General features: G+C 46.6%; 1 long non-coding RNA gene across 1 annotated transcript; it reads left to right on the top strand.

The window, feature by feature from the left end:
• Positions 1–21,646: 21,646 nt before the first annotated feature.
• Positions 21,647–54,444, top strand: LOC106506245 (uncharacterized). The gene is made up of 3 exons (XR_014830391.1): positions 21,647–21,782; positions 22,974–23,160; positions 53,639–54,444. It is a non-coding gene; the product is annotated as an uncharacterized LOC106506245 (long non-coding RNA).
• Positions 54,445–72,089: the final 17,645 nt, after the last annotated feature.

The raw sequence follows: 72,089 nt of genomic DNA, 5'->3' as shown, positions 1-72,089 counted from the left end.
TCCAGTGTTGGGCATTGTCATGAGCTATGGTGAATGTTGCATACGCGGCTCAGGTTCCATGTTGCTGTGGCTGTGGCGTAGGCCGGTGGCTACAGCTCCTATCCCACCTCTAATAGGCTTTGAATGTGGCCCCTGGAAAAAAAAAAAAAAAAGAGGACTCAGCACATGACATTTATAGCATATACACAGGGCTGGGAAGCTTGTAAAAGCAGATTTCCCATTCTGAGGGGGTCATGTTTTGGTAGGAGGAAGACTGGAGAGAAGTGGATGAAGCCTAGAGAGTGGGGATCCCTGAGAAAGCTGAGGGGGTCTCTGAGAAGGGGTGAACTGCCCCCTCCATATCTGAGCTTGAAGAGGGTGTTGATAGAAGGCATTGGGTTATTGAGTGTGGGGATCAAGGGCTGGGCAAACATGTACTTGACCCTTCCTGAGGCAAAGGGGTACAGAATCCTGAGCTGAATGAATATTTACCCAATTGTTTAAATCAAATTTGCACATTGCCCAATTTTTTTTCTATGACCCAAGAGTTGCCACTGCAAATGTTGATTTTTGCAGTTCTTAAATAAAAACCAATTTGCTTATAGAATTTCTCTCAACTCCACTCCCTGCCTCCATTCTGCACCTCAGGTTAGGCTGGTGTGGAGCTGCACCACCTGCTGCCCTTTAAAAATGTTTGATAGTGTGTTGTTAGGGTGCTTTGGATCACAAGCTATAGGAAAAGCAGTTCTAGTTGAAACAATAGACTTCTTTGAGTAACTCAAATGAAAAGTCTAGACTAGAGTGGGCTTCAGGTCAGGTTTGCTCCAGTGGCATGGCAGTGTCACAGGGCCCATTTCTCCATATGGTCTTCCACAATATCAGGTTTAACTAATGAGTGCTTCATATTAGGTCCCAAGATGGCACACTGTAGCTTCTTGACAGATTTGAGTCTTCTCATGTCCAGCCAGAAGGATCCTTGATTCTGGTGCCCACAGCCATTGTATATACTCCAGGACCACAGAAACAGCCCATCTCTACCCAATGAGTGGATGCAGGAACTGGGTCAGCCCAGGAGGTCAGCTCCATTCTTGGAGGCTGCAGAGATGCTGTTTTCCTGAGATCCCATGGGTGGCCTGCTGTGGCACAATGGGTTAAGAATCTAACTGCAGTGTCTCGGGTGGCTGCAGAGGTACAGGTTCAATCCCAGCCCAGCACAGTGACTTAAAGGATCCAGCATTGCTATACCTGTGGCACAGGTCAAAGCTGCGGCTCAGATTCAGTCCCTAGCCCAGGAACTTCCATATGCCATGGGTGTGGCCATAAAAATAATAAGATTCATTTTCACTGTCATCCTTCCATAGTTTTCTGCTAATCGTTAAGGAATCTGTCATTGGAGCAGAGATGGCTAAATTCTCTCTCTCTCTTTTTTTGTCTTTTGTCGTTTTTGAGCCACACCCATAGCACATGGAGTTCCCAGGCTAGGGATCAAATCAGAGCTGCAGTTGCTGGCCGACACCACAGCCACAGCAACTCGGAATCTGAACCGAGTCTGCGACCTACACCACAGCTCATGGCAACACCAGATCCTTAACCTACTGAGAGGCTAGGGATTGAACCTGCATCCTCATGGACACTAGTCCGGTTCATTAACCACTGAGCCACGATGGGAACTCCAGAAATGGCTAAATTCTTACCTGCCAAGTGGGAGTTAGTAAGGTCCTTGCTTTATCTGTGGTTGAAGGCAGGTAAATCCTGTGTCCCGGCCACACCTGCACTGTCTTTGTTCTGCTCACACATGGGAAAGGAGCCTGTGGTCCCTGCTTGGTGAGGTCCTTTCAAGGATGAGCAACATCTCCCAGTATGCATCCTGCTAGGTGCTGAAGCAGTGGCAAAGCTCTCAGGATGCACTATCAGTTCTTATACTTGCCCACAAGGCTGCTCCCTGCAAAGTGCTTGCTGGGTCTTGGTGATGGATAGACTACAGATCCAAAGGGTAAAGGGGAGGTGGGGGGTGCAGGTGGCAGAGACCGGCAGCCAGGATACCATGAGCACCAAGTGGAGGGGAGGGACCCCATGAAGAGTGAGGGCTCCGGAGTCATCTGCTACCCTCTTTATCTCGCATGATGAGAACATGATGAACTGTCTTCAACTTGCCATCCAATTAACAGGAGTTGCTGAAGGTGGTCACTCTTAACACAGTGTGGCCATGGTTCCTGACACTGATGGTGCCTTGCTCTCGGAAGGAGGGGAGCTTTGTGGTGCCTAGTCCAGGGGTGGCCTTGGTGTTCCTGCTCCTGAGGCCTTCCAGGCAACCCCCCAGTGCAGACATGCAGAGGCTGCAGGGCTCTCTGGCAATCAGAGCCGCTGCAGTGTGGCAGGGATGAGTCCAGGCTCCCCACCAACCCAAAGACAAATCTGGGCTTCAGGTAGAAGGTGCTGGCTCTGATGTGTGCTATTTTTGTTTGTTTGTTTTGTCTTTTTTTGGGCTGCACCTGCAGCATATGGAAGTTCCTGGGCTAGGGGTTGAATCACAGAGCTGCAGTTGCCTGCCTACACTGCAACCTATGCTGCAGCTTATGGCAATGCTGGATCCTTAACCCACCGAGTGAGGCTAGGGATCAAACTTACATCCGTATGGATACTAGTCTGGTTCTTAACCTGCTGAGCCACAAGGGGAGCTCCTGCTGTGTGCTCTTGAGCAAGAAGTTTACATTAACCTGGCCTCTGCTTGCTCATCTCCCTGTACCAGGGTCCCCAAAGACAGAGAGTAATCCTCTAACAAGGGATTAGCATGGTGCCGTTCTGCTAGTTCTGGCTGAGATTCTAAAATTCGAGGACAAGTGCATGGTGAGTATCCCATGTTTGAAAGTGGGGGCTGGTAGTTGTGTGTGTGGGATTTGTACAGTCATTGGCAGCCCGTATTTCACGGCTTTCGACAAGCACCCCCTGGGTCTTAGAGCTGCTCTCAGCCTCCCTGCTGGAGGCCCGGCTGTCTTGGGCCTGTTTTCTCTGTCTCTGCTGTCTCTCTCAGTGGCCTTGCCAGGCCCATGTGCTCAGTCCCCAGGTATATTTCCAGGCTGGCTTCTCCTTGGCTCTGGAACAGAAATACCTGCTCCTGAACTCCCCACCTCCACCCACCCAGCATGCCTGCTGTCCTCCTTGGCTCATGGTCCACAGCCCCAGCCCTCCAGCTGCTCAGCCCAGCACCTGGGGTCATCCTGACCTCCTCATGTTCTCTTTCATGACACTTTCTTCTCCTCCTTTTTTTTTTGTCTTTTTAGGGCCGCTCCCTTGGCATATGGGGCATATGGAGGTTTCCAGACTAGGCGTCAAATTGGAGCTACAGCCAATGACCTACACCACAGCCAAGGCAATGCCAGATCTGAGCCACATCTGCGAACTACATCACAGCTCCTGGCAATGCTAGATCCCTGACCCACTGAGCGAGGCCAGGGATTGAACCTGCATCCTCATGGATACTAGTTGGGTTTCTTACCACTGAACCACAACGGGAACTCTTCTCTCACATCACTTTCAATGAAGGAGACCATACATTTGGCTCAATCTTGATGAAAACATGTCCTGCTATGACTCTCTCTCACCACTTCTGTTTCCTCCTCTGGGAGTTGCTGTGCCACCTGGGTTACTGTGTCAGCCCCTGGATGGTCTCCACATCCATATCCACATTCCCAAGATTGTCTGCAACCCTTTCAAAATGAAAGACATGAGACACCACTGCTTTGCTCAAAGCCTCACCTCCACTCCTCCTCTCTCCAAGGCCCTGTGTAATCTGGGAGGAGGAGGTGGCCCAGTGCAGGAGAAGGGCTGATGCCTTCAGTGGTGGGGAGGTGATGGGGGGTGGGTGTGAGCATCAGGCCTGAAGGCAGGAGGGGCTGCAGGGGCTAGGGCCAGGGTGGTGTGGGGAGGGGGGTGGGGAGTGAGATTTCCTCTTGCAGTGCCTCCCCTGGGCAATTCGATGTTCTGCATACAAATCCTCTCATGGAGCTTGTGTTCTGGGGAGGGGAGGCAGCCTGGGAACAGATTCTAGTAGGTGACACCTGCTGTGGAGATGAAGGGAGCAGGGAAAGAGTCCAGAGGACCACGGAGCCCAGAGGACGCCTCACTGACTAGTTGGGGGGGTTTGAGCCAAGGTTCCAAGTCATGAGGGGGTGGTCACAAGACACACAGGGCCTTGGCTGTCATGTGGAGGGCAGGGCTGCAGCGTCTGTGTTCTGGAGACACAGGAGCTGTGGCTGCTGTGGCCTGAGGGATGGGACTGCGTCTTATGGTCCCCATACTGGCTGCCGCCCTGTGTGAAGTGGGGGCCCTTGTAGGTGTTGAGCAGAGGGAGGCAGGGCTTGATGTAGATTTTAACAGGTTTATTCTACCTTTGGGTCAAGCAGACCACCGAGGTGGACTGGGGCGAGTGATGGGAACAAGCAGAAGCTCCTGTAAAGCTGCTATGAGATCATAGTGGCCTGGGTCAGGGTGGTGAAGCACAGCGTGTTGGGGATGGTGAAAGACTGAGATCCTGGATGTATTTTGAAGGTCGAGCTGGGAGGATTTGTTATGTGGAAGGATGAGGAAAAGGAAATGGATGAGCGTGTACCCCAGGTGTTGGTCTTAAGCAGATGGAAGGATGAACATGCCATTAATTGAATGGGGGCTGGGATGGGATAGGTTTGGGGGAGAGGTGACTGAGAGTCTGATTTTGGACGTGACCATTACGCCTCCCTGTCTCCATTTGGAGGAAGCAGTTGGATGACTGAGCCTTTGTGTTTAGAGGTAAGGTCTGCAGCTCAGTACAAGGCTGGGAGTCCTTGCTTTGGCATCTGGCAGTGAAGACAGAGAGAGATGAGCACCAGACCCCAGGCTCTGGGCATCTGCCACCAACAGGCAGGGAAAAGAGTTGAGAACAGCCAGAATTTGAACAAAGGAGGGGGGTCACCTGACCATCCACAGTCTTGACACCATGCCATATGTGGGGTCTCCACATGAAGCCCCTTGGGTCAGAGCCCCTGGCCCCCTGCAGCTGGCAGTGCTGTGACCTGAGATGACCCTGCCCGTGAACGGGGTCAGGGTCACTCATTCTTGGTGCATTGAAAATTAGGCTCATGACTAAACCTCCAGAAAGTGGGGCTCCCTGTGCAGCACCCTGGCAGTTTGATGGATGAAAAACATTTCAAGTTTTCCTGTAAAAATGTCTGTTGTGCAAAGATAAGGTAATTCTGGCACATGCAGCGGCAATGTCTCAACTAGTTCATGCAAGAACAGAGTATTTATTTTTAGCCTTGGGGCTGGGAACAGCTTGGCCCCAATCAGCAGCTGGGCCCAGCCAGCACTGGTCCAGACCCAAGGGCAGCATAGGAATAGTAGGGTCAGTATCTGTCCAGGGCTGCGGCCCCAGGACCAATCCTCTGCTGTCCTCCGGTGCCATGTGCACTGGCTGTCTGCAGAGAACCCTGACTTCAGAACCTGAGGGCCAGAGTTCCCATCATGCCTCATTGGGTTAAGAACCCAACTAGCATCCATGAGGACATGGGTTTGATCCCTGACCCCACTCAATGGGTTAAGGATCCGGCATTGCTGGGAGTTGTGGTGTAGGTTGCAGACATGCCACGGATCCCGCATTGCTGTGGCTGTGGCCTAGGCCGGCAGCTGCAGCTCTGATTTGATTGCTAGCCTGGGAACTTCCATATGCTACAGATGCAGCCCCCCACCCCCAAAGAACTCGAGGGCCTAAAAGGGGAGGCATGCCCACCTCTGAGAGTAGGGGTTGATTGTGACACTGGGTCCTGACTTCTCTGCCCTGTGACCTCAGGCAGCTCCTGTCATCCATGTGATGGGAGGAGGGGTGAGATGAGCACAGTGTTCTGGGGGCTCTGGGGCTTCATCTAACTGCCAGCTGGGGAGGGGCTGTCCCCCGAGTGAGTGTTGTGTGGGGTGTGTCCAGGGCTGAGTCTTTGCCTGTTGACCTTTGTGTGGAGCCCTCCTCTGAGGTCATCCATGAGCCCTGGCAAAGCATCCCTGGGGTGTTGGACAAGCCATCCCCTTACTTGGCTAGTAGAGGACCCCGATTTCCCAATAGAAGTTGCCTTGGGGCCACCCTGTTGGAAGGGGGAGGTCTGATGGGGAGCTTGTGCTCAGCTTCCTGTCTGACCCCCTTTGCAGTTCTCACTAGCTTTGTCTCCTTTGCTTCAATTGTTAGCGTTGCCCCTCCCACCCCCCAGCCCTCCCTACTTAGACTGGGAACCCCCTGGGCTAATGACGGTGGGTCATCTGGAGGTGCCCAAGGTACCATAGGGGCTGGGGACGGAATGCAGCCCTCACCCCTTCCTCCCTTTTCTAGCCCCAGTGTTTGGCTCTCCAGCTCCAAAGGGCTGTGTGTGGCTGCAGGTCTGGGCTCTGCTTCCTCTAGCATTTGGCTTTCTATGGAGAACCTCACTGTCTCCTCCTAGCTCTGGACCTGCCCTGGCACAGAACCACATGCTCTCATCTACAAAACATCCTTCCTCCACTTCCAGGGTCAGGAAGCTAGCATCTTCTCTGCTCCTTGTGTCCACCACACCTGTTGGCATTCTGGACAGGCTTGGCTCTACAAACTGTCCAGAAGGCTTTAGTGTGCATCCTGCCTAAGACCTTCCCCTGGTCACCCCCAAAGACCAAAGCCCTCAGGAGGGAGGATGTGTAAGCAGTTTGGGGTCCCTGCACTCTGACAGTGAGCTTTGCTGAGGTTTCATCTCAGTTCACTTGCCGACCAGCTGGGTGACTGGGTCTTACCTTTCCTCTATGAGGATCCATGTCCTTCTGTGACTGATGGGGCACAGGGCTATTGGGTGACCAGGGAGATGCCTCACGGTGCCCTCTGACACAGGTCTTGTCCACAGGAGGGCTCCCTGAACCCAGCCTACCCCCACTCAGCCCACCGGCAAAGCCACTGTCAGGCTCAGTCAGATGTGCTGTGGAGATGGGTCATGTTTTCCTCTTGTGTCTTGGATTGAGGGGCACTTGCCCCCATGGTCTCTGGATGACCCAGCTCAGTTTGGAATGGAAGTAAAAACATCAGGCCCCCACCCAGGCCTCAGTGCCTCCCTGAGGGCCAGTGGCATCCCACTTTAGGATTCTTGGAAATCATTCTCTGAGAAAATGCAAAATTCACTTCCCCTTGGGGGTTGCTTGGCAGTGCTGGGCTACGTTTCAGCCCATCCATCCGTGGGCCCAGTATTCCAGCTGGAAGCTACAGCCCACCCTGAATGTGATCCTGACAAATGGCAGAGGGAGGTGGATTAAAGATATGATTTCTGATTAGCACCATGACAGGGAGCCATGGCTCTGAGTCCTGATGGAGGAAAAAATAAATTAACTGTGCTCTGATGGGGGAGACATGGTACCCCGATCCATGCAGTGCCTGGCCCTGCTACAACATGTGTGTGTAACATGTAATTGCATCGTGTTGGCTGAGAGAGTTGGGGCAGGGATTCAACTATGCAGCAGACTGACTGTGAACAGCTCCACCCTCTCATACTTCCCTATCATGCTAGAAAAGATGCTGTATCGTCCGAGCGTGCCAACAGCCAGCTCACAGCTTCTAGTCCTTTGTCCACCTCTGCACAGAAAACTGGGCGAGTGCTACAAACTGAAAATTAATGTGTTGAAGCCCCAGCCCCCAATGTGATAGTACTTGGACATGGGTCTTTGGGAGGTGATGAGATTTAGAGGAAGCTTCTTGATGAATTAATGTCTTTATAAGAGGAGAAGGGGAGACCAGAGCTTACCCTCCCGAGCAGGGCCAGGGATTGAAACCCCATCCTCATGGATACCAGTTGGGCTGGTTTCCACTGAGCCACAACAGGAAGTCCTTTATTTTCATTAAAAAATTATTTATTTATTCATTTTTTTACAGCTGCACCTGCAGCACATAGAAGTTCCCAGGCTAGGGGTTGAATTGGAGCTGCAGCTGCATCTATGACTTACACCGTAGCTTGTGGCAATGCTGGATCCTTAACCCAATGAGCAAGGACAGGTATCAAACCCACATTCTCAAGGACAAGATGGGTTCTTAAACTGCTGAGCTACAACAGGAACTTTTAACAAGTCAATAAGTCTAAAATCAATCAGCCCTGCACCCTCCACAGGGACCATAGGGTACCCTCCTTAGCTCTGCTCCTTCCCAGAGGACTGACACTAACACTGGGTGTTTAGTTTTCTCTCTCTGCTTAACTTACTACTTATTGCCTGTCATCTCTCTCATCTCGCTAGGTTTCTTGGGTTTCTGCTCTACTCACAGTGCCTAGCACAGTTTCTGGCACATAGTAGGGGCTCAGTACAATGCTAACTAGACATGTCGTTATTCATCCTTTAAGTCCATTTATTTTGTGTTTACCATGTTAATCATTGTTATTATTGTTTCATATTCTTAGTCAGTGGCTGCTCCTTTTTTCTCTTAATTAAGGACACAGCAAGAAATTTTTCAATGGGAAGAAGTGAGTTGTCTCTCCAACTGCATAAGGGTAAGCCTTATGCTTCGATGAGTCATTTCATTGGATGCTGAGGTTACTGCATCTTCCAGTGGTGTGCGTGTGTGTTTTCCAAAAAGCACCTGCTGTTCAGGGCCCTTCAAGGATTCTACAGGCTGGGAAGCATCTTGGCTGGTGTGTGCTGATGTGCCTGACTACCTGCCACGGAAGATGAATCTTCAGTGTCTGTGCCAGGACTGCAGGTGGATTGGCTGCTTCTGGGGCAGGGCTTCTCATTCTCTCTCTTTCTCCCATCATCATCGCCTCCTCGCAATTGGATCATTCCCATGAGCATACAAACGTGCTGTCACTTCTCCCATCTGGGAAGCAGCCCTCGCTGATGTCACTTCTTCCTCCAGCTCCTGCCAGAGATGGGGCGGTTTTGAGCTGGAGGCTTCAGGTAGATTGGCTGCATCAGAAAGAACAACACCGAGGCTGACACTGGGTGTTTGGTTGTCTCTCTTGGCTTTGCAGGGCTGTGAGCCTGCTTCATGTGATGCTTGTGTTCCTGAGTAGGAGGGATCCCAGCTGGGGAAGGGCCCAGACTCTGTGTGCCCTGTGTCATCCTTGGAGAAATCAGGGGAGCCTGGGGGCATGTCCTCACCTGGTCCCCTGACACAATCTACTTTCCCTGCTGCTGTTGTACCTTTGGGGTCTGCAGGAAGGTGGGCTTAACTCCTAGGCACAGGGAGGCTTTGGGGGAGAAGCTCAAGGATGAAGTGAGGATCGTTGAGTCCTAGGTTGCTTAAGATTGGCAGAGCAGAAGAGGAGGGGGCCTAGCTCAGAGGGACAACAGACCCCAAAGGCAGGAATAGAAGGGCCCTGGAAATAGGCTCTGGACAGCTCTTCCTCTGTTGACCTGTGACTGCTTCAGTTGAGGCCTTATCTCACTGGTACTCAGAGTCTAGTGCCTGCAGTGTGCCAGAGTTTTACTGTGGTTCCTCTCAGCTCAGCAGGCTCAAAAGACCCAGGGCCTCCCTTCTAAGTGGTGCATGCCCTAGGGACAGCTGTCCCAGGGGATAGCCTGACCCTGATGCCGGAAAGATGTTACCAGAATCCGGGTTCTTGTTCATGAAGTTGAAGAATGAACTCCGAGAACACACAGGCAGCAAGTGTGTCTTTATTACAGGAAAGCACAGAGCTCCCAGGGCTGCTGAGGCAGGGGAGAAGATCCCCTGCTCTCTATTGTCCTATAGGGGTTTTCATCCCTTAAAGTTGGGGGGTACCAATGTGGGGTCCAGAAAGATGTGGTTTTCTCCCATTGGCCTTGCCCAGGTAACTATATCAGTCCTTGTCCAATAGGGGTTTTACAGGTGGAAATATTCCATAAGTTTTATGATTTCTTTGTCCTTCTCTTCCCTTAGACTGAGCCACCCTTCCTCTCATTCCTTTTCTATCAATTGGGGGAAGGCAAGTTTCCTATAGTAAACAAGGCCTATGGGGAAGGTACCCTTCATATAATAAAGCAAAGTCTATGGGGAATTACTCTCTGTGTAGGGGAAAATGTCCCAACAAAAGGTAGAAAGGAGACACCCTGGCCATGATGACTAAGCAAAACCCGGCCAACTACCCCTAACCACCTCTCCCCCACACATCTTCAGTAAACTTGCTCCCACATCTATTACTTTGCCAATTCTCACTCTCGTCTGCCAAGCATGGACCCAAAAGAACTAGCCTATAAAAGCCTTGTGAAACCCCTCTTCGGGGCTCAGACTCTGGAGAGCGATCTCCTCTGGGCCCGCCGGCGTAATAAACCCGAGTCCTCCAACTCTCCGAGTGCTCGCTTGGTTTCTCGCCTGGTAAAAGAGCTGCTGGAGCTGGTACGTTGTGGTCACAGAGCTGCTGGAGCTGGTACACTGCAGTCATAGGGCTGCCACCAGAGCTGATACACTCTGGCCTTGGGCTGCTGACAGCCCCTGCAAAATCTGGAGCCCTTAAACCACAAATGTTAATCAACAGCCCTATCAAAGAATGCATGGAAGCCCATGCCTCAACCCCACACGGGAAACTGACTGGATAATCCTTGGCTCTCCTGGGCATGCCAGGTGAGTGGTGCTCAGTTTCCCTGAGTCTCATCTGCTTCTTTATCCCATAGGGGTGCCTCCTCTGCGAAGCCAAGACCATGGATAAGAGTATGTGTGCAAAGTGTTGGGGGAGAGCCTGATGCACAGTGACTGTTTTCTAAGGGCTGTTCTCTCTCCTGTCACCACCTTTGCTTGTGATCACAGTTGAGGGAGGCCCTGGGCCTTTGATCATTTGCTGAGCAGAGTCAATAATTCACATTCTTCCAACCTCTAGGACTACTGTAACTGAGCTAGTGCCCTGTGGGGCTCCTGGGCACACAAACTTTTCTGGGTCCTGCATTTCTTGTTTTTAGGGAATAAGCCTAAGCCTCCATGACGTTTCCTGGGTTCCAAAGGGCAGTTGCTAAGCAGGGAAGGGAGGGGATGCAGAGGCCAGGGAGGAGCAGCCTTGGGGCAGGGTCCTGGTTCCTCTTCAAGGAATATACGTAAAAATTTCTTTGAGCCTTTCTGTAAAACTAAAACCCCCCCAAACGGAAGAACTACTTGATGAAGCTTCATTCCAGGAAGAAGAAGGACCACCAGAACCAGTCCTGGGATGACTAAATAGCAGCTTTGAAAGACAATGTAGGCTTGTCCCCACACTGATCCTTATCTGTGGCCCTGCTTTCCACTCCTCAAACTATAAAACCACTACCTAGCCCCTTCCAATGGGGGCACAGTGTTTCAGGCATTAGCCTGTTGTGGCCTCCTTTGCCTGGCAAAGCAATAAAACTATCTTTTTCTCCTTCACCTCAAACTGTCTCCATGCTTCTATTTGGTCCTGGTGGACAGAGGCTGAGTTTTGGCAACACTACCGAGAGAAATAAGTCAAAGGGCAGACTTGAAAAATGCTTAATCCAGGCCTGAGGCCCTGGCCCTCAACCCACCTGAGCAGGGTTTCTCCTCTTCACTTTCTGTACCCTTGGACTCCACTGTGCTCTTTACTAAGATGACAGTGATAGGGATGGAGTAGGCACAGGTCATTGTGGAAGTCCCAATAAAGGATCATATATAGAGAGGGAAACCTAGGGGACTTTGGGAGAGCACTGGAAGTTAATAAATTGCTCAAAGAAGCCATCAGAACAAGGCCAGCTTGCTTGACTAGTGGAGGTTCTAGAATTGCCTCAGGTCACTGGGTAGGGGATGGGATGAGGCCTGCATTCAGATTCAGACCTAGGGCAGGAGTTTGAGGACTGCCCTTCTGCTGATTTGAATACACACCTTACCGGACACCAAAGAGGAGCTAGTAAAGGAAGAGGTGGTCTTTTCCGACCCCCACTCTCCTTGAATGATAAAACTGTAGCCCACTGGATCCTGCCTTCCTGCTTGCACCTTTCACAAGCATCCTATCATAATAAATCTATTTCTTGCCTATCATTTTGTCTCTCACTGAAATGCACAGAAATATGAAGAACCTGGATCTCAGTGAGTCCAGACACAGGGTGAGTGATTCTAATTTAAAAACAGGGGTTCAAGTCCTAATCTGTGTTCTGGCAGGGTGCAGGCCATTAGTGCTGTCAGTTTCTTTCTTTCTTTCTTTCTTTTTTTTTTTGTCTTTTCTAGGGCCGTTCCTGTGGCATATGGAGGTTCCCAGGCTAGGGGTTGAATCGGAGCTGTAGCCACCGGCCTACGCCACAGCCACAGCAATGCCAGATCCGAGCTGCATCTGCAACCTACACCACAGCTCATGGCAACACTGGATCGTTAACCCACTGAGTAAGGTCAGGGATCAAACCCGAAACCTCCTGGTTCCTAGTCGGATTCATTAACCACTGAGCCATGACGGGAACTCCTAGTGCTGTCAGTTTCAACAGTATTTGGCTGCCAAGAGTCTGCACATGTGTCACCTTCCCTGAGGAGTCCTCCCATCTCCCCTCAACAAAATTAGGTGAGGGGAGTTCCTGCTGTGGTGCAGTGGGTTAAGAATCTAACTGCAGTGGCTTGGGTTGCTGTAGAGGTGCAGGTTTGATCCCCACCTGATGCAGTGGGTTAAAGAGCTGATGTTGCTGCAGCTGCCATGTAGGTCACAGCTGCAGCTTGGATTCAATCCTTAGCCCAGGAACTTTCATATGCCTTGGGTTCAGCCATTAAAAAAAAAAAAATAAGATTAGGTGAAACATTTCCTGTGCTCCTGCCCCCACTCCCATGCCCTGTTCACCCCATAGCTCATCACTCTCTGCTTTGCGTCTTTGTCTGCCCTCCTGAGCAAGATCAGGCTCTGATTTAGACCCAAGTCTCTGGATACAGTACAGGTCTGAGCAGAGCCCAGAATGGCTCTTTAAACAAATGGATGCATGAATGGGTCAGTGAGGCAGTGGATAAGCCATAAGGGGCATCCAGTTCAGTCAGGGAAAGCTGAAGCTGTGTACCGCTGGTGGGTCCCCTCTGGCTGTGAAGATGCCCTGGGGATTTCACTTTTTCAGCTACCCTGGTGCTTATCTCAGGGCAACCCTGAAAGAAGGCCAGCTCTGAATGGAAGGTGGGCTCCTGGGCTCACACTCAATCTCCTGTCCTGCTTTGGGCTCACTGTTCTCGCTGGTCTTGGGTGTCCTCTTTGTAAGCAGCAGCATTTCATATAGAAGGGAAGTTGAACACTGAGAATGAAAAGGGCTCCATGTTGGCTGGGCTCCATTTAGGTTTCATTATTATATTTATCTTGATTAGAGATGTTTCTGATACTCATTCCTCACCACTGATTTCATCCTGTACCCTGCTCATTGGCCTTGCTACCCAACCACCTCCACTGAACTTGGCCTTGAGCCCCCATGCTGTCCAACCCAGGCTCCCTGTCCTTTCAGCAACATCCCACCAAAGGGATGGATTCCTGGGAATCCTCCCCATTCTTGGCTCCTGGGCTCCCATTCTGTCTGCCTTTCTCAGACCCTCTTTGCTGCTTGTGCCCATGTTCCACTGGAGCGCATACATCATCATGGCCCCAGCCCCACGGCATGTGTACTCTTGTGGCTGGGCCCCTCTCTGGGTCACAACTCAGGGGGTACCCTTTACTTCTCCAACTTGACAGGCCTCAAACTCATCCACTGATTTTTTTCTTGAAACCTCTCCTCTCCGGTTTTTTTCATTTCTGTAGATGGTACTTCTGTCTGGCCAGCTCCTCCATCCCAACCCTTAGGAAAGGTCTTGTTTCCTCTTAATCTCTCACATTCTACATTTGACCCACCAGCAGATCCCATTGGTTCTGCCCAGACATGGGCCTCAGATCTGTCCACATCTCCCCATTCCTGTTAGGGTTCTTCCATGAGGTGTAAGCTCCAATTGTTAAATCAATGACTGAACTCATTTAATCTACCCAGGAACTCTGAAACAGGAAGAGTAGAGGTTACTACCTTCATTTTAGAAACGGTGGTACAGAGAGACCCGAGACCAGGATCCTGCTTCAGGCCAGAGCCTCTGTTCCTCTGCACATTGCCACCACCTTCCTTGTTATGAGCTCAGGACAGTCACACAGCCTTAATCTCAGCACAGGGTTCAAATTCAGACACCACCCTCCCTGTATTCCTAAAGACTGTGAGGCTTTAACCTTGCCATTGGTCATGCCTCAGTCTCCTGGCTGTGGTCTGGGAATGCTTGTCACTGTTTCTTAGGTTCATTGTGGGGTTAAAGGGAGCACATGTATGGAGCACCCCCACCACTGTGTTGCACACTGATTGCCCAGGGTAGGGTGTTTTTCGCCATGGTTACTGTCTACTAAAGAGTCCAGCAATAGGTTTCTTAATAGAGCTGTCTACTTTTGCTGGTTTGCTTTCCTTCCCTTCATTCCTCAGCCCACTCACTTCTGGTTCTCCCAGCCCTCTGCTACGTGTTGCTCCCTGGGGTCATCAGGAATGGCCATGGCCATTAGTCCAGCTCATTGGTCCTTGCATCTTACCAGGTTTCATAGAACACTTGCTCCTTCCCTCCTGAGGCATCCCCTCCTCTCTTTGGCTGGGATACTCCCAGCTTTCCTTTTCTTCTCTCTCCTTCCTGACTCCCCTTCTTCCATTGGCCCCTAAGCACTGGCATCTGTTTCCCAGGCTCTCAGCCTTCCTGACTCAGGGGTAACTCCTTTGGGAGACAACATCCACCCACATAACTTCACCTGCCATCCAGTCAGCATTGCATCCAGAGCCAGCTCTCCCTCTCGCCCAACCTGCTCTCCTAAGCTCCAAACCAGACATTATGATACATGGGGTCTCTGGTGCTGGTGCTGAATGTGCTTTAACTGAGCTGGACTTTTCCCTGAATCTGACACCTTTATCTTCCTCCAGGCTCAGGGCATGCACGATCCTCCACCCCAAACCCAGGAATCCTTAACCTGTTCCCTCTCTTCCTATATACTCCATCACCTCCTGTATCGCCTGCTTCACGGTTCTCAGACTTAACCACTTTTCCCATCTCTCCAGATATCCCTCTAGTCCAAACATGTAATTTCTCACCTGGATGGATTACTTTGCTGCTCTAATCCATTCTCCACAAAGCAGCTTATTCAAGCCTTTAAAAACTCACCTCGGATCATGTCACTTTGCTACTTAGAACTCTTCAATCTTTGCCTGTAGCTCTGCTGATAAAAATCCCAGGTCTGAGGTGTGTTTTCTCACAACGGTGCCCTGACTCTCTGAATCCACACACCACCAGCCTTTTGCTGATCCTTGCAAGTCCTGTGTTGTACCCTGCTCCAGGCCTTCCTTTGGCTGGCTCACCTGGCCTCAGCTTCCCAAGGTCACCTGCTGTGCCCTCAGACTAGGTCAGGGCTCTGCTTCTCTGAAGCGAGTCCATGACTGACTTAAAGAGTATACTGTGATTTTGTTATTTGCCTGAGGCCATACCCTCCAGTCTCCTGGTTTTCAATTCCATGGAAGTACTGGTGTTTCCCATATTACTTCCTCCTCCACAGGGATGTCCATCAGGTGTTTCAACAGAGAACATGTCTGAAAACCAAATTCATTTTTTTTTTTTTTTAAGGGCTGAACTTGTGGCATACAGAAGTTCCTGATCCAGGGATAGAATCAGAGCTGCAGCTGCCAGCCTACACCACAGCCACAACAAATGCCAGATCCCAGCCAGATTTTCAACCTACACCATAGCTTTCAGCAATACTGGTTAATCCACTGAAGGAAGCCAGGGATTGAACCTGAATCCTCATGGACACTAGGTGGGGTTCTTAACCTGCTGAGCCACAACAGGAACTCCTGAAAACCAAATTTTTGATTCCACCTGGGCCAGACCCGCCCCTCCCTCAGTGTTCCCAGGGAAGCCCTCCAATGTTCAGGCCACCCCTGCTCTCTCCTGCTTTCACACTTGTTTTACCCATTGGCTCTACTTTAAAGCACATCCAAATCCCAGTACATTTGACACTGAGTGATAATCTTTTTTTTTTTTTTAAACCTTGCCCTTTTTTAAAAACATTGTGCAGATTAAATGTTTGTATCTGCTCCAGATTCACATGTTGAAGCCCTTAATTCCCAGGATGATGGTGTTTGCAGGCAGGGCCTTTGGGAGATAATTAGGTTGTGAGGGTGGAGCTCCCCATGATAGGATTAGTGCCATTTCACCACACCCACACCCACCCACACCCACACCCACCCACCCACCCACCCACACACACACACACACAGACACACACACCCACACACACACACACACACACACACACAGACATTTTAGTGGCCACACCCAGGCATATGGAAGTTCCTGGGCAAGGGATTGAGTCTTAGGGGTGGTTGTAGCAAGGTTAGTGACATTCTAGAAGAGGGAAAAGACAGTAATCTTTTTTCTTTCTTTCCTTTCCTTTCCTTTTCTTTCTCTCTCTCTTTCCTTCCTTCCTTCCTTCTTTCTCTTTCTTTCTTTCTCTCTTTCTTTCTTTCTCTCTTTCTTTCTTTCTCTCTTTCTTTATCTCTTTCTTTCTTTCTTTCTTTCTTTCTTTCTTTCTTTCTTTCTTTCTTTCTTTCTTTCTTTCTTTCTTTCTTTCTTTCTTGCCTGCCTGCCTTCTTTCCTCCTTCCTTCCCTCCTTCCTTCTTTCCTTCCTCTTTCTCTCTCTGCATGTATTCACCAAACAAGGCCAGGACCCAATCAGGAAAAGAGCCCTCATCAAGAGCTTTACTCAATGTTCTGTGATCATCTATGTGGGAAAAGAATCTGAAAAAGAGTGGATGTGCATACATGTATAACTGAATCAATATTTTACAGAAGAAATTATCACAACATTGTGCATCACCTATACTTCAATAAAAAAAAATGAAAAAAAAAAGAAAAGAAAAAGAAAAGATCCTGACTATGCCGGCACCCTGATCTTGGACTCCCAGTCTACAGAACAATAAGAAATAAACATCTGTTGTTTAAGCCACCAGGTCCACGGTATTCTGTTATGGCAGCATGAACTGACATTCTTCTTGCTTGTTCAAAATTATTTCCAGGAAGAATCATGAAATAAAACAAGTAATAAGGTCCAAGAAAAGAAATGCAGAGTGCAAACTTTCTGAAATTGAATACTGCACATATAATCATGCCAATAAAAAATTAGTGAATTTCAATAAAACAGAATCAGCCAAAAGAGGTTCAGTTTAGGAAACTGCTATAAGACTTCACTGAAGTAACATCTTATTTCCTTTATTAATTCTTTGGCTTTAAAAACATCCCTTAACAATTATGAGAGGCTGCATTTCAATTTTAAATATATGATATACAATCAGTAACAAACAGTTTTTGTATGAATTAAAATATGTTCTTGGAAAACAAAAATGACACACTTCGCATTTTGCACTGTTCCACTGTTTCAAATTTTAAACATAAATGTCCCAAGTGGTCATATAGAATAACAGAGTTGAAATAACTCGGGTTCTGTGGCCTTGCCTGCATAATTGTTGTTCTGTCAATATTGTTTCAACTCTACCATTAAAATGCAGATTCTGGAGACCTGATCCGGGGCCCTAGGTAGGCTTGTGTGGCTCAGAACCATGGGAAATCATGTGTGACCTGGTCCTTGTGGGGATGGAGGGGTCAACCCTGCAACTGACAGTTCTCTGAATTAACATCCACATAGAAAATGCTGTTGAGGATTTACCTGGTGGCTCAGTGGGTGAAGGATCTGGTATGGTCACTGCTATGGCTTGAGTGGCTACTGTGGCATGGGTTAGATCCCTGGCACGGGAAATTTCACATGCTGTGGGTGTGGCAACAAAACAAAACAAAACAAAAAACAAAGAAAAATCCCCAAACACTATTGACTAAATAATACATCATAAAATGCACAAATTTGAAGTATACAGATGCACTAATGAAATAATAGCAAATGTAGCAATTCTTTAAAGATTGGATGAATGGGAGCTCCCGTTGTGGTGCAGGGCAAATGAATCCGACTGGTATCCATTAGGATTTGGGTTCAATTCCTAGCTTCACTCAGTGGGTTAAGGATCTCGTGTTGCCCTGAGCTGTGATGTAGGTCATAGATGCGACTTGGATCCTGTGCTGCTGTGGCTGGGGTATAGGCTGGCAGCTGTAGCTCCTATTTGACTCCTAGCCTGGGAACTTCCATATGCTGCAGGTACACCTCTAAAAAAAATTAAAAAAAAATGGATGAATAAAATATTTTTTAAGGAGAACCATTTCTCAGTGATGATATTTAGAATTGCCCATTCTTGGATGTTAAATTCTCTTGCAGCGATGTGTCCTTTTTCCTTTCACTTGGGGCAGATAGCTCCTATACCTACCTGGGCAACTGCTGCAGGACCAGATCCTTTTTCCTCATCCTCCCTATGCTGAGGTGGTCCCAGCCCTGATCTCACACCTGACTCTCATCATTGTCCTGGTGTGGTCACCTTCCCACACCATCCACAGAATTCATCCACGGAAGTCCCAACCCCAGAGCCTCAGGATGTGATTGTATTTGGAGATGGAGGAAAATGAGGCCGTTGGGGTTGGGCCCTAGCCCAATGTGACTGGGGTCCTTATAAGAAAGGAGATTGGGACACAGACACATAAAGAGAGGCCACCACCTCGAGACAGAGAGAGGATGTCCATCCACAGGGTTTGCCATAGCAGCCGAGCTGACCACCATGGTCCCCTGAGGGTCACACTGCTTCTGTCCTTGCCCCCCATAGTCCTTCCCCATCCCAGCAGCATAGTGATCCTCCAGCTTGGCCCATGTCCTCCCTCCAAGCAGCGTCTCCATGTCCCCTGGCTCTCCCAGAAGCCTTCTGACCTCCCTGATGCCTCCCCTACCCCACTCCTTGCAAGCCCCTGATCCTCCCACCTAGGGGCCTCTGTCCTTTGCTGGTTACTCTGCAGGACACCTCTTCCTCAGGTGTCCACACTGCAGCTCTACCACATCCTTCTTTTTTTTTTTTAATTATTTTTTTAGGGCCACACCATCAGCATGTGGAGGTTCCCAGGCCTGGGGTCCAATCGGAGCTGTTGCTGCTCGTCTATGCCACAGCCACAGCAATGCCAGATCCGAGCTATGTCTGCAACCTACACCACAGCTCATGGCAATGCCACATTGTTAACCCACTGAGCGAGGCCAGGGATTGAACCCACAAACTCATGGTTCCTAGTCGGATTCGTTTCCTCTGCACCATGACAGGAATTCCATCCACCACATCCTTCTTATCTAAAAGACTCCTCCTAGTGAGGCCTTGCCAAACTTCACATCTCCCATGGCATACCTCCTATCTCTCCTGTCTGCTTTGCCCCTCCTACCTAGCATGCATCTCAGCCAGCAGAGTGAGGCCTCCTGTCCTGCGTCCCAGTGCCTAGGACAGGGCTTGGCACATGGCAGGTGACCGGTAACCATTCTTCAGTGGAAAGAATGAATGCATGAATGAATGTTGGGCCCCCTGCACCCCTCCATGTGCCAGAGCAGGGAACAGGCTGACTTATTAATGCTGTATTCTCTGGGGCCTGGGCTAACGGCTGGCACATCTAGATTCGAATTCAAATGTGCCAATTCCCTTGGATTTCACCCCACTCTCATGAACACAGCTAATATGGCAGGATTTGTCCCCTGAGACCTGGCTCTTTCAAGTAGAAAGTAAAATGGGATTTCAGAGCAGGGGCGAAGAGGCTTGAGAGGCTTTGACAGGGAATCAGGTTAGGGGAAGATTCAAGAAGTTAACTCACCCACAGAGCCGTCCATTATACCTAAAATCCAGACACAAGGGTTTTGGGTGGGGGTTGTCTAGGCCACCATGTGTTTCTTTTGGGGCCCCAAGTTTGGGGGTGAGGGTGGGGATGGGGGAGGAGAGCCCACACCCTTCATTGATTCGATAGCCACTTTGACTGCCCCGACCCAATCTGAGTCCAGGCTGGGAGACTGGACTTTGTCAAGAGCCAATGGCTTCCCTGCAGTCCAGGGCCTTTATGGGTGAGTAATCCGGAAACTTGCCCTCTTTGTGGGGACCCCTCCTGGCCCCCCTCCGACACCGCTCCTGGGAGGGGCCCTGGGCCTTCAAGCCTCAGCCAGGCTAGGATCCCAGTGGCCTGGAAAGGTTCCTTGGAGGAGGTACAGCTTTCAGAGCCGTGAGTTTGGGCTTCTGGGGAAGGACTTTGAAATCTGGTGCCCCGGCTCCTCCCTCCGGCCAGGACCGGCAAGTTCTTTCCCCTGTGCCTCAGTTTGCTCATCTGTAAGCTGAAGAGAACTATGCTCACCTGGCAGGTGTGGATGAGAGCCAAGAGCAGTGTAGGGAAGCAGCTGTCCAGTAGCCTGGACTCAGTTAATTCTGGGAAGCACTGAGGTAGGGGGACAAGCACTGAGGTAGGCAGGACACTGAACAAAGAGAGAGGCAGTGGCCAGTGCCCTTGCTGCCTCCCCTCTCCTGCCCAGTAGTGGTGCCTGAGGCTCACAGGTTGGGGGGTGGCACTGTGCTCTGAGGTCCCCATGGCAATGGACCACTGGCTAAGCATGTGGGCCCGTTAGACCCAAGAGCTTGAAGTAGCCATCCTGAGGCAGCCTACTGCAGGGATGGGGACTTTTGTGTCTGCCAGTTCCCTCCCCTTCTGAGGCTGGGTCACTCTCCTTACCAGGAACCCTTGTCTAGGGGGCAGGGAAGGAGACAAGGAGGGCTCCAGGGAGAGGGTGAGACTCAGGGGTGGCCTTGACTGAGCTCAGCACTGGGAGGGTCCCGAGTGGCATCAAGAAGCCACATAAAACCCAAGAAGCTTGTGATCCAGTGTAGATTAAGACTTGGGGCTGCCTCTCACTCATTCTTACACTTTATTCTCTCTTTCTCTCATTTTCCACCCCCCGCCAACTGTGTGGTACCTTGAGGGAGGTGCCCGAAGATTTTCCATATGCTCAGATGTCATAGTGAGACGAGAGATGTTAAGAGAAATATTTGTGCCTGGAAAGTAATGCTGCAGCCTTCATTTATTAACAGTGAACAGACAAGGTACCAAAATCTTGCTATCTGCTTTGATGTGCTAGAAACAGAACTTTTTTTTGTTGTTGTTCAAAAACATTGAAATGCAGATTTTGAAAACTTTAAGTAAAAATTAAAAAAAATCTTATTCCAAAAACCCTACAACTTTTATCAAAGTTATGAATACATGGGGTTTAAAGAGTCTAACAGCCCAGCAAGTTTTCTTATGCAAAACAGTAGTCCCCTTGCTCCACCCCATAGTTTCCTGCTCCCCAGAGAAAACCAATTTTCAACAGTTCTTTTGATGTTATGTTCACAACACTAAATAAAATGCTTCCATAGCTAACTTTTGATTTTCCAGTTCTGGGCATTATTCTTTTACTTCTTACCATGGAAAGTGGAGAATTACTTTTCTGTCACACTCATTCCAGGCAACACCACACACACACATATTCCAACACTTTCCATCCCCCATTATCAGCAGCATAGTTACATCCTAATTCTGCATGGATTGAGAATAGGGAAGTTCCCACACTCCTAGGAAAAGACCCATTGTCCTGTAGTCATGGTAACAAATAACATCAGACCCGGTTTTAGACTTTTTCAATGGTTAGACAACAGCTGACTTCAATGAACATGCTTTGCAGCCAACCAGTCAGTGTTAGCCGCTAGCTGAAACTCAGCCAATCAGAGATGGACACACTCAATTAGGCAGCCTCTTTGTGCCAGCCAATCGACCATATTGTGTCTCATCCAGTCACTTTTCAGGGATGACAAAAATACATCACTGCCAGTCTGGATGGCTAGCCAATCCCTGCAGCCCTAGCTTTGTGCTCTGTGAGACTGCCTGAACAGCAAAGCTCTCCTCTGCTCAGGTGAGCAGTAAATTCAGCTTTGTGGTTTATTTTAGGGTTGAAGAATAGCCTCATCATCTTTGACAAGATGAACATTCAGTATTTACCATGTGACTGTGCTAAGGCTTTTCACAGGGAAACCCTTTCTTGCATAACTTTTTTGTTTTACCTGGAGTTAATGATTGCTTTGTATTTTTCATTTGCTTAGTTTTCTTTTCCTCTCTTGCATAACTGTTTTGTTTTACCCAGAGTTAATGATTGCTCTATATTTTTCATTTGCTTGGTTTTCTTTTCCTTTTTTGCACAACATTTTTTTGGGGGGTTTTACCTGGAGTTAATAATTGTTCTTTATTTTACATTCTGTATATGTCCTAATTTATCCTCGAATTTCTCTCTATTGCCCATGATATAAATTTCCTCTCACTGTATTCTAATACAAAAATGTGTGAGCAGAGGGCAGGTGTGAGCCTGAGGGCAGGTTTGAGCCTAAGGGCAGGTGTAAATAGAAGGTGGTATGAGCTGGCTCTAGCCCACATCAGCACATCTTCCTGTCTTTCCTTTCCCATCTCACTCTACCTCCCTCCTGTTGGGGTCCCTGCTCCTTCCACTCAGAACCTGGTCTCAGGGACTGCCTCTGTGAGAACTCAATCTAAATAGCAAATGTATCTCCAGAAGGGACTATGGAGATTGCCTTTTTTTTTTTTTTTTTGCTTTTTAGGGCTGAACCAGCAGCATACGGAAGTTCCTAGGTTAGGGGCCAAATCGGAGCTGCAGCTGCTGTCCTACACCACAGCCATAGCATCTGTGACCTACTCTGCAACTCACAGCAATGCCCAATCCTTAACCCACTGAGCGAGGCCAGGGATTGAACCTCTATCCTCATGGATGCTAGTCGGGTTCATAACTCACTGTGCCACAATGGGAAGTCCGAAATTGTCCATTTTTAAGATGAGGAAACAGAGGCCCAGAGAGGGGAGGTGGCTAGGCATGGGTCATTCTCCATCACCATTTCAGCTGTGTGGAGTTTGGGGTCACACCCAGGACCAGAAGACCCAGATGTGCTCTCACATGCCCATGCCTGGAGACAGACCCCTTTGCAGGGGAGGTGCCGAGCAGCCCTGCAGCTGAGGGTCCCAGCAGAACAGAAGGTGAAGAATGTGGCTTCAAAGGGTGAGGCAGCCGGGGTTCAAAATTCTCCCTTTGCCTTTCTAGGGCAACCCAGGAGGTCACTTACATCAGCAGCCTCTCCATCCGCATAAGGTAGTGATGGTGATTCTGACCCAGAGAACCTTCCGGAGACCTCAGCTTAGAGCCCAGCACACAGTAAGTTTTCCCAGAGAGATGATGCAGACGTATGGCGATGAGGATACTGGGTAGAGGCCGTCACAGCATTCTCCAGGTAAACCCGGCTCCCTTGTCTGTAAAGTGGGAGCAAGAAGCAGGCCAGCAGGTGGCTAGGAGAGTGCGCACGCGCACGGTAACTTAAGGGATGAAGGTGGGCCCTCTGCTGGCAGGCAGTCTGAGGGGCTGCCACGTCCCACATGCTCTGGGGCCAGGGTTGTCCTGGACCCTGGAGGTGAAGGTTATCCCTCCATGACCAGTCCTCACCCAGGTCCTCTGAGGAGAAGTGGGCTTGAGCACAGAGTCACCTCAGGCACAGAGCCATCTCGACGATAGAAGGATGGTGGCACCGTGGACTGATGACTGCTGCTGGTCAACATAGGAAGGGAACGGGGGTGGGGGATGGGGGCTAGATTGGACTTTTGTACCACACATTTGCAGATCATAAAATTGTATTTTGAGAAAGTATTTTCATCCAATTCCCCCTTGTTCTGTTTCCAGGTAAAAAAAGAAATTATTGGTTAATTTGAACTTTTACACTTTTATCAAGGCTCATTATCAAAGGTTTGCCGTTGGAATTTGTAGGATTTAAAAAAAAATCAAATGGAATGACAGCCTTTTGAGATGAAGCCATTCTGGACAGAGAGGCAGGCTCTTCCGGGTGCCCTGCCCTGGGATGAGAAGGACTTGGGCTCCCCTTGTGGCCAAGGGCCCTCCTGTCACAGAGACTGTCCCCAGCTCCTGAGGACTCTCTGAGTCTAGCCTGCTCTGTGGTCACTGCGTGGCGGTGGATCAGCCCAGGATGGGAGGTGGTCAGGTTCCCGCAGCCCTCTCCCTGCTCTCAGAGGCCCTTTGGCTTCTCTGGGACAGTCCCCTTTTCTGTTGAATGGGCCCTATCACCATCCTGAGTGGTTATTGGTTAATTTGAACTTTTACACTTTTATCAAGGTTGTGAGGATTCGGGGAAATCACAAGCAATAGCTTGCAGCTCAGCTGGCACAGGGTGGGCATGTGGAGTCACAGTTCCCTTTGTCTCTTGTCAAACCTCTGTAGATTTTATTGAGCACCTACTGTGTGCACACCCCTCTGCAGGCCTGGCCCCAACCCTCCAGGGTCTTGGATTTCTCCCGCTGTCATGAAGGAGAAAGTGCAGGGTGATGCTGACAAGAACCCACCTACACAAGTGACTCCTACCTGCAGGCACTCTTCTCAGTGTCTATGTGAATTATGTTACTGAAGCTTCCCGATAGTCTTTCCCCCATTTTATAAGGAAATTGAGCATTGGGAGAGTAACTCACCTGAGGCCCCAAGGGTCAAGTGACAGAATCAGGATTCAAACTTGGGGCCACTCTCCTAAGTACCTCTCTGCACCTCCTGGTGCCAAAGAGACTGGTCCAAGCATGTGTGCTAATTATGTTAAGCGGAGGGAAGGTTTGGGACTGAACTCATGTGGGAGGCCCCCATAAGGATGGGTGGATAGGTGGATGGTCTGTGGGGAGTAACTTCACAGGTAGATGGGTAGCGGCTGAGGGGACAAAGACACTTTCTGCCTCAGAAAGCCTTCTTCCAACTCAGATGCTCTTTCTTGTGAATTCAGAGATGCTTTCCTGCATTGCTCATTTACACTGTAAACATGTCTCAGCTTCATTCTGATACAGGGATGGCAGGATTAGACTCTGGTGAGGGCTCTTCCTGTCTGTGGAGGAGACAGACCTAAGCAGATGGACATGGTGTGATGTGTTGGGAACTATGACACTGGAAAACGAGGGGTTGTAGGAGCAGAGTCTAAGGAAGAATACTCAGTCCAGATATGGAGAGGGGCAGGGAGCCTCCTGCAGGAGGTGACATTTGGAATGAGCCATCAGGGATGGGGAGATGTGGGGAAGGGGATGTGGGCTCAAGATTTGAGGTAAAGGAATTCCTGCCATGGTGCAGTGGGTTAAGAATCCAACTGCAGTTGGCTCAGGTCGCTGGGGAGATGCTGGTGAGATGGGGGAGATGGCCCTAGGCAGTGGGTTAAAGGATCTGGCATTGCTGCAGCTGCAGAGTAGATCTCAGTTGCTCAGTTGTGGCTTGGATTCAGTCTCTGGCTGGGGAACTTCCATATGCCACAGACGCTGCCTTAAAAAGAAAAAAAAATGGTAGATGCAAACTATTACATTTGGAATGGATGAGCAATGGGGTCCTACTGTACAGCACTATGACCAATTTCTTGGGGTAGAACATGATGTAAAATGGTATGAGAATAGGAATGTAATACATATGTATGACTGGGTTATTATGCTGTACAGCAGAAATTTATACAACGCTGTAAATCAACTATACTCTAAAAAAAAAAAAAAAAGAAAGATTTGTTGGGGCAGTGTCAGGTGTAAGATCAGGGGTAGCCTGAGAGGTGTGCCTATTGGGAGGATTTTGCCCATGCTCTGGTTGAGGCAGCGGAGGTGGAAGGAAAGAGTAGGGGCCCTAACACGTTATTGAAGGACAAGAGCTAAGCTGGATAACTAACACTACCCAATTTTAAGACTTAAACTCTAAAGTATATTAAACAAGACCGTATCAGTAACAGGAAGATAATATGGAAAATCCCTCAACATTTGGAAACTAAACATTACATCCATATGCAAAAAAGAAAAAAAGAACTTTCATTCATATGTCACACCACACTACAAAATTAATTCAAAGAGGGTGGTAGGTTTAATTGTAAAACCTAAAGTGATAAATCTTCAAGAAAGCATTGGAGAAAGTCTTTGTAGCTTTGGGCTGAGGAAAAATTATTTCTTATACATGACACCAAAAAGCACAATGAGTAAGAGGAAAAAAAATGTATATTTGACTTCATTTTTTATTTATTTCTTTTTTGGCTGTCCTCGCTGCCTATGAAGTTCCCTGGCTAGGGGTCGAATCAGAGCTGCAGCTGCCAGCCTACAGCCATAGCAACGCGGGATCTGAACCATGTCTGTGACCTACACTGAAGCTTGTGGCAATGAAGATCAGAGCTGAGTAGTATTCCATTGTGTGTGTGTGTGTGTGTATGTATACATATCTGAAACCTACAGAGCTCATAGCAACACTGGATCCTTAACCCACTGAACAAGGCCAGGGATGGAACCTGAATCCTCATGGATACTAGTTGGGTTCTTAATCTGCTGAGCCACAATGGGAACTCCTACTTTTTTTAAAAAACAAATTTTATTGGAGTATAATTGACTTACAATGTTGTGTTAGTTTCAGGTGTACAACAAAGTCAATATACATATATCCATCTTTTTCAGATTCTTTCCCCATATAGGTTATGACACATAACCTATTGAGAAGATTTCCCTGTGCTATACAGTAGGTCCTTGTTATCTATTTTATATATAGCAGTGTGTATATGTCAATCCCAACCCCCTAATTTATCCCTCCTCCTATCCACATTTCCCCTTGGGTATCCATTAATTTGGTTTCAAAATCTTTGAGTCTGTTTCTGCTTTGTAAGTTCTTTTGTATCACTTTTTGTTAGATTCACAAATTAGTGATTTCATATTATATTTATCTTTCTCTGTCTGACTTACTTCACTTAGTATGAGAATCTCTAGGTCCATCCATGTTGCTGCAAATAGCATTATTTCATTTTTTTTGTGGCTGAGTAATATTCCACTGTAGGTTGCACTTTTAGGACTTTCCTACCCTAAGGCAAGGGAGCTGGCTTTATATTCTCCTGCACCCCATTGCCCCAGGGCCACCCAGGGGATTTGGACCTCTGGCATTTCTGGCCCCTGGGATGCAGTAAAGTGGCTCTGCAGCCCCTGACGGAAAAATACTCTCAGGCTTGGGAGGGGAGCCCATGTGGGTGGGACACTTGGAATGGACATTCCTGGACAGCCTCTCTGTTTTACTTTCTTTCTCTTTTTTGGTCTGCCCTATTTTCTTTTTTCCCTGCCTTTTCTTACCAGGAGATGTTCTTGAGTTTTTATTCCATTACTTCTACTAACTTTAAAATTTTTATATCATTATTTATTTATTTATTTATTTATTTAATTTACTTATTTGCTTTTGAGGGCAGCCGCGGCATATGGGAGTTCCCAGGTTAGGGGTCAAATCAGAGCTGCAACTGCTGGCCTACACCACAGCCACAGCAATGTGGGATACCAGCCATGTCTGCAACCATGGGTGCGACCCTAAAATAAAAAGAAAAAAAAATTCTGCAATGTAAATTGGGTTGATTCTTCACTTTCCGCACTGTTAGCTTAGGCATTGCCTTCTTGTTGTTTACTTTTCACTGCTGGCATGCTGCAGTTTGATGTGGGATCTCAGTTCCCAGACCACCGATAGAACCTGGGCGGCAGTGGTGAAATCCCTGAATCCTAACCTTTAGGCCACCAGGAACCTCTTGCTTTACACTTTTTTTTTTTTTTTTTTAATACGACTCCTGACAACATCCCTTCTTTATTTTTTTATTTTTATTTTTTAAATTATTTTTGTCTTTTTGCTATTTTTTGGGCTGCTCCCGCGGCATATGGAGGTTCCCAGGTTAGGGGTCGAATCGGAGCTGTAGTCTCCAGCCTACGTCACAGCCACAACAACGCAGGATCTGAGCCGCGTCTGCAACCTACACCACAGCTCACGGCAACGCCGGATCGTTAACCCACTGAGAAAGGGCAGGGATCGAACCCGCAACCTCTTGGTTCCTGTCGGATTCGTCAACCACTGCGCCACGACGGGAACTCCTGCTTTCCACTTTTAAAATTGTTTTCTTGTTGCATCTTCTCCGGCTCCCTTTGTCGTTATGAATGTATGCATTTTTGTTTGTTTGTTTGTTTTTTGTCTTTCCATATGCACTGTGGCATATGGAAGTTCCCAGGATAGGGGTCAAATCAGAACTGCAGCTGCCCGCCTACACCACAGCCATAGCAATGCAGGATCCAGGCTGCATCTGTGACCTATGCCACAGCTTTCGGCAACGCCAGATCCTTAACCCACCGAACGAGGCCAGGAATTGGACTACTGGATACTTGTCTGTTCATAAGTCACAGAGCTACAACAGGAACTCCTGATTTTTAAAAATTTTCACTTAAAAAAAAAAGTTGGGATGGGTTTGGGAGGAGGTGAGTTTGGTTTGTGTGCTCAGTTAGGCATTTTAGGTCAGAATTCTCCCTGTCTACTTGTCCACCAGAGGCCAGCCAGCTGCTGGGAGAGCATGGGGGTCATGCGTGCTGTGTCTCTGGAGTGGCAGGTTCAAGGCAGCTGTTTTCTCTCTGTGAGCCAAGTAGGTCCAGTGGCAGCCTGGGCCTCCAGGGCCAGGAAAGGGCTGTGTGGTCCCCTTTTGATGGTGTCTACACTTGACGCTAGTAGAGGGATACCTCTAGCCAGGGGGAGGGAGGTGGGGTGGAGAATGGTCTGAACAGTAGGAATGGTTCAGAGACTCCCCAGGAGGGGGCTGCAGAAGGTTATGTAGTGATCCAGTGCCCTCAACTGCAGACCACAAGCCCACGTATATACGTAGTTGGTGCTTCTTGGTCAATACTTGCGTGTCCCCTCGTCTTCTCACTTATTTCTCACAATAGCCTCATGAGTTTGGTACAGTTACTCCCATTTATTTTATTTATATTTAAATTTTTTTTAATTATAGTTGATTTACAATGTTTTGTCAATTTCTGCTCGTACAGCAAAGTAACGCAGTTACACATTTTATGCACATTCTTTTTTTTTCACATTGTCCTCCATCATGTTCCATCACAAGTGATTAGATAGAGTTCCCTGTGCTGTACAGCAGGATCTCACTGCTTATCTACTCCAAATGCAATAGTTTGCATCTGCTAACCCCAAACTCCCAGTCCTTCCCACTCCTTCCCCCTTGGCAACCACAAGTCCGTTCTCCATGTCCATGAGTTTGGTTTTTTTTCTGTAGATAGGTTCATTTACGTTGTATATTAGATTCCAGATATAAGTGATATCTCATATTAAGTAAAGAGACTCTCATACTAAGTAAAGTAAGTCAGAAACAGTTACTCCCCTTTAAGATGAGGAAGTTCTGGCTAAGACATGTGGGCCAATATGTGTCTAATGGTACAGATCTGGGAAGTGTAAGTGCCATCGTCCTAATTTCACATTCAGAGTTTTGCACCATCTTGGAAACAACTTAGAGGCATTGGCTGCACCACAGTAGTGGGGGTGGGTTTTCATGGGTGGGATTGTAATAGATGGTGGAGAGGGATGTCCTATGATTTTAGGCACTTTACCCAACTCTTCTGTGTTATCCTTGTGGTCAGCATTTATTCTCTGGCTGAAGAAACATTCAGAAAGGGAGGTATTTTTGAAAAGAAAACAGTGATTGCTGGGAGCCTATGATGGGTTATTAAAACCAAGTCATGGCCTCATGACATTCAGAATCACTGGGCAGATATACTAAACAGGATACTGGTGCTCTTTTTTTTCCTTCTTTTTTTCTTCCTTCTTTTCTTCCTTCCTTTCTCTCTCTTTCTTTCCTTCTTTCTTTTTGGCTTTTTAGGGCGACATTTGCAGGAAATTCCCAGGCTAGGGGTTGAAGCAGAGCTACAGCTACCAGCCTATGCCACAGCCACAGCAACTTGGGATCTGAGCTGCGTCTGCTACCTACACCACAGCTCATGGCAACGCCAGATCCTGAACCCACTGAGTGAGGCCAGGGATCGAAACTGCATCGTCATGGATCCTAGTTGGGTTTGTTAACCGCTGAGCCATGAAGGGAAATCCAGAGACCTGGTGCTCTTAAATAAAGGTCATTGTGAATTCTATAAAACATGTGATAGCTTTTTAAATTATGTTACTATGGACAAAAATGGGAACACGGGCCTGAAGGAGGTGACCTCAGTGAGGTGGGCAGAGCTCCATGCCCTCTGCCTGAGTGAGGAGTCTTGTTCTGCTCAGAGGCATTTTCTACACTGAAGCTGCAGCTTGTGTCTGTGATTGCTCATTTTAATCAATGACCTAAATCATGGCAGGCTCACTTGTACTGTGTAGATGGAAAAAAAAACAGGGAAAAGAGTTACAATGTTTTTTGTTTGTTTGTTTTTTGGTCTTTTGTCCTTGTTTAGGGCTGCACCAGCGGCATATGGAAGTTCCCAGGCTAGGGGTCTAATTGGAGTTATAGCTGTCGGCCTACGCCACAGCCACAGCAATGCCAGATCCGAGCTGCATATGCAACCTACACCACAGCTCAGGACAACTCCGGATTCTTAACCCACTGAGCGAAGCCAGGGATTGAACCCAAAACCTCATGGTTCCTAGTCGGATTCTTTTCTGCTGCGCCACAGCAGGAACTCCCAAGAGCTACTATGTTGAATGAGGGGTTCCCAGGGGTACTAGAAGGTGACTGCACCAGGAAGGTAGGTCTCTAAAGCAGGGTTATAGGCCTGACTGTGCCCATATGGAAGCTAAGGCATGGTTTATCATGGGGCTTGGAGGCAGGGATTATGACGTGAAATGTAAACTTTCCCAGAATGTTTAAGGTATTTTATAATCAATCCTGCTGCTTAGATGACAGACATCCTCCTCAGGGTCTCAGAGGACTTAATTTAGAGGGTTCTTGATGAGTCTTTTTTTTTTTTTTTTGTCCTTTTTAGGGTCGAACCCACGGCATATGGAGGTTCCTAGGCTAAGGGTTGAATTGGAACTCTAGGTACTGGCCTATACCACAGTCACTGCCACACAGGATCTGAGCCATGTCTGCAACCTACACCACAGCTCATGGCAATGCCAGATCCTTAACCCGCTGAGTGAGGACAGGGATCGAACTTGTGTCCTCATGGATACCAGTCAGATTCATTTCCTCTGAGCCATGGCAGGAACTCCATGATGGGTCTTCTTTCACACTCACCACCTACTCACTTTTCCATTAGCCCACTTGAACATGTCTCCATTGCCATCTATTCACCAATCTACCCACTCATTACCCGTGACCCAACTACCTATCCATCTAGCTACACAATCATAATCCACCCATCTATCCAACTACCCGTCCATTATCTATTACTACTCTATCCATCCATGCATTCATCCACCCACCAATCTACCCACCCACCTGTCTATCTACCTTCTCACCAAATCACTCATCCATGCATCTTCCCACCAACCCACCCACCAACCCATGTACTTATCCATCTACCCATTAACCCACCCACCCACCTCCATTCATCCATACGCACCCTCTGACCCACCAACCCACTCACCCATCCATCTTCCTACTGACCCACTCACCCACCTGTCCATCTACCCATCCTCCTAAATACAGTGTCCACCATGTGTTTGCTCTAACTCATGCGCTGTACTAGGTGCTGCTGTGCTAACAGATTAATTAGATACAGCTCCCACTTTTAAAGAGCTCATAGCCTATTTATGGATGGGCATGTGTGTGAGAAAAAAGAGTCAAAGAGGGCACTATATAGTGTGGAAGCAAGATCAGGCTGAGGCTCTGGGCAGTTTAGGGCTCTGAAGGCTCAGACATCATTATTGCTGATAAATGGAATTCCCTTATTCCCCAGACCTAGTACTCTTCAATTCTTCCTCTTTATACCACCCTTGCTTTCCCCGGACCCGCCCCTCCCTTTTCTAGAATTATGAGAGCTGACAACAGCCAAGGGTCAGGGGAGAATAAGTGAATTTCCTGCTTGTAAATCAAAATCCCTCCCAAGAGCACAGACTAGACTATTCTTTGCAGCTTCACTCTGATTGGTAGCCATTTAACTGGATAACGCATTCATTTATTGCCACTTGACCATTTTGTATTGAAATATATGTACAAACTTAAAGTGTCAACGATTTGCTTGCAAACATCAAAGGTAGGAAAAGAAAATGAAATTGGGCATATTAGATTATTTTGTATTGAATTCAATGTCTGCAGCCTCCCATTTTTCTCCATCTCCTGCCTTTTGGACAAAACAATTTACATGACTTTTGCTGGAAATGTTATTTAGTATCAAAATCTGTGGGCAAAACCCAGCTGTAGTGATCCTTCCCGTACTAGCAGATGGTGAAATGTTGAGCAGGGCTGCTGCTGAGCTGCTGCTGGGGTGGCTGTGCCCCTAATTGTTTCTCATGCCCCACACCTCGGTGCAGAGGTGGGAACAAATGCACAAACGCACACATGCGCCGTAAACATGCACATGCCACAGGCTTATGCCTATACACATGTGCATATGTGCACATGCAGACGTGATGGACCAAAGTCACTGCATCGCAACTGTGGGATTAAAATTACAAATTATTTATTTTTCTTTCTGGCCACAGGCATGGCATATGAAAGTTCCCAGGCCAGGCATTGACTCCGAGCCACATCTGCCACCTACACCACAGCTGCAGTAATGTAGGATCCTTAACCCATTGCACCACAGTGGGAACTCCAAAAGAATGAGTAATTAACGTCTAGAGGAGGTCAGGCTTGTCTGTAAAAGCTGCCTAAGCTTGAGAACATCACAGGAGGGCTTCTGGGTTCTTCCTTAGGAGGGCTTCAGGGGTGATGATGCCCTGACTTGGGTGTAGGCGGATCAAGGGCCATGGGAAGATGTGGCCCACTCAGTGCTGAGGCTCTCCCTTACCGCCCCACCACGTGGAGGCATGCACAGACCCACATCCAGTTGCCTGTGTCTGGGAGGGTTGTCCCCATCCAGGCAGCTGTGCAGACACCACCTCCCCTGCCCCCAGTGCCTGAGTCTGTGCAGCTAGGACTCCTCTTTTCTCTCTGTGTGGCCTTTGCACCCATTCCAGGCAGCCTTCCTGCTTTCCTCCAAGTTCAACCCCTCAGCATCCTTACCTTTCCTCTCCTACCACTCCCTTTGGCCAAATGATTCCTCTTCTACCCCAGGCTCCATCCAGTCACAAGATCATGTGATCCCTATTAATTTTAAATCTTTTCTGGAGTTCCCAGTGTGGCTCAGTGGGTTAAGAACCCAACATAGTGTTGATGAAGATGCAAGTTCAATCCCTGGCCTTGCTCAGTGGGTGAAGGATCCAGCGTTGCTGCAAACTGTGTCATAGGCTTGCAGCTGCAGCTCCAATTCAACTTGTAGCCTGGGAATTTCCATATGCTGCAGGCGTGGCCGTAAAAAGAAAATAATATATATATATATTATTATTTTTTTTAATTTAGGGCTTCACCTGTGGCATGTGGAAGTTCTCAGTCTAGGGGCCAAATCAGAGTATCTGCTGGCCTACACCACAGCCACAGTGATACCAGATCTGAGCCTCATCTGTGCCACAGCACACGGCAATGCTGGATTCTTAACCCACTGAGCAAGGCTAGAGATTGAACCCGCAAACTCATGGATACTAGTTAGGATTTTTTTTTTCGTCTTTTTGTCTTTTTGCTATTTCTTGGGCCGCTCCCGTGGCATATGGAGTTTCCCAGGCTAGGGGTCGAATCAGAGCTGTAGCCACTGGCCTGCACCAGAGCCACAGCAATGCAGGATCCGAGCCGCGTCTGCAACCTACACCACAGCTCATGGCAATGCCTGATCCTTAACCCATTGAGCGAGGCCAGGGATTTAACCTGAAAACTCATGGTTCCTAGTCGGATTCATTAACCACTGTGCCACGATGGGAACTCCACTAGTTAGGATTGTTACCACTGAGCCACAATGGGAACTACAAAAAAATTTTTAAATCTTTAAAAAAAATTGCCTTCATAGGAAAGTTTACCTGGCATGGTAGAATAACATATAGGCCAAGACATGGACTATTTAAGTTCTTGCTGGCTTTGTATCTACCTGGTGTGTAGCTTCGTTCAAGGCCCTATGTGGGTCTTTGTTTCTCTATCTGGTAAATGGGTATAATTCTGGCTGTGCTTATGTCATCATGTTTTATGAGAATCACATGAGAGAATGAATATGAAAACAGTCTGCTCAGTTAAACCACACTCTAGAGCCGTGATTAAATGTGGGCCCCAGGCTTCCACCCAATTTGCTGGCTGTGTAACTCTGGCAGTTTGCTCAGTGTCCCTGATCTTGGGATTCCTCCTCTGTAATACTTCAGAGGATTGTTGTGATGAGGGATGGGGGACATAACAGTTAATTGTGACCGGTAGCCACATGATTTCCTTGGGCCCTGCTGCATCATCCTGAGCCCTCAGTGGCTTATTTTTAAAAAGACATTAAAGTGTGTGGAAGTAAGATGTTTGAGAAAATGTGATTACTTTATGAATCAGGAAAAATTCAGAAAATCTGGGGTCTTGTAGGGGAATCCCAGAAAAGGGGAATGGGGTCCCTTCTTCCATGTGGCATCTCCTGTGCTCCTCTGGGGCACAAGGAACAGGAAGGAGGTGGGGAGAGGTTCTCAGAACCAGCCACTTGGGATCTGGGGCCCAGGGGGCCTGCACCTCTTCCCAGCACTGCCCAGTCGGTCCTCTGGCTCCTGTTACCAGAGCAGGGTGTGCCTGAGCAGGCAGGTGGTTGTGCAGGGCCCCTCGGTCACTCCCACTCGTCTTGCCAGTGCTCCCGCCGCTGACCCAGGCAGTGACCGGTCCTCCGTCTCTCCTCCCACCCTCCTCAGCCTCTGCTCTGTCCCTCTCTGTCGCCTGCAGGAAGCTGGTCTAATGAGGTGCACTTTGCTGCCTGCTAGGGTGGGCAAAACTGCTCTGTCAGCATTTCTTCAGTTTCTAATAAACCACAGAAAAATTCCCTGCAGACAAAAGCTTGGCGCAGAGGTCCTCAGCTTAGAAAGGAGTTTCCTCTTGAAGTTAGCATGAAGTCAGTTTCCAGGGCTGTCCCCTACCCCACGGTTTCCTTTGGGGGAAGGATGTGGAGGCTAAGGAAGGAAGAGGGCAGGAGATGGCCACTTGAAAATTTCAGGCCTGCCTTCCCTTCCCCCACCTCCCTGTCTCTCCTCCCTCCCACCGCATTCACAGGGTCTGTGGCTGCTGTGGCGTTACTGTTCAAAAACCTGGGGACTCCATTACCACACTGTCTGCCAGAGCATGGCATTTTGTTGGTGCAAAATGTTTCAGTCCCTGAGATGGCATACCTGACATGTGTGGCTTCTTTACACCTTGCTACCTTGTTCTGGCTGAGTGCCATGGAGTTTCTGGAGTCACCTGGGCCTGGGCTATGTTTCCAGATCTTCCTTTTAGTAGATTGAGGACATGAAGATTTCCACACAATTGATGCCCAATAAATGCCCAATAAATGCCCACAGTATTGCCCAGACTCCCATGTGTCTCTGAAGCTTCTCTAGTGTGTTCAGAGAGGCCTTATACACATCCCCCTCTTTTTTTTTTTTTTTTTTTTTTTTTTTTTGCCTTTTTTGGCTGCATCTGTAGCACGTGGAAATTCCTGGGCTAGGGATCGAATCTGAGCCACAGCTGTGACCTATGCCACAGCTGTGGCAATGCCGGATCCTTAGCCCACTGTGCCACAGCAGGAACTCCCACACACCCTTCCTTTCAGGCATTGCACCATCATTAGGAAATGACCCATAAAGTCTGAGATAGCATCCAAGATAAATACAGCTAGACATTGATTAAATGGTGGTAATGTTTTATTGTGTAATCACTGCAGTTGGGGGAGAGCTGAGCTTCATTCTGACTCAGCAGAGGTGACTTATGGGGCTCTGAAGGGAGAATGGAGGAGTAGGGAGGGGGTGAGTGTAGTCTGAGCAGAGTCAAGTGAAAAATCACAAGAAGCAGGTGAGAGACTGGTCAGTGTTGGTTCTGTGTCTGAAAACTGGTGCTCATCACATTAGGCTTCCCTCCCACAGAGACTGGGACAAGGGCCCTGTCCTTCCTGATGATTACATTTTAAATTTATCTTATTTTTAATTGAAATATATTAAATATTATTGATTTATAATAATTGTGTTAGTTTCAGGTATACAGCACAGCGATATATATATATATGTATGAATTCTTCTTGCCTTACATGTTATTACAAAATATTGGTATTGTCCCCTTTGCTATACAGGAGGTCTTTGTTGTTTATCTATTTTATATATGGTAGTGTGTATATGTGAATCCCAGATTTCTAACTTATCCCTCCCCCCACACTCCTTTTCCCTTTGGGAACCATAAGTTTGTTTTCTATGCCTTTGAGTCTATTTCTGTTTTGTAAATAAGTTCATTTATACCATATTTTAGATTCCACATGTAAGTGATATCATCTCATATTTGTCTTTCTCTCTCTGACTTACTTCACTTAGTATGAGAATCTCTAGGTGCATCCAAGTTGCTGAAAATGGCATTATTCCCTTCTTTTTTATGGCTGAGTAGTGTTCCATTGTGTATATATACCACATCTTCTTTCATTTTAAAGTCCTGGTTCCAGGTCCTTGAAAAAGACATTCCTGGGTGGCAGGAGACACATCTATCTCAATGGAAGGATGGACGGAGGAAGGATTTACGGTTTTAAGTTTTATAAAAGAGCTGGGGTTCAGGAGCCCACAGTCAGATATTGGCTGAAACAAATGGCAGATCCTTTTGGTGGCACTAAGACTTCTTTAGCAGCATTTTTAGGAGACAGGTCATGATCTTAGACTCCTAGAAGCCACACTGGTGTTTGTTCAGTTTTCTTAGTGTGCATGTGGAAGGGTGGAGGAAATCATTTATGTTGAAAGTTGCAGTTCATTTTTAAGTTTTATTGAAGTATAGTTGATTTGCAATGTTGTGGTAATTTCTGCTGTACAACAGAGCGATTTAGTTACACATGTGCACATATCTATTCTTTTTCTGATGCCATATAGACTACCACAGGATATGGAGTAGATTATCCTGTGCTATACACAATGTATCATTGTTGGCCCATCATTCCATACACCTCAGTGTGCACGGGCCAGTTCTTTTCAGCCCAGGTGGAGGACTGGTCAGAATGGGCACAGAGGAGCCTGGCTAGAGTCATTCAGGAGAGAGCAGTGTTGTCAGCAGGAGGCCAGGGGTTGTTGCTCCTGTCTTACCGAGGAGCAGACTGAGGCTGGGAGGTACTTGCCCCAGGCACACACGAATGATCTAAAGTCAGAGTACCTCCCAGCCTAGGTTTGCACCTCTGTACAGAAACGCATATGGCCATTCCATCCGATCCTCAAAGGAAGGGTAATGGATGTTTGCCCACCAGGTGGTGAGCCACCTGTGCCTGGTTCTCCGAGGGCAAGGAAGGATTGTCCAACTCAGCCTCCACGCACAGGCTGGTGTTCTCTCTGGTCTGGGTTGCCCCACTTCACTGGTGAGCAGATCGCTGTGGAGCTGACCTGAAGGATCTTGAGCCCAGTTGGGCCATGTTTTGCAAGAGGAATGGGCAGTGCACTTGGCTCTAGCACGCTGGGGCCTCCTGCGTATGGTGGGTGCTTCTGTGGCTGGAGCCCCGGCACTGCTTTCTGGAAGCTCTGTGATGGTGAGGGTGCAGTCTCCTCCACTATGGCTTCCAGCATTTCCTGAGGGTTCCTTCGGGTCCTGTTCTCAATCTGAGGTGCTTTCTCCTTGCTCTGCTAACCTTTACACCAGCACCCACACAGCTGGATGTGCAGTACAGGGCCAGGTGTGTGTGCTGGAACAAAGCTGCCCCTGCGATGGGGGGAGTGGGAGGGCCGGCTGAAATGGAGAGCAGGGGTAACACTCAAAGTCAAAAGGGGGTCCCGGCTGGAGGCAGACACAGAGGCCGTGCCCACGAGGGGCAGGTCCAGTGGGGAAGTGTGGGGTCCCAGACACAGGAGGGTGGGAGGGCCAGAGCAGAGGGGGACTGGGGACAGATGAGAGAGTGCTCGGTGAAGGTGCCTCACAGGTTGGACCCCAGGACTGGGCGAAGGGGGTCGCAGTCTGTCACCAGGACATGGTCCAGGGTCAGGTTCTCAAAAGATGATCAGCTGAAGGGAAATTAAGAACATATCAGGCTTCCATCAACAGAAGAGCTGGACTGGCTGGGGGAGGGGGTGGTTCCGGAGGCTGGCCTTTCCTGGTTGGCAGGAGTGCCTGAAACTGCCTCAGCTCTCCCATGTCAGAGTGGTCTCATCTGGTGCTGAGTGCTTTCCTGCTCTGGATCCACTGATAGGATGTTCCTGGAACTCCAGGGACTTTCCGAAGGAACCCCCGGGGGCCCACTGTTTGGGTCAGGGGCATAGGGGGAGAAGGGGGCATCAAATTCATGCTGGGTTTTATCCTTCATTATTCCTTCTGGATCATTAGTCCTGGGAAGGGGGGTGGGGGGTAGGGAGAACTGAATTTGTTATTCCTTTTCTTTTTCTTTTCTTTTAGGGCAGCATCTGCTGCATATGGGAGTTCCTGGACTAGGAGTCGAATCTGAAGAGCAGTGGCTGGCCTATGCCACCGTCATAGCAATGCCAGATCCCAGCCATATCTGCGACCTACACCACAGCTTGTGGTAACGCTAGATCCTTAACCCACTGAGCGAGACCTGGAATTGAACTCATATCCTCATGGGTACTAGTAAGGTTCTTAACCTGCTGGGCCACAGTGGGAACACTGATTCCTTTGCTTTTCAGTGCAGGGGGCCCAGGCAGCCTAGGTCTCCTCCTTGAGGCCTCACTTTTGGGGCAAGTCACCAGCTCCAGGCCTTCCAGGCCATACCTCACACGGACCAGTTTCTTATGGGTAAGAAGCAGTGGTGCCAGCCAGTTCTGTGCACAAGTGGGAGATGCCTGTCAGGGTGGGACTCTCCTTATGCTGGCATTTATACCTGCTTGAAGATGACTCATCAGAACTCCCTGAGGCATTGTTTAAAATACAGACCTAGGGACCCATCCCAGGCTTAACAACCTGCATGCAATCAAGCAGTCTCCAGGCTTAGGGGCTGGGAGAAGTGAGGGGCAGGCTCCCTCCCAGCCCTAGACTGATGCTGGCCTGGGGGTGAGGCTTGGAATCTCACCCTTGACCTCAGCCTGGCACTTAGAGGGACCCTGTCCTGGTGCTGGGGCATGCACAGAAGTCAGAGAAGCCACATCTTTCCTGGTGTGTCTCTCCAACAGGGTTCTGGCTGCTTCCAGCTCTGCCCAGTGAACATCACCCTGCCTGTCTGTATTTTTATTTTAATTTTTTTAAAGAAATTCAATAAATTTTATTCTATTTATAGTTGTACAACCATTATCACAACCTAGTTTTAGAACATTTCCATCCCAAACCCCCAGTCTACCCCCGCTAACCTGTCCCCTCTAGTAACCCTAAGTTTTTCAAAGTCTGTGAGTCTATTTCTGCTTCTTCTGTTTCTTTCTCTGTGTCTTAAAAACACCATTCCTTTTCAGAGGAAACTGTTTTGCCTTCAGCATCTGGGCCATTATTATTGTTTTTTCTTCTTTTTCCTCTTCTAGGATTCAGAAAGGAAGCTCCTCCTTCCTTTCCTAAATTGCAGCCTCCTGAGGACCATTAGTCCATGACAGGAATGGGCAGGGGCCCAGCATTTGCACATGGCTGGCTGGGGAGACAGTTTCTCAGGACCCACCTGAGACCATCACTCTGTTTCCTTCCCACATCCTGATTTCCTTCTTGTTCCAAGGCCAAAGCCACAGGTTTTAGGACCAGCTCAACATTGGCTGACTTTGGACCTTCCTGTCTCAGAAGGGGGACACCCCAAGGTCCCCCACTCCCCTCTTTGGGAGCTTGGCTTGCCATCTAGCCTCCCAGACTTGCAGTCCCAGGATCCAGGCTTCCTTCTGGGAGGGGCTTTGGGGCTGAGGCTCTGAGATGAAGGGCATGACCCACCATCAAAGCACTCAGAAGGCCAGGCCTCCTTTTCCCTGGGCACCATCAAGGGGTGGGTCTGGGCTTGGCAGGGCTGAACTCTCAGTGGGGGCACCAGCAGCCAGGGTGCCCCTTCCCCTGTGTGTTCTGTACATCTCTTCCCGGGTCTCTATGGAGAACCTGCCACCCCCTGGAGTAGGGCAGGACCATCCTCACTGCCCAGGTGAGATGTCTCTGATTCTTGGCTCAGGCAGAGGGACCAACAGGGTCGGGGCTGCAGCTTGCCCACCTGAACTTTGGTGGTCACTCAGCTTTCCCTGCTCAGACCTGGAATAACCAAAGTCTCCCCTCAGGGGCGGTGGGAGGGCTTCCTGCCCAGGATGTCAGGTCTGGGTCAGTACCCTCCCCACCTTTTTTGGTAGAAGGCATTTGGATTTGGACTGCAATCTTCTTACCAAAGCTGCCTGTTTTTGTCCTTCAGTGTCCTCTGGCTTAGCCTGGGAGGGAGGTGGTGCAGTGAGATGGAAAGAGCCCAGCCCTTGGGAGGAGGCTGACCTGAATTTGAACCCAACCCACTCTCCAGAGCAGGGGGGTTGCACGTTTTGCTCACTTGAGAGCCCTCAGCTCCTAGACCCCATGGTGGGTGCATAGCGCATGCTTGCTCAATCCCGGAAGGTGCATGAAGATGGTATTGGTATCAAAGAACAGATTGGTAAGAAACAAAAACCAAGCGCCTTTTTCCCAGGCTTCTGCCAAGCCAGCTCTCTCTCACTCTGTGTATTGATGTTTGAACCTAAATTCAGGCAGACTTAGATGCCTCCTGGGCAGCATCTCAGGAAGTGGGGGGAGGGGGGTTGGGCTGCCCTCTTCCCTCACCAATCCTAACTAAGTCCCTTCTGCCTAGTTCACAGCCAGCCTGCCCAGATTTCTTTTCTCTCTGGGTCTGGCAGAGCACACTCCTGCTATCAGGAGCACCCTTGGTGGGGGCTTGTGGGGGACAGGCTGGCCTGGGTGCCCTTGCAATGCACAGCAGCTGGACCTGTCCCCATTGCACAAGGAAAGCCCAGCTCATAGCACACATGGGCCTAACTGCTGGCACGCCAGTTTGCATTGTGGGCATATCCATGTTCTCACAGTGGTCTGTTCTGGTGATTTGCCCCCCCACCCCCCGCCCCAATATCCTCCTAAGCCACGTTTGCTCCCTACTCTGGCTCTTTGTCTCTGGAAGCTATGAGTTTGGAGCCTTTGGAAAGCGCTTAGGTTGTGAGGATAGAGCCTTCATGAATGGGATTAGTGCCTTTATAAAAGGGACCCCTGAAGTGCCCCAAATCCCTTCTGCTAAATGAGGGTCCTAGAAGTCTGTGATCCAGAAGAGGGCCCTGGCACCCTGATCTCAGACTTCTAGCCTCCAGAACTGCAAGTGATACATCTCTGCTTTTAATAAGCTGCCTGGCCAGTGGTATTTTGTTACAGCAGCCCCAAAAGTCTGAGATGGTCAGCTGCCACATCCATCATCTCTGAATCAGGCCCTACACATGTCGTTCATTTATGTTGCAGGATCTTCTGAGTGCGGAGGGTTTCAGTGACTTGAAATCTAGGACAAATGACTTTTCAAGACGCCAGATAGGCACTCTAACCTTCTAATCTTAGTGTGACTATATGCAGGATTTAATTGAGTTGTGTGGAGACAATGATAATCCAGGAGGCTTAACAAAATGCTACATGGAGGGGAATCTAAGGCAGAACTTGCTCTGAGAGCAATTTTGAATCATGGGGAGGGAGGTGATACAGGATGGGGGTGTAGTGAGGGGTCAGGGGCTAGAATACCTGGGACCCAGCCTGAAGATCCCTTTTTATGGGTCTAGTGGTGCTGGTTTGGATGGACATACTCAAACAGCATACACACAGAAAAGCTGGGGTCCTTTTTGACCAAGTGAAGTATCGTGGGTGTTTTAAACTTGTGTTTGATGGTGAAACACAGTGAATCCCAGAACCCTCTGATGATGGGTAGTTTGCTTCTCTGCAAACTGGAAGAAAGGATGGACTTTTTAAATTAATTAATTAATTATTTAATGGCTGCACCCATGGCATATGGAAATTCCTGGGCCAGGGATTGAATCCAGACCACAGCTTGCAGCTACCAGAACCTGAGCCTCTGCAGCCACCCGAGCCACTGCAGTCAGATTCTTTACCCCCTGTGCCACAGTGGGAACTCTGAAAAGGATGGATTCTTTTGACAAAGGACCACAAGCATTGCACAGGGGTTAGGAGAGGGAACTCCTCCAATGGGAATGTCAGCTTTTCCTTGGAGCATTCTTCTTAAAGCTCATACTAAGGTGGCCCCCTGGTAGCAAGGGCCTCCCAGGGCAGGATGCCAGTCAGAACCACCTGGGAGTGGTGTTATGGAGATTCCCAGGCTCTGCCCAGGAGACCACTGAACTGGAGCCTTTGGAGGAGGTGGGATGGGATAGTCATAGCTTTTAGAAGGTTCTCAGGTGTCTCTGAGTCCACCGGCTGAGCTGGCTTGCAGGGTGGCATTTTGGCATCTACTGCCAGGACAGGAGAATGCCTCATCAGATAGACTTTGGAGACAGTGTGACATCCGTGATGTTTGACAGTGTCACCTCACTCCCTCAGCTAGTGATCTTGCTGCCTAAGGGTAGAACTTGCCTTGACTGTGTGCCTACTATGTGCAAGGCCTCTGCAACCCTGTGAGTTAGGAATGGCCATCAGCTCCATTATACAGACAGCAATATTGAGGTTGGTTCATGATGCCATGGCTGGAGGGTGGCAGAGCCAGCTTTCAGATGAGGCCTGCTGGCCCCACACTAGCTCCTACCCCGACGCTAGACAGCCTTCTAGACCTGGGTGTCCTGCAGTCCCCAGAGGGGTGTCAGCAAGAGCTGGAGTAGCATTCCAGGTGCTGCTGCTCCTGGGTGAGTGTCCTCAGGCCCTGGCCCCATTATTCTAGGCTACATGGCTGGATCTCAGAGCTGCCGCTCAGACCTGACTCCCCACTTCCTTTACACCTGGTTTCCCGGTAAAAAGTTGGAGACACCTTGGTTTCCCTTTCTCATTTGAGCTTCCACCTCTGAAGGAAAAGACCTTTACCTACGTCTTCTTAAAAAAAAGTTTTAAATTAAATTTTATCTGATGCCGTGCTCACTGTAGTCAATTTGGCAAATCAAAAGCGTAATGATGCAGAAAATTCACCCACAATTTTCTCATTCACTGTTAGCACTATCATATTTTTCTTTCCAGGATTTTTCCGCTTGTTTTTCTTTTTTCTTTTTCCTTCCAGTTTTATGGAGATATAATTGACGTACAGCATTGTATAAGTTTAGGGTGTACAGCCTAATGATTTGTTCTTTTCCTTAACTGAGCTCATAATATAAACAAAGTTTTGCATTCCGGTTTTGGTTCAATATTAAATCAAAAGCATTTCCCCACATCCTTAAAAGAGTTTTTTGTTAACATAGTTTTCATAGTTGCATTGTGTCCCATCCATGTGATCATTTATTACTTAACCACTTCCTACATTTGGGTTGCTTTACCATTTCTTGCTCTGATGTGAATGCTTATCAGACATCTTTACTGTATCAGTCTGTATCTACATCTCTGTGAGATTATGTAGAAGCAACATCTGTGGGTTATTACCAAGGCTCTTGATACAAATTTGCAAATTGCTTCCCTGAAAACTTGTGCTAACTCATCTTCCTGCCCTTGTGAGTTAATATTTGACCTCAAAGAGATGCTATGAGTCCTTGGTTCTGAAGTGATCCTCCAGATTAAATCGGGGCAGGAAGGACATGGGAGCAGCACATTTGTCCATGATGGGGAGTCCCTGGGGACGTTCCAGCCTCTATTAAGGGAGCACGGGGTCTGTTGGAATAGGAGGAATAAAGCTCACCTTTAGGCAGAACTGGCCGGTCTTATTTGCCTGTTAAGCCTGTTATTTGTAATAGATTTCATTTTAGGAGGTCCATTGCCCACTTTAACGTCAGAGAATTTCACTTAAGAATGGCTTTTAGATTTTCATAATGGTTCTGCTCAGTCACTTAGAGGAGCTATTATTTTAATCTTTCTTTTTAAATGTTCCAAATCTCCATGTCCCTCCCCGATTCAAGATCCAGCCCCAGAGTGCTCGGGGGAGCAGAGGGCGGAGCCCTACTGTTGGTGTTGTCTCTGTACCACCCAGGCACCGGGACGCCCCCCCCCCCATACACACATGCTCATGCATGTGCTCACACCCACTGCACAGCACCAGGGAAAGTCAGCTTGAAGTCTAGCCACTGCCTTGCCCCCTCCCTCCTGTGCCCATGAGGGCGGTGTGTGGGGAGGTGAAGCCCTGGTGGTTTGGAGGCATCCCAGCGGGTAAAGGCGGAGACTGTTCTGTTGGTCATGGGTCCCGAGTCACCCGTGTTCTTGTCAGCATCGCTGCAGGAAAGGTGCCCAGAAATACACTTCCTAGGGTCCCCTTTCTCAAGGTCTGGCAGAGACGGTGGAAGGGAGGCCCTGGTGTGAGGCCTGGAGGTAGAAGAGAAAGGGACCCTGTGCCTGCATGGTGGCAGTGGGTGACAGCTTCCAAGAGCCAGGTGCTCGGGGAATTTGGCGCCTGGACAGTTTATGTGGTCTCCTGGCCCCTTGCTCCCAACCTTCCAGCAGTCGTGAAAGCCTTGAATCCTCTGTGAGTAAGTGGAGTACATCGAGTGGCCCCTGTGTGCCTCACCAAACCCCACTCAAGGCACCCATGTAGGCCTTGATGCTGAGCCATGGGGCCCCTCTGCGAGGGGACTGGGAATAATGTTCTGGATAATTCTTGGACAAATGGACACAGGCTCCCCCCGACCCTGCCCTCTCTGTGGGGATGGGTTCCAAGGCCTCTAGGGGCTCTGGGGCCACTCAGGGAATATTCTAGAGTCTAGGTGCTGAGTCAGGTGGATTTATAGATGGTTTTATCTATGTTTTAAGTTTCCTCATAACGTTGATGAGTATTCTAAAAATATTTCTGCTAAGAAATTCTGGGTTGGTGAGCATAGTAATAATGAAAATAGAAGACATAAAAAGTGTCAGAATGGGCACATTTTCTTCTATATTATGGAGTGAAAACATTGCTGGGCTGCTTAGATATTACGTATTTGTATCATGAATAAAATTTTTTAAAATTACGTAATTTTAAAATACTTGTCTGTATAATGTTTATCTCACCTATGAAGACGATATTCTCAGTGGGTGTAATTGGCCCAGCAGGTTAAGAGAGAAGCACATGGTCAGCATTCTTGGATAGGGAGGCCCCTCTGTATCTTCTGAGGGTCGAGGTGGCTCTGAGTGGGTCACATGGATGTGGGAGGATGTTAGCTGAGCAAAGGCTCTCTTTATCTTTCCATCGTATTCCCTAACTGGTAGCTTTCTACCAAAAGTTAATTATTTTTGGATATAATTCTATATTTAGACAACTAAATTCTCATCCTATTCAAATAAGCTTTTCAATGCATCCTCCTGGTTTGTTCCAGGTATACAAATAATAATTTTGCTTTCTTCTTCCCAATTTTGATATTGAGCCACTAGGCCCAGATTGAATTCTATGTCATCGAAGAAAATAGAATTTGAATGCATGTGTAAGCTTATTTTAGAATTTAAAAAAAAGACAGCTTCAAAATTATTTTATGGAGCTAGCGTAAAATTCACTCCAAAACCTGATTAAGAGAGTGCAGAAGTGAAAATTCCTAAACTTTCAGCAAATAAAACTTCTAGACAAATTATTTTTTCTTTTTAGGGCTTCACCTGCTACCTATGGGAATTCAGGCTAGGGGTTGAATTGGAGCTGCACCTGCAGGCCTACATCATAGCCACGGCAACGCCTTGACTCACTGAGTGAGGCCAGGGATCCAACCTGCATCATAGAGACAATGTTGGGTCCTGAACCTGCTGAGCCACAAAGGGAACTCCTTTTGACAAAATTTTAAAATAATGCAACAACAACAACAAGTAAAATAAAATAATGCAATACAACCAATAGGGGCGCATTCTAAGAATGCAGTAATATTTTACCGCCAGGAAACAACTAATATTAGAAAAAAGAATTGGGAAATAATTTCCTATATTAAAGAGTTCTAAGGAAAATAAAATGCTGTCTGTGATTATCTCCATTAAAGCCAAGATGGGATTTGATGAAAGTATACAGTCACATCTAAAATAGGAGTAAACACTTCCTTCATATAGGGAGACAAAGAAACTCAAACCAGAAACCAGCTTCCATGGCACAAGGGCAGGCTGAAAGCATGCCATTTATTAACGGTAGAAATGGGGTGAAGATGGTCATTTTCATCAGGATTTTCCAAAACTGTCCTGAAAGGACTAGTTAATAGAGCTAGAAGATAAAAAGGGTAAGACATAAAAATTGGGGGAGTTCCCAGAGTGGTGAGATGGGTTCAGAATCTGTTTGCAGCGGCTTGGGTTGCTGCAGAGGCACATATTTGATTCCTGGTCACAGCTGCAGCTTGGATTCAATCGCTGGCCCAGGAAATTCCATGTGCTGTGGGTGCATCCATTAACAAAAAAATTGGGAAGAAGGGAGCAAAATTGTCATTATTGTCGTGTGACTTAATTGTGTACCTGACACGAGCAGGAGAATCTAGTGAGAACTTTTTGAAAAATAAGGAAATTCAGGAGTTCCTGTCATGGCGAAGGGGAAACTGAATCTGACTAGGAACCACGAGGTTTCAGGTTCAATCCCTGGCCTTACTCAGTGGGTAAAGATCTGGCGTTGCTGTGGCTGTGGCGTAGGCTGGCAGCTATAGCTTCAGTTAGACCCCTAGCCTGGGGCCCTCCATATGCCGCAGTGTGGCCCTAAAAAGCAAAAAAAAAAAAAAAAAAAAAAAAAAAAAAAGAAGAAAAATAAGGAAATTCAATAAAGTGTCTGATTATGGAATTGACATACAAAAATATTTCCCTATAATAATTCACTTGCTATTTTTCTATGTTCTGCATATTTCCCCATATTCAAATTTCATAACTCATATTTTCCAGGAAATTCATTGATTTCTTCTGGGTTTCATATGCATTTGCATGGATTTGAGTAACGTGCTTTTGTTATGACATCAATTTTTTCTGTGGTTATTTCCCATTCTCACTTCTAACTTAGGGCATTTTGCTTTTTCTTTTTTTCTTGATCAAATTCGTGTGTTGCAAATTTTCTCTTTGCTACTCCCCGATCTATTTTTCTGCCCTCTTCTGCCCCATCTGGTTCCAGGAGGCCAACTTGTGTGTCTGTGTCTCCTGAGCAGCCTTGCTGGCTGGCACACAGTGTCATGGCCTTTCTAGCCCCAGCCCACCTCAGCACCTGCCCTCCCTGGGCTCATACCTCTAACAGCACATCTTTCCCTCACTTCTCCAGTCCCAGGAGTTGGTCCCCAGGTGCCCTTCTTCCCTGTACCCTGTCCACGCCTCTGTGAGCAGTGGGCCATTGAGATCTGCAAGTGTCACCATTTGTGAATGTCCCATGGGCACTGAAAAGACGGGAACGTCCCATTGGCAGGGCAGAGTCTAAAACATAGTGATTCATTTTTTGTTATTGGCCTCCCCTCACCTTAATCGTTTGTCATTGCATTACTGTGGTGGATTGGTGAAAGGCAGAGAGAAGTAAGTGCTGTCTTTTTGCTACTGTTGTGTTCCTATTTCTCCATGTATTTACTGTAGTTTTTCCTATGCATTTGGCACCGGATTCGTTGGCACATACGTTTTCCTGACAGTTAGAGCTTTATTGCATATTATCCTCTTTATCATTATAAAGCGTCTTCTGCTCCAGAATGCTTCCCTTGAATTGTCTTGATGGATTGTATTTTCATAGCCCCAGTCTTGCCCATCCGTTTACTCCCAGGCTTCTCAGTGACTTTGCTTTCAATGCAGCTTTTTTTTTTTTTTTTTTTTTTGTCAGCAAGTAGATTTTTCAAATATAATCTTTATGGTGTGCGGTTATCTAATTACACTTATGGATATATCTGTCAAGTTTGATCTCAGTTCTATTGTCTTTTTTATGTTATGTTACTGTGCTAATGTTTTCTGTGTGTGTGTGTAGTTTGTATGTTTTCTGCCAGTAAGATAGAAGTTAATTGTCTTATTTTTTAGCTATATATATATTTTATTTTCTTTTTTATGCCTGCATCTGCGGCATATGGAAGTTCCCGTTCTAGGGTTCCAACAGGACCTGCAGTTGCTAGCCTAAGCCACAGCTCATGGCAACGCCGGATCCTTAACCCACTGAGTAAGGTCAGGGATCGAACCCAAAACCTCATGGATCCTACTGGGGTTCTTAACCTGCTGAGCCACAATAGGAACTCCCTATTTTATGTTTATACAAATACTGAAAACTCCATTTCTTTCTTTGTCAACCTTCAGACAGTAATTACAACCCATTATGAAACATGAGAAAAAGAAAAGATTTAGATTTTTTTTTTTTTTCAAATGCCTTTCCTGCTCATACTTCCAGCTCTGGTGAGTTTATAATGTCAGAATGTTGACCTGCTGGAATCGTATTTTGAATCTCTTTAGCCCTGGTTGTGTGAGTTACCCACTGCCAGGCCATCTCTAGTTCTTGTACCCGGCATCTCCCTGTTTGCCTTGGCTGCCTGGATGTTTTTAGGACTTTCGAGAAAAATTCATGTGTGCAATAGTTTGGATACTTGCATATTTGAGGTTGCCTATTGCTCAACTTGGCTTAGTGTACATTCCTTTGTGGTTTTCTGGAACTTAGTGGTGGTGGGAAAAATCTGAAAGCAACCAGATTTCCTTCCTTGTAAGAAGTTCTTTTTTTTTTGGCTGCACCATGGCATATGGAAATTCACAGGATCAAATCTGAATTGCATCTGAGACCTATACCCCAACTGTGGCAATACTGGATCCTTAACCCACCACACCGGGCCAGGGATTGAACCCCAGCCACAGCAGTGACCTAAGCTGCTGCAGTGACAACACTGGACCCTTAACCCTCTGTGCCACAGTGGGAACTCCAAGACTTTCTTTTCTTTTTTTTTTTTCATTGATTAAGCTTACTAGAATATGTTTTAGTATTGCTTTTCCTATATCATTTTCTTCTGAAATATGCAGTACCCTTTCAATCTGCAGATACAATTCTCCCTTTTTTCCAGAAGTACTTCCTTCTCATTTACCTTTGAATATTTTTTATTTCCATTTGGTAGGTTAGCTATTTTAGGGATACCAATTATCCATAACTTTGCTATTTGTTTGCTCTACATGCCCACTGATTTAAAAAAATTAATCATTTTTTCTTTTCATTCTGCATTCATTTTGATTATATTCAGTATTTCTTCTTTGCCAGAAATCCACCTTGCCTTTCCTTTGTTATTTCTAGTTTATTTATTGGCTTGAAAGGCACTCATCTCTTTCCTTATCTCTTTAACCTCCCCTTGTTATGCCATTACACTATTTTAATCATTTAAAACATCTGTAACTCCTCTGTAGTGTAGCGAGCCCTTCCACATTCATTATCTCATGTAATTATTATGGTAATTTGGAAGAGCAGGTATTTACTATTTTACCCAACCTTTTTATTATAAAAATTTTCGGAGTTTCCGTCGTGGCACAGTGGTTAACGAATCCGACTAGGAACCATGAGGTTGCGGGTTCGGTCCCTTCCCTTGCTCAGTGGGTTAACGATCCGGCGTTGCCGTGAGCTGTGGTGTAGGTTGCAGACGCGGCTCGGATCCTGCGTTGCTGTGGCTCTGGTGTAGGCCGATGGCTACAGCTCCAATTGGACCCCTAGCCTGGGAACCTCCATATGCCACGGGAGCAGCCCAAAGAAATAGCAAAAAAAAAAAAAAATTTCATCTAGGCATACCTAAGTTCCAGCAACATTGTCCTATACTAGCTTTATCATTGTTTCTCCATCCGTCCTTCTTTCCATCCATCAGTCCTTCTAATTTCGGATGCATTTCAAAGTTGCAAACATCAATACACTCCCCCTTACACCCCAATGTGTTAGCAGAGTTGTCTATTTTTGAGTTTTTTCTTAGCCTGCTGGGCAGAGCTGTCCCCTCCAGACTGCTGGGCAGAGCTGCACCCAGAGTGCCCCCTCCTGGCTTTGGGGAGGGGTGCCACCCCAGCACTCAGCGTCTCCTGAGTCTCCTCTCCTTCTGTGTCAGCCCTGCCATCCTGCCTCACATAACACTTTCTGTGATTATTCAGTTGGTGCCTTAGCCCCTAGGAGCTGTGCTACCATGCCAATTCCAGCTCATGATCCATCTTTCCTTTTCCCCTTTACTTTCTGAAATTGATCTTACAGATCTCAAATTCATAATAGATTAAACTAAGTCTTATTCACTTAGTAGTTCTTAGATGTGGCATAAACATACCTGGTTGCTATAGGAGCGAGGCTGGGATGGCCAGTGAGCTCACTGCTCACCCTGTCTGTTCCAGCACCACAAGGCTCCTGAGCATGGGTGATGGTCCACTGTTTCACCACCTCTGAAGAGCCAGGAGTTGGGGTGCCGGCCCTGGGCGCAGACGGTGATGGAACTGCCCTCCTCCCCTGCTCTGAAGGAGGGTCTTTCTCAGCCCACTCAGGAGGCCATTTCGGTTCACAAGGGGACATGCCAGAGAAGAAAAGGGGAAGAGAAAGCACTGTCCTTAGCTCAGGTGGGGGTCTCATCCCAGGAAAGCGTCAACGTGAGATAAAAGACAAGCAAATCTAGGAGTTCCTGTTATGCCTCAGCAGTAATGAACCCCTGAGGACGCAAATTCCATCCCTGGCCTCACTCCGTGGGTTAAAGACCCAGCATTGCCATGAGCTGTGGTGTAGGTCATGCAGACATGGCTCAGATCCCATGTGGCTGTGGCGTAGGCCCACAGCTGCAGATCTGATTGGACCCCTAGACTGGGAACTTCCATATGGTGCAGGTACGGCCCTAAAAATGCAAAAAGAAAAAAAAAAGGACAAGCAACTCTAGAGAGAAATGGTCACAGGACGGGACCTTGTGTTTCTTAGAAGAAAACATCTACAGTGGCCAATGGGCGCAGAATAGTGGCTCAACTGTGACCTCTGGAGAGTTGCCACTTAACCAAAGAACTCTGCTGGAAAGAGCATGACAAGGAAAGAGTGACCACGGCGGGTGACACAGAACCTCATTCCCCATTAGGAGGATTGTTCTGATTTTGGAGGCCAGATGGACCTTAATAAAACTGAATAAGCATCAAACCTATAATCTAGAAATTTTCCTGCAAGGTACTCTTCCTCTGGGAAAACCTCGTGCAAAGAAGTAAACATAGCCCGTGAGTTAAACACTGTTTACAGCAGTGAAAATTCACAATGCCCACAGGAATTGGCTGAATAAATCATGCTATATTCACATACACACATTCTAACAGCAATTAAAATAAACGAGCTAGATTTTTAGGAATTAAGCTCAGGAGAACTTTGAGCTGTTGTATGAATACAGTGAATGAAGAAAGCATGTTTCAGAATAATAAATTCAGTAGGGCTTTATGTAGATGGTAAAAACAATAAAACTTTGCTATACTGTCCTTTTGATTAAAAAAAAATTTTTTTTCTTTTCATGGCCATACCTGTGACATATGGAAGTTCCCAGGCTAAGGGTCGAATCGGAGCTGCAGCTACAGGCCTACACCACAGTCGCAACAACACTGATCCAAGTCACATATGTGACCAACACTGCATCTTGTGGCCACATTGGATCCTTAACCCACTGAGTGAGGCTAGGGATTGAACCCACATCCTCATGAATACTATTTCATGTTCTTAACCTTATGAGCCACAACTCCTATCTTGTGTGTATTCATGGAGCAAAATAGGGCCATCAGGATGGGAAGAACATAGACCAACTTTAGATAGGGTTTGCTGGGTGGGCCAGGGAGAGGAAGCGGGGCTGGGGGGCAGGTACCCTGCAGACTCAATCGTAGCTATATGGTTTTAGTGCTTTAGAAATCTTGTAGGCATTTATGGAGATGTTGACATCTGTTAATTGTGGGTGGTGGGTACACAGGCAGTTGTAGTTCTCCTTGTAATTTTTCATATTCTTGAAGTATTATGCTTTCTCCTCCCTCATTTAAGTAAAAAGGCCCTGGAGCCCTTTTTGGTGGGGGGCAAAGAGGCCAGGGCAGCAGAGCAGGTCACTGAATTGCTGGATGGCTGTGTGGCCCCTGCTAGGTTATGAGCCCGTGAGCCCAGGACCAGGGTAATTCACTGTTGATTCCCTAGCATGGCCCGGGGCAGAGCAGTAGACACCCAGGTCATCTTATTTGGGATGAGCAGAGCGGTGACAGGGGTGGCATCCCCTTCACTCCTGTCTGCCAGGAGCACCTCGGGATGTGGCTCAAGGGGCCATCCACATGCCTGTTGAATGGACAGGGTGTGGGGCCGGGTCCTGCAGAGGGTCTGTCCCCTCCTCTTGGGCCCCAACCATGGAGGTCTTGAGAAGGAGTGAGCCTAGCTAGAGAGGGGGCTCTGGAGGGGTGCCTGCATCTTCCCTGGTCTAGGCCTCTGTGACAGACCCCAGAGGAAGTGGTCCCAGAACCATGAGTCCTCATCACTCTCCCTGCTTCAGTGACATGGGAGCAGAGCTCCAAATGCTTTAAGTGCCTGCCATGGGATTAGGTTTGGGAAGAAGGACCAGCAACAGGAACTCCCACCCCATCACAACAGCATGACCCTGGAATTTTGCATGCAGAATGTTCTCAACTCTGAGGTCCTCCATCAGGATGCTGATTCCAGCAAGTAGCCAAGGGATCAAGAAGGAATGACCTTGCATGATGTTCAAAAGTAAAGATATTGGTGCCTTCACCCTAGATCCCTGGGGAGGGTGTTGGCAGGTACTTCGATGAGCCAGCTCTGGGTGGCTGGCAAGGCCAGGAGAGCCCACTTGGGCTCTGTTTGCGATTGTGAGTTCTGATTCTTTTTTTTATGGCCACACCTGAGCCATATGGTAGTTCCCTGGGCCAGGGATTGAATATGAGGCGCAGATCCTTTAACCCACTGTGCTGGGCTGAGAATCAGACCCGCGCCTCCACAATGGCCTGAGCTGCTGCAGTTGGATTCTTAATCCACTGCGCCACAGTGGGAATTCCCGTTTTTAAACTAAATCCTCATGCACCTTATTGACTCATTCGTTCAAGAAGTTGGACTCTATTTCATGTCGCCTCTGGGCCAGGCCCTGTGCTAGAAGGGCTGGAAGGACTCACAGGGGGTCCCCACCCTGTGAGCTCCCTCTGGGAGCTGGAAGTCATGTTAGGTTGGGAAGAGCTGGGTGGGGCCTGAGGGGGCAGGGGGTGCTGCGGGCAGACTCCAGAGCAGCCTATATGTCAGGGCCAGGTGAACTGCAGGCTCCAGGAGTGTGTGTGTGTGAGAATGTGGCTGGTGGGGTTGGGGGGAGGGTTGCCTGAGAATGTGCGTGCATGTGTTTGCTGAAAAAGTGTGCATGTGTCTGGAAGGACCTTGTAACTCAGACTGGGCTCCTGTGGGTGGGGCAGTCACAGAGGGCATGACAGGGTCAGGGTGGCTGGGCTGGAGGGTAGGGCAATGTCAGAGGACATGAACTTGAGTCAGGTCCTTTCCTGGTCTTTCATGGGGGTCTGGGCTATGCAGGTTCAGAAATGACATGGGGCCACTTGGACTCCGGGCAGCATGGGATATCCAGTTTCTGGTAAACATGGAATTGGTTCCTCCCTGACTATGGAAGAGGGACAGAGATGAGTTGCAGAGGGCAGGGAAGATAATGGGATGATGCTGAGTAATGGAGGCTCATTCCTCATAGGGACCACAGGGCACCAGGGCTCATGGGTGGCCCAGTGAGGAAAACTATCACCAAATCAATGAAACAGGTCTCTTGTTATATTCGGGCTTGTGAGGGATACTCTTTTTTTTTTTTTTTTTTTTTAGGTTTGACGAGGTCTCTTACTTTGAAAAGGGTCAGCTTTGGAAAGGGCCAGAGGTGATGGAAAAGTCAAGCTGAGAAATCTTACTCCTGAGCATCTATCTGGAGAAAATCATAATTCAAAAAGATACATGCATCCTAATGTTCATAGCAGCACCATTTACAATAACCAAGATATGGAAGCAACCTAAGTGTCCATTTGAGATGAATGGACAAAAAAAGATGTGATACATATATACAATGGAATATTACTCAGCCATGAAAAAGAATGATTAAATAATGCCATTTGCAGCAACATGGATGGACACAGAGACTCTCATACTAAATGAAATAAGTCAGACAGAGAAAGGCAAATACCATATGATATCACTTGTATGTGGAATCTAAAAAAAAAAAAGATAAAAATGAATTTATCTGTAAAACAGAAATAGACCCATAGACATAGGAAAACTTATGGTTACCAAAGGGGAAAGTAGGTGGGGAGAGGGATACATCAGGAGTTTGGGATTAACAGAGATGCACTACTATATATAAAAGAGATAATCAAAAAGGATCTAGGGTATAGCACAGGGAACTATATTCAATATTTTGTAATAACCTATAAGGGAAAAAAAATCTGGAAAAAATACATATAACTTGAATCACTTTGCTGTATATCTGAAATTAACACAACGCTGTGAATCAACTGTACTTCAATACAAAAAATAATTAATTATAAAAAAGGGAAAGAAAGAAAAGGCAAGATTAGAAGGGCACACGTGCCTGCCAAGATCCAAATACACTTCTCCAGGATGTAGTGAATTCAATAAAGAAAGAGACCCTCAAACTAAGTAATTAGATTGGAGGATAGGAATATAAATCTGGGCCCAAGTGAAGATAATTCTGTTAGCTTTTATATATAACACAATTTATGTTTACTTAAAAAAAAATCAATGTCAATGCACTCTTTGTGGATGCTTGTACCTTCCTTCTCATATTTGGGCATCGCCCTTGTCCATAAACCTCCAAGCAGCGTGGTGTGGCAGCGAAAACACCAGAGAGGACTCAGACTCATTTCTGGTCCTGCTCTCTGACCCTGGGCAAGCCCCTTGACCTTCCTCAGCCTTGATTCCCTGTTGCTAAAATGAGGGTTTTCATTAGATAATCTCTGATGCTGATGAAATATGCCATGTGCAGGATGCCGCTTGATATGTGACATAGTATCTGGATGTGTTTTGCCCTAGAAGTTAAATAAAAAACAAACATAAACATAGAATAAAATAGGAGTAGAAATGCGATTCTCACATCATTTAATCTCAAAAGTTGCATTTCCTGAAAGTCTGGTTCTTTTTTTTTTTTTTTTTAAGAAACACTGCTGCCAAATCCCAACATTCATTATTCACTCTTGATTTTCACCTATGCCTGAACTTCAATAGCATGCTTTGCTTTCTACAAAAGCCCAGAGGCATGAAATGGGTTAGCTCTTGGAAAACTGGGAGGTGAGTATATTTTTCTATTGATTATAAAAGTCATATATTTTAATGAGGAAAAATTTTAAAGGACGGAAAGACCTGAAGAAGAAAATAAAAATTGCCTGTAACATTACTCTCCAGAGGAAAGTGTTGTTAATATTTTATGTGCTTCCTTTTAAACTTTTCTGTGGCATATAAATTTAAATATGGAAATCTTAAAATTGCGGAAAACTACAAATAAACAAGCACTCATATATCCACCATAATGAATCAGCAGCTGTCAATATAGATCACATTTTTTGTGGTTTTTTTTTTGTTTTTTTTTTTTAAATTTCTGAAGAGTTAAAACATAGTGTACAGGTCTCCCTGACCCCTACTTTGGGCTCTTTGCAACAAGTATTGTGATTTGAGTATCTTTTTCTTTTTCTTTTCTTTTTTTCTTTTTTTATGCCTGCACCTGCAGCATATGGAAGTTCCTGGGTAGCGAACTGAATCTGAGGTACAGTTGTGACCTATGCCCCACCTGTGGCAATGCTGGATCTTTTAACCCACTGCCCCGGGCTGAGGATCAAACCCACACCTCTGCAGTGACCTGAACTACTGCAGTGGGATTCTTCACTCACTGTGCCATGGAGGTGAAACTGACAGCATTAATGGCCTGAACCTAGCCAGAACTCAGATTGGGACTTGAATCCACATGCTGGCACTTGAACCCAGCCTAAACCCAGAATGGGACTTGAACACCTGTGCTAGGACTCAAACCCAGACAAAACCCAGATTGGACTTGAACCCACGTTTTATTTATTTATTTTGTCTTTCTGCCTTTTCTAGGGCTGCTTCCTGCATATGGAGGTTCCCAGGCTAGGGGTCGAATCAGAACTGTAGCCACCGGCCTATGCCAGAGCCACAGCAACGCGGGATCTGAGCCGCGTCTGCAACCTACACCACAGCTCACGGCAATGCTGGATCCTTAACCCACTGAGCAAGGCCAGGGATTGAACCCGAAACCTCATGGTTCCTAGTCGGATTCGTTAACCACTGCGCCATGACGAGAACTCCATGAACCCACATTTTAAATAAGAATCACTCACCTGGTGTCTGGACTTTCTGAGGTTCAGGTTTTTTTATGCCTCCATGCAGAAGTAATTCAGTAAGAGACAAAGTGATAGGCAAGAAATAGATATTAAGATAGGATACTTGGAGAGATGCAAGGGGCCAGGCAAAGAGGCTCTGCCCGGAGGAGTAGGGGGCTATGGTTTTATCATCCAAGGGGAGTGGGGGTGGGAAAAGACACCTTGTTTCTCTTTCTTTGAGTAGTAGCTCCTCCTTGGTATCAGGTAAGAGAGTATTTGACCCTATATGGTCAAACTAGGACTGTCGTGGTGCTTATTCAAATCAGCAGAAAGGCTGTCCTTAAACTCCTGCCTTGGTCTGAATCTGAATGCAGGCCTCAACCCATTTCCCACCCAATGACCTGTGGCGTATTTTGTACCTCCACTAGTCAAGCGAGCCTGCCTTGTTCTTATAGTCCTCTTGAGCAGTTATTAACTTGCAGTGATCTCCCACAGTTCCCTAGGTTTTTCTATCCATGGTCCCTTATTTGGACTTCTACAACTACTTGTGCTTACTCCATCCTTATCAGAGGGAACTCCCCATGAGTACTGTTTCAATTTGTTTTTTTTTTTGTGGGCTTGTATACATACTGGTATCTATGAGTAATGTAGAATATTGTTTTCTATGCTTCAAAAATGTATGTGAATAATATCATACTAAAATTTTCATTTTGCAACTTTTTGTGATTAAACACTATGTTTTTGAGAAATACCAATGGCATAGAGGTTTAGTTGATTTTTTTTTTTCTCTTTTTCTTTTTATGGCCACACTTTGGACATATGAAAGTTCCTGGGCTAGGACTGGAATCAGAGCTGCACCTGAGGCCCTATGCCACAGCCACAGCAATGTGGTATGGGAACTGCATCTGCAAGCTTTGCAACAGCTTGTGGCAACACTGGATCCTTAACCCTCTGAGGGAGGCCAGGGATCAAACCCATACCCTGACAGACACTATGCTGGGTTACTAACCTGCTGAGCCAGAATGGGAACTCTGAGATCTAGTTTTATTTACGTGCTGAATAGTTTTTTTTTTTTTCTTTTTGCCATTTCTTGGGCCGCTCTCGTGGCATATGGAGCTTCCCAGGCTAGGGGTCTAATCAGAGCTACAGCAACACGGGATCCGACCCGCGTCTGCAACCTGTGCCACGGCTCACAGCAACACCGGATCCTTAACCCACTGAGCAAGGCCAGGGATCGAACCCGCAACTTCATGGATCCTAGTTGGATTCGTTAACCACTGCGCCATGACGGGAACTCCTGAATAGTGTTTTATTGAATAGATATTAATGTTTCATTTATCAATTCTGTGAGTAGTGGATATATGAGTTTTTATATGTGTATCTATATAATTTTTTTTTTACTTTGGTTTTTTTCAAGAACTATTTTACAGTGAAAATTGCCTCATATCATTGACAAGTCTTAAAAACATCATGTTTGAATGTTGAGTTTTATTCCATCTAATGGATGCAGTAAAATTTATTTAACCACTAATGGTGTGGTCTAGCATTGTTCTGGAGAATCACCTAGGTACCTAATGCCATGGACCCACATGAATAAATTTGAGTTTGAGGGAATCCCTGGCATCTACGGAATACAAGCTGTGTGAACTCGGCAAGTTCCTTCACTTCTACAAGCCTCCTAATTTCCACCTGGACTGAGGAGGGCATAGTAATATACTCAGTCTCAGGGTTGCTTGGAATACTGCAGGCACGGTCAGCATATCACCCAGTTTATCTTAAATGAGCACTGTTACTGAGAGCTGTTGAGAATTAGGTTTCCTCTCTGAGGCTAGTTTTCTCTTGGGAGCCTTGAAATTACAGGGGCTTTGTTTGGGGGATATAGGGCATTTTCTAGTCCAAAACTTTCAAACTGCAAGGTGCATAAGAATCTCCTGGGTTCGCACTGAAATGCAGATTCTGATCAGTAGGTCTGGGGCTCCTGGGAACCTGCATTTCTAAGCAGCCCCCTGGGTGAGGCAGGTCTGGTCAGCAGCAGCAGCAGCAGCAGCAGCAGCAGCAGTGAGGTTTTGATCACTTGGACCTCTTCCACTGCTTCCCTCTCCCCCCCACCCCCAACCTGGGGTCCCGTCTGGGTGATGATTGCGGTTGGCTGAGGTCACAGGTAGACCCTCCCTCCCTCCTTTCCTCCCTTCAGGGGCAGGTCTGGGGACCCTCCTGTGCCTTAAGGCTCCTGAGGAGTGTGGGTGCTTCCAGGGGTATCCTGGCAAAGTCTGAAAGAAAAGCACCTTTTCTTTTTCTCTGCAATACTCCTGAATTAATTTGTTTTTGCAATCAAGGATAAGAGGTGGGAAAACAAAAACAAAAACCTCACCTTTATTAGATAATGTGTCATCCTGTTATCGGTAACTAATAGTTAATTTTATTTGACTGGATTGACTCAGTAAATATTTTGTTATTACTTAATAAGCTGAAAGTTTTTTTTTTTCTTCAAATTAAACATGCAAGAACAAATCTAACCTATGAATCTTGGTCTTGTGCTAAGAGGATGTTACCACATCTGTATAAAAATAAGAGATCCAATCAGCCAGAGAAAAAATCCTTGCTGTCTATATCAGCTGGGGAGAAGCAGGGGGGTGGGGAGAGGAAGGGAGTTTCTCACTTGCTCCTTGCCACCTCCCATCAGAAGACATCCCCCCACCACCATCACCACAACGGTTGCCTAGTTTCCAGCTGATGTGAGGCAGAGAAATGAGAAGTGACTCCTGCTTCCCAGTGCACTCCATTCCATATGTGCGGCCACTGCCAACCCCCACGGCCAACCCCGCTCCTCTGGCCCTCCTCTTTGATCTTCTCCTCGCCTGCCCCCATGTGTCTCACCCTCCCCTTCCGACACTGTTCCTGAGCTGTTTCTCCTTGTGTCCTCAAACATCTTCCGTGACTTTGCTCTCCTCCCGTACTGTGCTAATTGAGGACACCATGACCCACATGCATGTGCATCTTCCCCCTCTTCCCCCTTGGGCTTCCCCCAGATCACATTCACCCTCATCCCTGCAGCCTCTCAGGGGGGTGAGGTGCCCATCTCCACTCAGCACCACATGTGCATTTGTCCTGACTACTCACAGTATGAGCTCTGGAAGGTCAGGGATTAATTTCTTATTCAAGGCTTATTCTTTTTTTTTTCTTTTTTTCTTTTTAGGGCCCCACCTGTGGCATATGGAGGTTCCCATGCTAGGGGTAGAATTGGAGCTGTAGCTGCTGGCCTACACTATAACCACAGCAACGTCAGATCCTTAATCCACTGATCGAGGTCAGGGATCAAACCCAAATCCTCATGGATACTAATCAGATTCGTTTCCACTGATCGATGATGGGAACTCCTCAGGGCTAATTTTTATACAAGAATTTCTCAGAGTTCCTTGTGGCACAGTGGGTTAAGAATGTGGAGTTGTCACTGCTGTGGCCTAGGTTTGATCCCTGGCCCAGGAACATGCTGCAGGCATGGCAAGCAAAAAAACAAAACAACCCCCCCCACCCGAATTTCTTATTCTTATCCTCATGTTCCAGTGGCCTTCAATAAATGTTTGTTTAATGAGAGAGAACTATTGGCTCTCAAGTCTCTCTCTCTCTTTTTTTTTGCTTTTTAGGTCCACACCCAGGGCATATAGAAGTTCCCAGGCTAGGGGTCAAATCAGAGCCATAGCTGCCAGTCTACGCCATAGCCACAACAACGCCAGATCTAAGCTGGCCAAATCTGCGACCTACACCACAGCACATGGCAATGCCAGAACCTTAACCCACTGATTGAGGCCAGGGATCAAACCTGCATTCTCGTGGATACTACTCGGGTTTGTTTCCACTGAGCCACAAAGGAAACTCCATCAAATCTGTATTGTTAAAACCTGACCTATTCTTCTTGATGGCTCATATATCAGCTGGCATCCATGAGATATGTCACTAGAAGCCCAGACCCAAAGTGTCCAAAATTGGAGCCATTGTCTTCTTCAGTTGGCCTGAGTCCACTGTCCTCATTGCTTGTTGTTCACTGTAGAAATCTGGACTTATTATTGGCTTTCTCTTGACTGAATGGGGATTTCTTCATTCAATCCCCCTCCACATCCCATCAATTTACTCCCACCCTGTTCCCTCCTCTAGGACTCAGTGATGGGTTACAGACTAGCCTTGAACCCAGAACCTGGTTCATGTCACTAACAGCTATGTTTCTACTACAGGGCCTCAGGGACAGCCAGGGTCAGGTGCCCACCCGGACCCCACCTCAGTTGACAAATAAAGAGGATGGGTGTGTGGGTTCCATCTCCATCATGGTATCCAGATCTCTTCAGTGCTAGTAGTAATTTGGCAAGTAATTGTTCCAAGGTCGCTTTGTAATTTATAGTGGGAGCCTCATCTGCTCTAGACACCTCTGCAAATTGAGAATCAATAATTCTACCAATCAGCAGTCAAGAAGGATCCCAAAAATCTTACACAAAATTTGTCTACAAAAAGGCATAAGCAGCACAGTCTTTGAGGAAGAGAAGCCTTCTCACTCTTTCATAACACTTAGACGTGAAGAATGTCTACTGCTTTAAGGCAGACAAGCAAATAAACTCACTCTCTCAAAACATAATTTTTTTTTATTTATTAAAAATACTGTATTTGGCACTACCTGTGGCATGTGGAAATTCCCAGGCCAGGGATCAAAACCTCGCCACAGCTGTCTATAACCAGAGCCACAGCAGTGACAATGCCAGATACTTAATCCCTGAGCCACAAGGGAACTCCTCTCAAAACTTAAATTTAGTAAGAGTAATGGATGGGGAGGGAATCCGAGACTTCAGTTCTGGGCTGTTATCATAAAGAACTTTAGAAATATATAAAAAATATATATTTCTGGCCAAATTGGTAAACTCAATTCCCAAATTTAATGAAAATCAAATAAACTACTAATAGGACCATTAATCAAGTCCAGGAAAATATATGGGGTTGGGAGCCAGTGTTCTCTGCTGGAGTCAGCCTAACCTCACGCCTTTGCCTGGTGGAGGGAAAAGGCTGTAGATGGATGATGGAGGTTGATGCCTTTGAGAGGCAAAGGGTTCTGCTTTTATTTTTTAAGCATTCTCTCATTGCTGCTCTTTGTCTCGAGACTCCTGCAAGATGTTTCGTGTCTGAACTGAGGAGATAGTGAATCAAGGAATCTTGCTCCACTGGAAAACCCCCCACCCCCTGCCATGGTCCACAGGGAGTGCACTGCTCCAAGAAACTTCAAGGGTGGGCTCCATGCAGGGAGCTCTCTGGACATAGTTTGGTTTCCCCAAGGTTCCAGGGCGGGGGTCGGGGTGTTGAAGAGGGGTCGGGCTTTCACAGTTGTCCTGTACTAGCTGTGAGCTGCCAGAGGCCATGCTCCCCTAACTCAAGCTCAGGCTCCCATCTTGGCCTCAATTCCAATAGCAGGGGGGACAGGGTGGCCAGGAGGAATGGCTTCCAGCGTGGGGGGCTGCAACCAGACCTCAGGGTATGAAAGAGTGGCCTTTGAGAGTTTTCTGGACGGCCCAGCAGGCTACTATGTGTCTTTCTATGGGCAGTTAGTTCTCTGCTTTTACTGTCACATCTCCCACAGGTATAAAGAAGAAAAGGTTTCCTGCCACCTAGCGCTACAGGGGTCAAGTCAATCCCTACTGCTCTCACCAACCCTATAACAGTGTGCTCTTGTGTGTGTGTGTGTGGGGGGGGGGTCAGGATAGAGAAAACCGGGAAGCACCCTGTGCTTTGGATAAATGGAGCCCCTAGCTAATTTAATACATAGCTCAGGAAGAATTTCAGTGACTCTAGATCTTGTATCCTCCTGTACTTAGTAAAGCACTAAAATCATTAACTTGAGATATCTGTTCTTTGTGATCAGCAGTAATCTAATCTTTTTATGCTTAATTACATGTTTTTTCAAGCTGAAAACAGTTCCTGTATATCCTGACTTGTCCCCTAACTCGTTGGAGAAGTTCCCCAGAGCTACTGAAAGGCTATAGTCTCCCAGGCTATAGTCCTCCGTAATGTCCCAGGAGAAAACTTAACTCATTGCTCTCACGTTGTGTATTTTCTTCAGGTGACATTGCAACACCCTGCCTTTTATTCTGGAACAAAGCCACCCTGCTCCACTGACCACTCCTCTCTTTCTACCTCAGCTTCCTCCCATCACTGCTCCCAAAAAGCAGCACTCTGTCCAAAGGGCTTAAATGCAGCCTGAGCAGACTTGTTCTTGAAGACGCAGGTTAGTGCCACCCCTCTAGGGAGTTCATGACCCACTTCGGCCAGGTTTGGTCCTTTATTGGTGGCTGTGGCAGTGTCCACACCTCCCCTTCTATAATGCTTTGGTTGTCAATCTTGGCATTGCTTGTTGAAATGTCTCCCTTACTAAATTGGAGGCTCTGTCAGGTCAGTTACCTGCTTCCAGTCACATCGCAGTGGACAGTTTCCTCTGTCTGTGCATTACTACACAAATTGGGGTGTGTGGGGAAGGAACCCATGCTCACCCTCATGCTCACCCACAAGGACTCTGGAAGGTCAAGCCAGTCCAACCCAGAGCTGTGTGACTCCTGTGGGGCCCAGGGACATTTCTTGGCCACATGAGTACATAGGACTTTAAGACCAAACATCTGGTCAGTGGCATTGGGAAATCAAGTCCCTGGGACCCTGGGGAGGTGACTCTTTAAATACAGAAGGGAGTTTATCACTGCCCTTGGCCTCTGGGTGGAAAGGCCTGAGCTTGGTAGAAGCAGGTGCTGAGATGTTTGAGTTGCACCTGCATCTTTATCCCATGACCCACTGCTAAGGCTGTCTTCCCAGCTTCTCAAGAGCCCCACTGACTTATTTGTCTGTTTATGACAACACCACACTGTCTTCAAATTACTGTAGTTTATAGTCCATCTTCAAATCAAGGAGTGTTTGTTATCTGACTTTGTCCTTAATTCCAAAATTGTTTTGGGTGTTCTAGGTCCCTTGCTTTTATGTATAAATTTTATAATCAGTTTGTCAATATGCACAAAAATCCTTTTGAGATTTTGATTGGGATTATGTTGGATTAATTTGGAGAGAACTGATACCTTAACAATATTAACCCTTCTGATTCATGAACATGATATGTGTCTCCTTTAAATTTTCTCAACAGTGTTTCACAATTTTTAAATCTTTCTGTGAGACTTATCCCCAAGTGCTTAATATTTTCTGATGTTATTATGAGTGGTATTTTTAAATTATTAATGATTAAGAAAATTTTTAGTATATGGAAATACAGTTTTTTTTTTGTTTTTTGCATATTGCTCTTGTGACCTACAAATGTTTTAAACACACTTATTAGGTCCAGTAATTAAAACATATTTCAGGAGTTCCTGTTGTGGCTTAGGGGTTAACAAATCCAACTAGGAACCATGAGGTTGCAGGTTCAATCCCTGGCCTCACTCAGTGGGTTAAGGATCTGGTGTTGCCATGAGCTGTGGTGTAGGTCACAGAAGCAGCTTGGATTCCGTGTTGCTGTGGCTGTGGCTGTGCTGTAGGCCAGTGTACAGCTCCAATTAGACCTCTAGCCTGGAAACCTCCATATGTTGCAGGTGCAGCTCTAGAAAAAACAAACAAACAAAAATTCCATTGGATTTTATACATAGATAATCATGTCACCTGTGAATAGAGATTGATTTTACTTCCTTTTCAATCTGGATGCTTTATCATTGTACTGACTTGAATTTCCAGTGTGAAGTTGAAATTGTGAGAATGGACATCCTTGTCTCATTCCTGATTCAGGGGGAATTTCTTCCGTTATTCTCCATTGAATATGATGTTTTTACAGGTTTTTTTTTTTTTTTTTTTTTTTTTTTGTGAATACCCTTTATCAGGTTGAAGAAGCTCCCTTCTACTCACACTTTGCTGAGTGTTTTTTTTCTTTAAATCACAAATGGATGTTAGATCTTTTCAAATGCATCTATTGAGATGAACATATGGTTTTTCTGTTTCAGTTTATGTGGGGATTACATTGGTTGATTTTTGAATGCCGTATCAGTCTTTCATTCCTGAGATAAATCCCACTTGGTCATGATGTATTATTCTTTTTATGTATTGTTGGATTTGATTTACCAAAATTTTATTAAGAATTTTTACATCTATATTCACAAGGAGTATTGAGCTATAGTTTTATTTTCTTGTAAAAAAAAATAAAACCGTAGCTGGTTTTAGTATCAGGGTAACGCTGACTTTATACAACCAGTTGGGAAGTATTCCATTCTCATTTTCTGGATTAAATTTGTGTAGAACTGGTATCCTGAATTTTTGGCAGAAGTAATTAATGCATCCATCTGGGCCTGGAATTTTCTCTGTGGAAAAACTTAAACCACGATTCTGTTTTCTTAATAGAAATAAGAATAAATAGGATATTTGTTTCCTTTTGACTGAGCTTTAGTAGTTGGTTTCTTTCAAGAAATTTGTCCATCTCTTCTGCATTTTTAAATATATTGGCTACTTTAGGAAATTATGGTAGTTTCCTAGGTTTCTGTAACAAATTACCACAGCTTAAAACAACAGAAATGTAAGAATCTGAAAAAGAATGGATATGTGTATATGTATAACTGAATCGCTTTGTTGTACAGCAGAAATTATCACAACATTGTAAATCAACTATGCTTCAATAAAACTTTAAAAAATGAAAGAGGAAGCCCTGTCTTGGCTTAGTGGTTAACGAATCCGACTAGGAACCATGAGGTTGCGTGTTCGATCCCTGGCCTTGCTCAGTGGGTTAAGGATCTGGCGTTGCCGTGAGCTGTGGTGTAGGTTGCAGACGTGGCTTGGATCCTGCGTTGCTGTGGCTCTGGTGTAGGTAGGCAGCGACAGCTCCGATTTGACCCCTAGCCTGGGAACCTCCATGCCACGGGAGCAGCCCAAGAAATGGCAAAAAGACAAAAAAAAAAAAAAAAAAAGAAAGAAAGAAAAAAAAAAAACAAACACCAACAGAAATGAATTGTCTCACAGTTCTAGAGGCTAGAAGTCTGAAATCAAGGTGTTGGCAAGGTTGGTTCTCTGTCTCACGCCTCTGGGACATGTTTTGGGCAGTTGCTGGCAATCCTGTGTGCTTCCTGGCTTATAGGTGCTTTGTTCCAATCTCTTCCTTCTTTCTTCACATGCCATTCTCCTTGCATGTTTCTCTGTGTCCAAATTTCCCTCTTCTTATAAGGACACTTGTTATTGGATTTAAGGCTCAACGCCATACAGTATGACCTTATCTTAACTTGATTATATCTGTAAAGACCCTGTTTCCAATGAGGTCACATTGACAGGTGTCAGGAAAACAGGAATTTTTTTTTGTCTTTTTGCCTTTTTAGGGCTGCACCTGCTGCATGTGGAGGTTCCCAGGCTAGGGGTCGAATTGGAGCTGTAGCTGCTGGCCTATACCACAGCCACAGCAATGCCAGATCCGAGCTGTGTCTGCGACCTACACCACAGCTCATAGCAACCCCAGATTCTTGACCCACTGAGCAAGGCCAGGGATTGAACCCACAGCCCATGGTTCCTAGTCGGATTCATTTCCACTGTGTCACGATGGAAACTCACCTAGACAGGATTTTTGATTCCAATATTCAACAAGCACATACTTATCATCCTTTTATTACCTGTGGAATCTGTAGAAATGCCTCTTCTCTCACTGATGATTTTGGTTATTTGCAACTTCTCTCTCTCTTTCTGATAAGTCTGAGTAGACATTTAAAAATATTACTTTTTTCCCAAGGAAATGGCTTTGGTTTCATTGATTTATTTCTATTGATTTTCTGCTTTCTTTTTTTTCTATTTCTATTATTTTCTTTCTTCTACTTACTTTGGGTTTAATTATCTCTTTTTTCTATCAATCCTATTCTATCAGATTTTTATTCATGTAATTTGAAGCTCTTATATTTGGGGCATAAATGGGTACAATTTTTATGGCATGTGATGAAATGAATGCTTTATTATTATCAAATAATCATTTTGGTCCATGGTAATATTTTTTGCTCTGAAATTTACTTTATCTGATCTTGATATAGCCCCTCCAGTCTTTTTTTTTTTTTTTTTTTTTTTTTTTTTTTTACTTAGTGTTACCAGGATTTATCTTTTTTCCATCCTTTTATTTTTAATGTATTTATCTATTTATTTAAAATGTATTTCTTATAGCAGTGTGTGAGAATTGCTTTTTCATCTACTATAACAATATCTACCATTTAGTTGGGAATACTTATCCATTTATATTTAATGTAATTATTGATTTTATTAAGTTTAAATCTATCACTTTGCTATTTTCTTTTTCTCCATATATTCTCTGCTTTCTTTTTCCAATTTTTCTGTCTTCTTTGGGATTTATCTTTTTTATTTTCTTTTTTTAGGGCTGCACCCACGGCATATGTTGGTTCCCAGGTTAGGGGTCGAATCGGAGCTACAGCTGCCAGCCTATGCCACAGCCACAGCAATGTGGGATCTGAGCTGAGTCTGGGACCTGTACCACATCTCACGGCAACGCCAGATCCTTAACCCACTGAGCAAGGCTAGGGATTAAACCCGCAACCTCATGGTTCCTAGTTGGATTCATTTCTGCTGCACCGTGATGGGAACTCCTTCTTTGGGATTTATTAAATATTTTAGAAATTAATTTATGTTATCTTCTTCGTTAACTTCATTTCGTGGTCACTTTAAGTTTCATAGTATACATCTCTATCTTGCCTTTTTTTGACATTTAAATATTTGTTTATAAAATACATTTCATATTATATTTTATTAACAAATGATCAGATTCAGACATTAATATGAAAAATGAAAAATAAATTATTTTACCCTCTACAGTTTCACATACAATTGTAGGTCATTCATAGAACAGACACAAGCATACAAAATAAGGTAAGATATGATATTTTACTCTTCAGTAAAGAGCCTCTGGAGGCAGAAAGAACAGAAAGTATGGTTTGTTTTTGCTTTCTGTTTTATTTTTATTTACTTTAATGATATTTAGCTTGAGCAGTAATGTCATAGGATGGTTTGTGTGTTTTCTCAGAGACTCAGCTAAAATATGCTTTTTGAAGGGAAATCTTCAAATTTAGAACCCTACAAATCTATGTATATGAGGGTGTCTTCCCCTAAGTTATATAATTGCAGCTGTGTAAGTGTTCAAAGCCATAACTAATAACTCTGGCACAATAGGGACCATTCATCAAAAAATCAAATAATAATTATGCACACAAAATACTTACTAGTAGTTCCAACCTGGTTTTGATCAGCCATATGCTGCTCTATTCTTCATCAGCCCCAAGGGCCACTAATGCTAAGCAAGACTCATAGGGTCCTGACAAAAGTGTAAAGACTTGTTAAACAGTAGGAAGAAAAAAAAAAAAAGAAAGAAAGAAGGAAAGAAAAAGAAACAGAGCAGGTAGAAGAAAGAGGGGCAAAAATAAAATTGTTAAGAAAGAATAATAGGAGTTCCCGTTGTGGCTCAGTGGTTAATGAATCCAACCAGTATCCATGAGAGTGTCAGTTCGACCCCTGGCTTTGTTCAGTGGATTAAGGATCTGGCATTTCCAAGAGCTGTGGTGTAGGTCGATCCCACATTGCTGTGGCTTGGCTGTGGCAGCAGCTGCAGCTCTGATTCGACCCCTAGCCTGGGAACTTCCATAGGCTGTGGGTCCAGCCCTAAAAAGCAAATAGACAAAAGCTACCTTCAGAAGCTGCGTTGGAGAGGTTCAAATTCCCATCCTCTTCAACTTGTCCTACCTTTGCAAATAAGCTCTCGTCTTCAAAAACCCTTGAAACTAATTTTATTACTTAAAAGTCAGAGCATAATTCTCTTATTTAGGCTTAGAGTTTTCTTTTACCTTTAGTGCAATTAATTTGTCAGTGAGTCATGACAAGTTCCAACCAGTGGTTTCACCACAAATGAGTAAAAATTATCACTTTTTTTTCACACCCACAGCATGTGGAAGTTCCTGGCCCAGGAATTGAACCCACGCTACAGCAGCAACACAAGCCGCTGCAGTGACAATGCTGGATCCTTAACCCGCTGTGCCACAAGAGAACTCCAGAAATTATCGCTTTTGCAAATGTTTTATTTACACACTGTAAATCCATTTAACTGCTCACTTCTAATACATGTATACACACACATAATGAATCATAGTTAGGGATGTTGAAAGATAGAATGAAAGGTGCATAGGATTTTGAATATGGCACATTTGGATTTTTTGAATCCGGCCATGTCAGCCAAGCTTCCCTTCCCTCTCAATCCCTGTTTTGTAAACATTAAATAAGATATGCGAAGTACTAGGAAACTTAGTCGGTGTTAATAGCACCCCCCCACTCCCCACTCCTCATCCTCACTGGAACCCACCTCCCCTCCCTCATTTTATGGAATGTATCTTAGTTGAAATAAGCCATGAACATCAGGGTTATTTCTGAATTATGCTCAAATCCCTTTATGGCATGAGCATTGGATGGGTAGATTAACAGTGTCTTGTACTCAGTTTTTGGGCAGCATTTTGCCATATGGCGTTGTTTTGCTTCAGGGAATACATTTTCCCTAGTGGTGGATGTGAGTCACCAGCATGCTTATGGTTATACCTCCTCAGGGTAGCAACAATCTCAATCTCAAGGGGAACCTGGAGATAGCGCAGTTCCCTGCGGGAGGGAGGGCTGGGCTGGCAGAGCCTGGGGAGGGAGGGCGGCTGGAATGGGGTCACAGCGCTGGTGGTGGGAAAGCTGGATGTAGGACTCACGACTCTGGGTTTCTGAGGCTATGTTTGTTCTTATGCTGTGAAGAGTTCCACCCTCGCAAAGAAGTGTTTCACATAAGCGACAGGAATTATTAGGATCATTTGAGGTTCCTCTGGACTGTGACTCTGGACTGTGGGGGACTCAAAATGCTTTGAGCATCATCTCAATTCTGTTGGGAGCAAAGAGGATAAACAGAATCACCCAATTGTGTCCATGCTTTTCTCATGTGTGAGACAAAGCCTGCCAAGTTAAATTATGCCCTTAGTTCCTGCTGCTATGAATTCGTAGTTCAATGTCTCCTTTCCCCTTCATTTAAAAAACCCAAAAAACACATGTTTTCTATTAACAAAAATGTGAAAGCCAGAGAATCAGAAAGAGGAATTTTAGAATTCCCATAATCCCTCCTACCAAAGACAATCTCTATTAACATTTTGGGATATTTTTCCCCATTAAAAAAAATCTAGTTATGATTTTATTGCTTTCTGGTATTTTTTACTTAGTTGTGACCATACTCCATATAAAATTTCACATTCTGCAGTTTTTAATCCTATGTTACAACAGAAGTCTTTTCCATAGTTATTGTAACTTTATAAAAATAATTGCAGTGGCTGCTGCAGATGATCTTATCCGGGCAATATAGTAGGGCACTTAAATGACACTGAATTCTAGCACTGAACTTAATAGAAGAAGTTTTGTTATATTTGACATTGTTTTCAATTATCAAAACACTACACGAACATTGTAAAAACGTACAAAGAGAAAGGATCAAATGTCCAAGAGAAAAGAAAATAAAGAGCAAAAGTCCTCTTTCAGCACCCACTTCCTAGCCCATCCATTTCTTTTAACCGCTTATAATTTTTATTTTTCTTGAAATTTCCTCTCCAGCTGTAAATAAGACTTGTTAAATATTTTAAACCTTTTCCTAGTGATTTTAGTCCTCATATTGAGCAATAGCAAAAGTTATGTCCAATTAACAAAGTACCCCACTAAATGGCCCAGATAAGTATTAAGCAGCCACTAAAATTAGTCCCTGAGCCCCTCCCTGGGCACACAGTTGCCTGCCTGACCCTGGAGCATTCAGCTCAGAGGATGCCCCCAACCCATCTACACGGCCCCTGAGAAAGAGGAGCCCTCTACCCTGGCAGGAAGAGAGGGCAGGGGAAGAAAGCCACGATCAATGTCGTCTTCCTTATCCCAGTGTGACATTTCCTCCAGTGAGCATGAGCTTCCAAACAATGGGCAGTTGGGACACGGCCACTGTCCCCCCCAGCCACCCCCCCTTGGTATTGGACCCACCATATTGAGCAAGCACACCTCACCGGACGTGGCTATGGAGCAGGGGTGTGTTTATGCTCCACCTTCTCTCTAAGGGTGTAGTATTGGTCCTTCTACTCCTGGATTTTTAATTTTTTTTTTTTTCTTTTTAGGTGCTGGCAGGGTAGGGGTCCAATCAGAGTTGCAGCTGTCGCCTATGCCACAGCCGCAAGAACTCCAGATCTGAGCCACATCTATGACGTATGCCTCAGCTTGCAGCAGCACAGGATCCTTAACCCACTGAGGGAGGACTGTCATTGAACCCTCATCCCCATGGAAACAAGTCAGGTTCTTAACATGCTGAGCCACAATGGGAACTCCTGGGATTTTTAATTTTAGTGCAATTCTGGCTGTTTTAGGTCCAAAAACAACCTCAGGTCAGTAGCAACCTCACTGAATGCTTAATACAATGTAGATGTTATCCACCCAGCATGTAAAGAAATGATTGGTATAATTGAAGAAATTGAGAGGGGGACAGAGGCAGGAAGATGGGAAGAAGCAGGGGGGTGCCCACTTTTCCCTCACTCCCAGAGTGGATGGCCCAAGAGACAGAGGGATAAGCCCATCCATTGAATTAGCCAGAATAATAAGTAGATCTCAGGAAATAAATATAATCATTCAAAAATGAGAAGAGTGGAGTTCCCATTGTGGCTCACCTGTATGCCTGGGGGAGGGGCTCAGGGACTGGGATCCTCAGTGTCCCGGTCTGGAGGCTGGAAGGATAATGCCTTCCTCTCAGAGCTCACGGGAGGGGTGAGTTGGGGGGGCATGTCTGGGATAAAGCCTGTCAGAAAGTGGGGCTCCCACTGCAAGGAGCAGAACATGACCTCCTGCCAGCCCTGGCATCCACTGGGCCACGTGGGCACCCAAGGTTGCTGTCACTGTTCCCAGCCCTGGGGATGCAACAGTGAACAGAAGAAAGAAGGCTCCCTGCTCTCAGGAAGGTGGAAGTCCTTAGAGGGAGGCAGAGAAGCAAAGTCCAAGCCAGCAATGGTGTGGGGTATGGGCAGGTGGTGAGTGTGGTGCAGAAAAGTGCACAGAGAAGGGCTGGGTATGCGGGGGGTGGTGGCCTGGATCCTGCCCCCCAACCCTCTGCCCTAGAGTTCCTACTTCCCTACTTTCCCAGACATCTTTTCCTCCACACCCGTGCCTCTTCACTGTTTCCTTGAGTTCCCAAGCCCTGCATTCGATGCTCAGGGCAGTGTCCTGGAGGATGGAGGGGCAGACTGTGGCAATGTGAGGAAGGGGCGGCGATGGCTAGGCCCTCATCAGGTGCTGCTGGGTGGCGGGGTTGGGGTGGGGTGGGGGCCGTGGGAGAGGCGAGGGTGAGCACTGGGCTTCTGCACGAAGATCTTCTGGTTCCAGGCCTCCCGTGCTTTCTCACTTTCGTCCTTAAATAACCCAGCAAGCCTGGTTGGTGTGACAGGAAATGCACCTCCCATTGCCGCACCTGGTGTGAGTCTGCTAAGGCATTCAGTAGGTGCCAACTGAAGTTGCCAGGCTCTATGCTGAGACCCCTTGAAGCACATCTCCGCACAGAGGCCGGTGGTCATGGCTGGCTCCATCATTTTTCACCACATTCGCAGAGGACAGAGGAGTGGGCGTGGGCTCTGGGGAGAGGTGGCAGAGCAGCGTGGTGACCGCCTGGGGAGCACAGAGGGATACCAACGGGGAAGCGTGGAGTGGGGCCCAAATGCCCTAGATGAGGGGAATCAGGCTATTTCCAGGCCAGCTAGGGATGTCTTTTCATTATTCTTTTGCTCAAAATAGAATCATCTTTCGAAATCAATTTTGACAGGCAGCCCGGGCATCTTGCCTGGGCTGTCTGGAGGAACTGGCTTCCTCGCCTACACTTTCTTTTT

This window comes from Sus scrofa, chromosome 15, assembly GCF_054392235.1.
Source record: "Sus scrofa isolate SSC_HxYL_T2T_F1_AM1 chromosome 15, Sscrofa_HxYL_maternal_Yorkshire_Landrace_v2.0, whole genome shotgun sequence".
Classification (NCBI taxonomy): Eukaryota; Metazoa; Chordata; class Mammalia; order Artiodactyla; family Suidae; genus Sus; species Sus scrofa.
This window is presented reverse-complemented; position numbering and strand designations above follow the sequence as displayed.